Here is a 56,119-nt window from a genome sequence, read left to right on the forward strand (position 1 = left end):
CAAACTGGAGGGAACCAAAACCACATTCTGGGCGAGGGGATTTGAGCTGTCAGGCAGGAATGATGATACAAGTGTGATAGAATCTCTCACATCTGCTTCAAACACGCCTAAAAGGCTCAAATCAGACTCTGACCGGGGAGGTCACGCTCCAGCTGCAGACAGCGGGCGGGATTAAGTAAGATCCCTGCACATGAGGGAAAAGTTCATCATGAGAATACTTTTAATGAAACGAGCAGACGGGGGTTCACGTGTCAGTCAGATGGCCGCGGTGGGGCTGTTCTCCCCATGTTGTTGTCCAAATAGAGCAGGAACCAGAGCTGGGTCTCTGGTCAGGGCCGCCCCTGCCTCCCTTCACCCTCCCTGCACGCGCAGCTCCAAGGAGGTCAGAGTCACACGTGGAAAGTCATGCTGCTAATCTCCTTTGTCACTCATAAAATTTACACAACATCTCCCTGATGGTGGCCTGTCAGTTTGCTGCTGCCTGTGTCTGTCAGAGAACACAGATAATTACTCGGAGGGATCGGAGGAAGCCTCGATTATTTATGGGGATGGATGTCTGAAAGGGGGAAAGATACCGCATGTGACTTTGATGGAGATGACTTCTTCTTAGTAATAATACAACAAAATTGTCGCTTTGAAACATTTGTCACCGCTGGAATCTGGTGAAAAAGACAAAAGAAGTAAACCCTGGAGTCATAACCCCCCCCCCCCCATCCATGCATGTATATATTTATATTATTTTTTTTGAAAATGAGAGCAAAAAAGAAGAGTTTTCCAATGAAACTTGTCTCAAATGTTCAAAGACCTCCTCAGCACCAGACCATTCCATGCTGCTCCGCTCTTGACATGCTGGACACACGTCACGCGCAGACGGATGACGTGGAAGCGGAGGAGACGCCGCCTCTCGCCTTCATTTTCCCTCACCTTGTTATTGTGACCTCACCTGCTGCTCGTGCGTAATTCCTCCTGCGATATCAGCAGGACAAAAAAAGCTCATGAATTATACGGAGCCGGGAGAAAAACAAGGAGCTGAAGCTCAGGATCACGTTGCACTGACGCGCTCTTGAGTCCCTTCGCCCTCCGATCAGAAAGCGCTCCTTTCATATTCCATGGAAGAGATCGCACCGTAATGTTCTAATCTCCTGATAGTTTATTATTTTATTTATTATAAGAAAAGAGGTGTGACATCAAATCGGAGCTGTTTGTCTATAAAATTAAATATTCATGACCAAGCAGCCATCAATTAAAGCCGAGAACAACAACTGAAGGTCAATGTCAATTTAGTCAACAAAGAAATATGATTAAAATATTTTAACTGCCCCCCCACCTTCATGATCAAAACAAGACAAAGACTAAATCCAAATCTTTCAACACAAAGATTTCCATTTTCTTCATCACTGGATAATAAAAAAACAACTGACGCAAAAGAATCTTCTTCTGCTTTCTGACCAGAAAGTTCCACTCTCAAAGTTCCTACAGCTTTTACCCGGAACTAAAAGGTTCCTGGTGACTCTCGTTAGGTCACCCTCGTTTGTCTCTGCTCCTCAGAGCTGCTGTGATTGGTGGGTTCTTTATGTTTATGACTTCAGTTGTGTGATGCAGCTATGCTAGCTTAAATTTGGTCAATATCACCCTTTTGCATAGATGCTCAACAGCGTCTGCTCAGCGTCCTCAGTCCATCTGTCCACACACTCCTGCTGCATCTGGAAGAACGCCGGGGCTGCAATCATAAATAAAAATAAGCCTGGAGCTGCAGGTGGCTGACAACAACAATTGTAATGACCCCAAAAGTGTCCGCGGACCCCCACCAGCGAGACCACAACAGGCAGGTAACCAACCTTTAAGAGTAAAACTGTATAATTACCTGGATCCAGCAAACTCTCAGTGTGCCTGTTTCATTCAAAATCGCTGCTTAAAGGGCAGCTGATCTGCAAATCAATTTGATGCCTACGGGGACTGAAAAGTGCACGTCACACACTGCGAGGCTGCACCAGACGGGGGGGCAGGTGCTCCTCTTCCCCCGAATCACAAGGAGAGTTTACAGACAGATATGAATTCACAATTAGCTTCAAACTGGCCACTTCTGAAGGTTGGTGACAGTGTCTGGGGTTCCACTAAAGGCCACGTGTGTGAAGCCATGAATTTCTTGCGACAGGCAATGATACCAGAGAGGCTATATTTAGGGAGGATAACTAGTACTGCACAGTATAATCTGACATTTGTACCACAAGGGAGTCATACTGCATTGCTCACAAATGACAGTGTCACTGTTGGTTTGTGTCCCCGGTGGAATAGGTTAAAGAGAACAAAACATGTTTTTGCAGTGGAGTGCCGCGCTGCAAGACAGATCTAATAAAAGTGCATTTGATTGTGGGGGTATAATCTGACTGCGTCTGTCACTGGTGAGTGAGCCCCCAGAGCTCGGAGACAGCGGCAGTCTGGTTGAAAAAGGAACAAAGAGTCCCTGGGAGTGCTCTCAGCAGCCTCTGGAACAGGAGTCTGCATGACTGGCCCGCGTCTGATGGCTGACTTCAGCAGAGCACAGCCGCAGCCCCTCCACCTCTGCAGCCCTCCTCTGGACGGGGACAAAGACGACAAGCAGAGGACGTTGCTCCTCTCATGTTGCCCAGGTTGATTTGCCTAAAGGATGCAGGCACCCATTAGGCCACTTCGCCCTGGGTAACGTGTTATCAGTCCACAAATATCCTTTCTATCTGTCTGCTAATGCAGCGTTGTGGTTTGAATTAGAACATCAAGCGGCGGATTTGAGTACCTGTCAAATCCTCTTAAAGAAAACAAGCATGATGCAATTCTGCTCAACCAGGCAATTCATTAGCTGCAGTCAAACGCTCGTCCCTCTGCAGCTGCCTGCCGCCGTCCTCCCAGCGGACGCGGCGCAGCCACTTACGTCCACGTTCACCAAGGTGATGGAGCCTGCAGCAGCCTCCACCTGGCTCCCCTCTCTGGAGGAACAGGACAGGCTGAACAACAGAGCTCCGGCAGCTCGCCCGGGGACTCCGACCGACTGCACGTTCAATCACCACATCCAGCCGCGGCTTGTTCAGGGCGCCGATGCAGCAGGCTGATGGGGAGGAGCCTTGCAGCCGGTGCCTGTGGCGTTCCGGGACAGTGTCCCAGCGCCCTGAAGGAGGGGGGTTGATGGAGCCAATAAACAGACGTACAGAACACGAGTGTTCAAGACGTCTTTACGTTAGATCTGCGTTAGCAGAGGCTGCAGGATACCGTAGCACCACAATCCTCTGTGGGGATCTGGAGATCTGGAACGTGCAGGCTGTTTTTTTTCAATGATATGTTTGAATTATTTCTTATGGGTGTGCATAATGGCAATATAAATCTTTCTGGGTGTGCAATTACAAAGACTGGCATGGTCTATTCCCCACTGGGTGATCGCCTGAGAACAATGACATATTACCGGCTGGCCGGCAGCGGTCATTAAGAGCTGATATGGGATTTATGGCCAGTCTTTAAACATGAGATGGCATTAGAGAGATTTGAATACAGTCAAAATGGCACAAAGGATCCTGCCCGAGCAAGATGGAGCTAATGAACTGTGGTTGGGAAGCAGGGGGATATAAAGTTATTTTGGGGAAAGCCAATTTCTCATCAGGCAAAATGAGTCTGATTTTAATCAACGGGTTGTCAGAGTCCATAACAAGCTCCCCGTGTTATTATGGTCTTTGAATTTGGAGAGGTTTTTATAGATTAGTAACGAGCAACGCAGGACAATTAATGCGTTAACACCTGCTTCCATTTATAACAACCAAAAGACGAGGACAAAAATATGAGAGCGTGACTCTATTAGAAGAAATGATGCAGACATTGTGCAGCATCAGCTCGGGCGCCGTTTCCGCTGGGCGACAACGGCGCCTCTATAAAACCATCCCTTTAATTTCCACTGGCAATTAAGGCGTCTAACATTCCACGTGATACCTGCTGAGAGATCTTAAGCAGCTAAAACATCCAATGTGTTCATTGGAAAGTGAGAAATAAAGACTTTGCCTCATCATATTAGTGCCAGTTCTTAAAGTGACTGTTTATCATGAGGTTGTGCTTCAGGTTTTAATGAGCTCCCTGCCTGTTCTAGTCTAATTCCAATTAGTCCCTCCGTCTCATGTAATGGCGTGATTACCTTGTGAAGCCTCCATTGTTTTCTGTACAAGCCTCAAAAGGAACCCTGACTATTTTAATCTGCTTCCTGGTGGCAGCGCACCTGCCAGCCGAGCCCCTCCTGCAGCACCATCACAGGTACGGCGAGAGCGGCGCCGTGCCGGGGGGAGCACCAAACCAACGGTACGACCGGATTCTGTGGATTCTCAAGAATTCATTCTCTGAATTCAAAAGTGTCATCCAAAATATATTAGAATTCTTAGATATCAGATGGCGAAATGCATCTAGCAATTGTCCTGGCCAATTAGCCTAGCTATTGTTTGAATTTAGATGGGGGGGGGGCTTATGGGGGGGGGGGGGGGGGGGGGTTATTGCTCCCAGAGACAGAAAGGTTTGACTGAAGTCATCATCTAACAGAATATCAGGCAGCACAATGGGAGAGGCCGGTAAGAGCCGCGACGTAAAACTGAATTTAGATTTCCTCCCAGATTTGACACTCAGGCAGAATAAGGGAGGGAGGAAATCTGCACGAAAACCCTTAAAAGAATCAATTTGGCGAGGCGTCTAAAAATGTGACTTTATCCGCTGCTGAGATTCCGACTGTCTCCTGTTGGAGTGGGATGACTGTCTTTCTTCCCCACTGACAGGCAGACCTGGGCCAAATTGACAGTTCTTTAAAGCAGCTGACAGGAAGCTGCATTAATTAAGTCATTGCTGGACTTTAATTGTGTTAAGAAGTTGGGGAAAAAAATCTAATATGAGAAAAGGTTACCAAGTCCTCTGCGGTGTCAGATTTTCTACTTTCTATGAATATTAATGCGCCTAATGAAGACAATCTTCACTTCATCTTCCCATTGTTCTGCATTCAGGTGCCAAGCTTTCACAGCCATTGATTTGTTGTTAAAGAACAAATATGTCACCGGAGGAAGTGACTGCCACCTCTTTCATCTTACATTTATCAAGAAAAACTGTTTTTTCCAAACGTGGAATTCTTTTTTTCTCTTCTAAAAAGATTTCAGCTGAGTGAGTGTCATGCAGGAGTTGTTAAGGTGCGTTTGGGTGTTAATTAGATGTGTGGATGCTAATTTTGTTCTTGCTGTAAAAACGGGACAAAAGGAATTTGACATTTCACCAAAAAAACTCAGGGAAGCGAAGTCTTTGTCTTTACCCGGTGGCAAAAACATAAAGATAATGTAGGACGATATTCCAGAGTATTCCAGACTCATCTGAAGAGTCTCTGCAGGAGCAAGAACTCATCCGTTGCCTCGTTTGGGCCGCAACACTTGTAATTTTCACACAAACATGTAAATAAAGTAGAAAAACCTTCCAGCTGGAGCGTGACTTTAATTTCCCAGATGTAATTCCCTGGAAAGACAACGGCTTCAAACTGTTTGTCCGGTTGTATTTCAGAGGAACGATCACTTTTTAGAGCTGCTAACTGGCTTAGAGCCCCTTTTCATCACATAAGATGCTTCTAATGTTCTCTGGTCCAGGAGAACCCTCCCAGTTTAGAGCCGCCGACTGCGTCTCGGACTGAAATCACAGGCCTGATTCAATGTGAATCTGGAAAAATCCTTCAAAATATCATTGAAACCTGCAGTTATTCCACAAAAAAGGGATCTGAATGTAAATATAATATGACGGGACAAGCTGAGAGAGGAGCGAGCAGAGCTTTAAAGGGAAGTTCTGGGGCCCGCAGCAGAACCTGGGCTCCGCTAACGCCAGCGTTATCCCGCCTTGGTCGTGACTGCCAGGAAGACCGAAGAGACAGAAATTCAAATGAACCCTTGCTCTGATAAGACCACGACCTGAGTCCCTGTGAAAGATGAGCTATGGCTATTTCTGGAGAACGAAGCGCTCGCTCTCGCCACAGGGCAAACCCTGAATAGCCGGGCTGGAATTACTTGAAAAGAGGGACTGGCTGATGCACTTGGCACTTGTCATTGAAGGAGCACCTTTTGTTCGTGGCGCCACGGATCTCCATCTGAGGAGGAGCTCCAGAAGGTCCCGCGTGTTTGCAAACGCCTCGGCGAGACGTTCCAGGACCCGAGCAGGGGGGAGAGGAGTGCGGGAGGCTGGCGACGTCAGCGGAGCTCATTCATGCCGAGGGCTGAGGGCACACGCGGTGTGAAGGACGGGGGAACCGTGCACATGTGGACGCGCCTTCATCACGTCTGACAGAGACGATGTTTCTGATGTCGTCCCTCACGTGAGAACCAGTGAAGTTTTACACTCTTTCCCACCACAGATGGGGGTCTCTCTCTCTCTCTCTCACACACACACACACACACACACACACACACACACACACACACACACACACACACACACACGCTGTTTAATGCTCTCTGATGATCCTAAAGGCCTCCAATGGGAGACTGTAGGTTATATAAAAGATTCTTTATGAGTAAATTTATTGTTCAGACTGACTTTGGTTCACAGGAAGCGAAGCTGACAAATTTCACTCTGCACTGATTTAATTTAACTCCTGACTTTGAGCTACTGTGATTAAATTTATGACACTGAGCAATTATCCCCTCCTTCAAGTTAAACAACACAACACAAATTCAAAATAGCCAAAGCAGCTAAATTAATTCAGCACTTCGTTAACATTTTTCTTATTGTGACACATGTGTGCGACTGGTTCAACATTAAATTTAAACATTAAATGCAGAGAAATGGAGGATTTTAGGGGCCAGAGAGGAGCCCCGTCTCTGTCCTGGCCCATTTTCACAGTCTTTCAACAAAAACTGGCCCAAAGAAGATAAAACAAGCTCGTTGGCAGATGATGCACTCATCGACTGAAATCAATGTTTCCGGCTTCCGAATGAGCAAAATAAACATGTAAATTACTAAACAAAGGTCAAAAGGTGAGAACATCTTATTAATAAAAGCACCAGTTAATTCTTTCCAGCAGAAAAAAAGACAAATTAAGTTGAGCCTGAGAGGCAAAAGTGATGAAATGTCTTTCAACAACACTTTGTCTCCGTTCCTTTGGCCAGGACCGGGATACCTATTAACATTCCTCTTAAATTATTCATTCTGATGGATAAAACACCTCCACAATTAATTGCGTGTGAGCCGCTCAACCCCCCTGAAATGTGTTGAAGAGAGGAAAACTCTCTTTAAACGTAGCAATTCTTTGCTCGGGACTCTTAAAGGCGGGGGACTGCGGTTAAAAATAATACCAGGCGGGTAAACAGAGAAAAGGAACTTTTCTCTCTTCGGACCCCCCCCAGGTCTCCTGGAGGAGAGAGGAAGAAAAGAACGACAGGCTTCTGAAATCTTTGCTATATTCTGTTTCATGGACACTTCAGAGGAAGTGAGCGGCGCCCCATCCTGCACGTTCATGTAAATTAGATCAGACCTCCGACCACGTTAAAAGACGTGGGATGGGATGTATAAATCATAAACATCAGGGATGTATGCACTATTAATTGTTCAGAAAAGAGCCCGTCTTCCTGCATTTCATCAATATTCCACATGACAAAAGTCCAGTTTTTCCACCTGCAGAGAGAATAAAGTGTTAGCTCACATCCCGGGGGCTAATGGGGCAGAAAGGGCAGTATTGATGCGCACGGAGGCGAAGTGTTGGCTGCTGCTAACTGATGTGCACGTCAGTATTGATGTTTGCCAACAAGGCCGGTTCAGGGAGGAGACGCAGACACGCTGGTGGACGGAGACGTTGGGTGTTAGGGAAAAGTCGTGCCGTAAGCAGAGATTCCAAATGAGCTTTGTGTCTCCGTGCACGGGCGCCACCAGGAGCAGCCTGGCTATTTATTGCCGCGCTGCTGAATGCAACGCCAGCTCAAAAGGCTCCAAATCATCGGGGAGATTGTTAGGCTTCGGCGAAAATTACGGAAATGCAGGGGAAATGGATGAGCAACACTTCATAACAATTAATCAGCGGCTGTTGATTAATAAAGTTCATTTTTTATTCTCCATGATTCAGGGGATTATCAAAAGGACACTGTCCTTGTCATTTTGATTAACAAACCCATCCTCACTCTGGGGGGGGCGCACTGAGGGGAGACGCTTTCTTTCGGCCATAAAATAAATATTGAATGAGAATATTAACTCGTTAACCTTGACAAGTATTTGTAATTTTCATAAGGGGGTAAAACCAGCAGATTCAGCACAAAAGCTGCTGTGGGGGTTTGAGGAGAAGGCAGCCGAAGAAGGTGTGGGGGGGGGGGGGACGACAACGCACAACAAATTAGAGGGAATGAAGAATGCTACTGCATGAATCCTGTCATTTTTATGGGCTGCAGTGATTAATTTGTTTGTTGGAGTTCTCAATTAAGCTGGGAAGAACTGGCAGAATTAGAAAAAGGAGCGCGGCTCTGCAGAGCCCCTGGAGGGGGGTGGGGGGGGGCACGCAGCCCTACCTGAGCTCAGGTCATCAGGCCATTCTGGGGCGCCGTCGTGGAGATTCATTTCAAACGGCGCAGACGGAAAAAAATGGAAATGGAAATGTTTCTTGGGCCCCCTGATAAATCATCCTGCCTTTACTTTCATTTGTCCAGGTCGCCCTGCCGAGGGTAATGCCCTTAAAATGTCAATTGTCAGTGTGCGCATGCATCGCATTACGGATGAAGTACAGTTCAGCACACAGAAGCAGCAGTCGGCCGCCGTGTTCTCCAGAAAAAAGGAAAATATGGAGCCTGCGCTTCCGCCCCTCCCCGGAGGCCTCGTGCACTTATTATTTGTCAGAGTGACAGATGTTTTTCAAACCATGTTGTCTCGCGTGCTGAACTTCCAGCAAAACGCCGCAGTGAGAAGCTGCCCGGCGTGGACGGAGGCTCCCCGTGGGGGGGGGGCGCCGCGGTGGTCCGGAGGTGGCCCAGCTGGCCCCGCCCACGTCGCCAAACCTGCAGCTCAGCAGTTGTTTTGGTGGCTGCAGCAGCCGCATAAATATGAATATGGACAGGAAACATTTGCAAGTTTCTCTGTGGAAATAAGAGTTCATTTGGATGCGTGCATCTTTGGATAATGCACGTGGGAACCACCATCCAGCTACTCAGTTTGGAGAGCTTTCTTCCCCCTCCTCTTCTTATTGGATGCATCTGTTTACTTAGTCTTCAGCAGCTGGATCACTTCACGCACATCAGAGGTCATTTTTAACTCCACCGTGCACTTTCTCAGTACCAGGTTGTGCAAATGTGAAGCAGCTTTAAAGCCTATAAACAGCTCAGCGACCTGAGCACCAGCGCCGCTCAGCCGCCCCGAGATCTCTGGGATGTCATGAGATCGTGTACATTTGGGATGCGTATGGCCCCTATATCGGCCCACAGACTTTATTTGTTGCCCTGGAACCTGCGTCTTTGCATCCACTCTGCACGTGTGCGCTGTGATGCACAGGTGTTTAATGAACAGCCACAGCGTCAATAAGTGTACCAGCATTAGCTAAACGAGGTTTACTGAGTGAGAACGTTAACTTGAACCTATGTGGGAACATTTTTCTTCTTTATGTTGAGAAATATGCAAGTTGACTCTGCTCTGGTCTAAAGGTCCCTACTAGTACTGAGCAACCACAAAGTTGAAGCTGAATTAGCTATTTTTACTTATTTTGCATACATTTGCATCCAGATTAGTTATTATTTATGTCTCTTCCTCTCTACACACCGCGTATATACATTTCTTTTTAAGGGGCTTATAAAAAGAGGCAGCCCACGGTTTATTTTACACCTCTTTTGTGCTCTTGCTGCTTCTGTTCTCCCAAGTATTTGTTTGCTGTAAGAGTTTAGCAGGAGTGAACAAAGAATACACACGATGCGTTCAAGTGTATCGTGAAGAGAGACCTGCTCCTTTTTCACACACGCTGCAAATTCCTCAAGTAAAAAGTGCAACTTTGTTATTGTGTTCACAACCATTATATGTATTTTAATGAAATCCCAGTGTTTTCCAGATCAGTGGGTGCTTTTAATGGTGTTGGCCACCGTTCTTTATTTCCAATTCAAGGTGTCCTCTGTTGTGCTCGGAGCGGCGACATTGACTGCAGCCAGCACTTGTGAAGCGAAAATGCTTATTAGTCAAACAGTCCCCATCGGAATAACGCCGTGGTCAGCCGGCGGTGAGGGATAACCCAGAGCGGATGACACTCTGGAGCTTATTCTGCAGGGAGACGGCTTCAGCGCAGCGCACACAAACATGATGTATGGACACACAAGCAGAGAGGCATCATGGGACCGCGCCATGGAGGAGCTACAAGAGTAACTGCAGCCGGAGCGGCGTTAGCGTCCAACGTGCTCTTCAAAACAATGACAGCGTGTTCTAGTTCTCTGTTTAATGATCCGTTTGCCCCTGCAACCTTGATACAAATGGTAAAAATAAAACAGTAAAAAAAAATGCTTGTCAGTTTTGGTTCAATCCTCCAAAAGATGCCTTTTGATCCCTGCGATGGGACAAATATGAACCGCCAGAATATAAAAAATCTCCACAGTGTCCATATAATGTAGGTAGGGGTAACTGTTGAGGGCTAACACTGGAAGGTCAAGAAGCTCTGGGAGCTAACAAGAGTTAGCATAATGAACAGCATGAATAGAATATTTTAGCAGGAACGTGACCAAATTGTGTCAATGTTCAGCCTTTCATTTCCATCTCAGCCACTGCATGCTAACGCTAGCATGTTTGTTAGCAGTCGGCACTCCATCCAGAGTGCCTATCTATCTATCTATCTATCTATCTATCTATCTATCTATCTATCTATCTATCTATCTATCTATCTATCTATCTATCTATCTATCTATCTATCTATCCATCCATCCATCCATCCATCCATCATCCATCCATCCATCCATCCATCCATCCATCCATCCATCCATCCATCCATCCATCCATCCATCCATCCATCCATCTATCTATCTATCTATCCATCCATCCATCCATCCATCCATCCATCCATCCATCCATCTATCCATCTATCTATCTATCTATGGAGCAGGCTGCTCGGGATTGTTTGTGCTTTCCTGGTTTAATTCTCGTCTCCCCTGTGAAGCATCTCATCATCAGCCAGTAAACCGTCTCAAAATAAATCCAATCCCATAAATCTACCTCTGAAGGAATCTGATACTTTTAAAACCTGACAGTGAGTGACCTTGAGATTTATTTTTGTCACACCAGAAACCGTCTCCCTCAGCAACGAGAGATGCGCCTGTCCAGATGGTTTTGTGTGGCATCGTCTTCCTAATTGTCAGTGATGCCATCAAAGGGATGTAGCAGACCTGACAACTGAGCTGATGAGCAATAAGATGAGCATGAGGGGGGAAATTAGAGCCAAAAACATGTGACAGTCTCTTTGTGCAGCACTACCTATGCTTTTAAACGCCTTAAATCCTTTGGCCTCCTTTGTTTTCTTGTTGCACAAAGCAAAGTTATTATTAAACTCCGGTTCAAAATAGTTATTTCTGTGTAATTATTGTGTCTGATTACATTACGCACGCTACCAATATGACCAACGCGTCACGTTAAATAGCCCCTCTCTTGTTTTCGCCGTAGAACTCGTGCATATTTTATGAAGCAATCACCTGTCTCGGTGGCTTTTAAGCCGGATTGGCGGCGGCTCCGTGGGCGCCGCGGTGCGTCCCCGATGACTGTAAAACATGCAGGACAAAACATATGACACAGGGGATGATCCCAACCCGAGAATGACATGTGCTAAAGAACATTATAGTCATCGCCAGGATAAAGGTCACATTGACTCGTGTTATAAATTGGACAGGACAGCTCCAGCGCACGAGGAGTGTCGAGTGTGAGGAGGTCTGAAAGAAAATCCCTGGGATGTTTCGGGACGCACACGCGCAGGCAGACGGATAAAAGCGTCTCCGTCTCGCTCTCACTTGTGATTAACGCACTTAATCATCGCGTTAAAAGGACAAGTCGGCGCGAAGTTCATCATATAATGGCGCCGCGGCGAGAAAAGGGCCGGAAAAACCTGCGAGTGGTCATCAAAAAAGGAAAGAAACCACGGGAAGGAGAAGCGTTGCTGCAGTTCGTGCAGCTAATGAGTGAACCCACATCTCACCTCTTCTGCTGCGGCAGCCATAAATATTTACGTGTTCCAGCCTAAGAATACCCCGGAACAACAATAGGAACAGGAGCAGATCTTTGCTCCCAGATACAAAAGGAGAAGACTTGAAAGGAAATGAGCAAATGAATGCGACGCCTCATTAGGCCGACTTTATTTGACCGTAGCCAATTAAAGAGCATCTGTAATTTAAAACAGCCATATTAAAAAAAAAGGAAAAAAAAAGAATGAAAATGAGGAGCACGCTCCTCTCGGGGGACCGAGTCCTTTCAAATCTGTTTTAATGAATGTTACTTTCTGTTTGAACAAGATGAAACAACACACGAGCTCAAAGCGCTGACCTGGGGTCAGAGGTCACGTGGGCATGACGGGGTCACGAGAGGCCTGAGAAACGCTGTTCGTACCTAAACAGTGACGTTGGTGGGTCAAATCTGAGATCGCCACAGTGTAAATGTGCACGGTCAAGAACGTGATGGTGCTTAAAGAGATTCCGATGAGAGAAGCGCTATATTGATAGATTAAAGGGAAGTTTGCTAGTTTGGTGCTGGCAGCTGTTGGATTGTGGTTAATGCCCCCCCCCCAATCAACGACCCACTGAGCCATTTTTACGCATCACGGAGGTGCACGTTGGGGAAGGCAGAGCAGCTCCATGGCCCGAGGATAGATCTGATCTCCGTGATGCTGCAACACGGGTGGATTTTGATCCTGGCGCGTCTGAGCCACATCAAAGCCACCAGGAGATCCCGACTGCTCGCTTTGCTCCGGCAGCGAAGCTTCCTGGAAAGGAGGAACACCTGTATTGCTTATCCTGGTTGTTAGGCATTGGGATAAGATTTTGTGCAATATGCATGACCAAATGCTGGAATAATGAGCCATCTGTATGTGTGGTCCCTTCCTTGGAGATGCCAGGAACGGCACCATCTGTGATGCAGCGACCAGCTGTTTTCCTTCTTATTACATGTTTATTAAAAGCTGCAGTTGTCCTCTTCAAGAAGACTAAAAGAGAGCACGGGTGGCACTGTCGCTCCTCCGACTGGCTCCGTCTCCATTAGACACAGGCTGGAGCTGCGTTCCCCCGTCCCATAAACCCACACTGGCTGTTTTAGCAGAACTGAGGGAGCGCTAATTAAACGCTCCTTTCTTCATCGGCGACTTGCAGGAGATTAAAGAACAAACATGCAGTTGACTGGCAGCAAAGCAACAGAGATGAAAGAGGATGAATGAACGCCATCCGTCAGGAGTGGAAATAAATAAATAAGCCGCGCCGCGCGGCCCACCTCCACTTAGCCCTCTGGGTTTGTGTTTCAGAAACCCTCAGCAGGCTTTACACATCTTCCCCATTTGCATTGTTTTCAATTTTCAAAACCTATTAGCAGGATATCGATTGACCGCAATTGAGCATTTATGCACAGCAGGCGACCTACATCCCTCAAGTCGGAATCAGATCTCATCCGCCCTAATTGAGGGTGGCAGAACTGCAGACCACCCTCTGCAACTGTCAACAAATTTCAGGAGCTCAGACTAAGATGCGTCAGGGATGCGTCCCGCACAGAGTGATGGACACCGAGAAGGAGAACTGGAAATGTCCATCAGCGTCCCCTGGCATGAGCTGAACGAGACAGGTCGGGTCTGAATAGACGCTGACAAACCCGGAGTGGACACACTGTCGACGCGGACTAAAGCAATACCAGGGGACAAGTGACAGGCTGCTGCGATGCCTCACTTAACCGCAGCACATGCACGCATGCAGGGAGGCAAAAATAGTGCGCGTGTGCCCCCCCCACCCCCACCCCCACCCCCACCCCCGTCCATATGGACAGGCAGACCTCACGTCCTTCAGGAGGAGCCGAGACCAACTTAGGAGCAGCTTGGAGGCTGCGGAGCTGCAGGATGTGGTGGAGAGCAGCACCATTGATGTTTCTGACAGGGTTTCTGAGGTGAGCCTGCTCACTTTGCTCAATGCTCAATAGAATAAACAATATTCCGTCTCTGTCTGGATAAACAATTACCTGCTGCGGATTGTAACCTTATTGGATCGAGTGAGATGTTTGAGATAAATCATTAAAGGCGCCGACAGGGCATTTATCTTCGCTCCTGCTCTAACGCTCCGCGCACAACAGAGTGGAGGAAGTCAGTCAAGGGTGTGTGAGGTGGGTTTTTTAAAGCCGAGTCCCAGCGCGCCTCAGTGTGTGTGCTTGTAAGAGCACCGTTGCGTGTGTCAATCCTCCTGTGGAGCCATGTTCTCAAAGCTCTTCATTTTGAAATCAAGCATGAATAATTAAGCCGTTTCACAAGGCCGCTTTAACGATATATTACATGAGAAGAAATAGGTCAAGCAGCAACGTTGGAAGGGCTGTTTTTACATGGCGCTTTAAAGGACGGCCAACGGTGACTGACAGCTTCTCTCCTCCACCGATGACTCCAGGTTACACCTGCGTTATCGCTGCATTCCACGTGGAACATGTGAACAAGGAGTCGCGCACAAAAGCGAAAGGGACAACAAACGTTTGCTATTAACAACAGAGGCGCTAAAGTTGCAGGTGGACTAAAAAAAAAAACGGCGTTTCTGACCTGCTGAAGTCTGAAACGCTGGATTCTCCAGCTAACGCAGGTCAGCTGAGCTGGCGTGTGAAGGTGACCACGCTGGGACAGCGGGGTGACCTGGCTAGCATCAATAACTCATGCATATGCAAACGCCGCCGCTATTACACTGAGCAGAGCTTCTCTATACACCTGCGTTTTTGGATGACAGCAGAATTGACCCCCCCCCACGTGTGAAGTCAGCAGCATTTGAGGCAGCGGCGTCACCCACAGACCTTCTGACGCTGAGAAAAGTTCAGAGAAAGAGCCGACCAGCGTCCACGTGTTGAATTCAGCTTCAGCAGGAAGCTGTTGCTAATGGCGCCCGTGTAGCCGATTAGACGACGAAAACGGTATTTTTAACCACACGTCCATCACGGCCGTAAACTTTTCTCTGCTCCAAATTAGCAAAAGCTCTTTGTTTTTGCTCTGCTTGGTTTTCAGAAGCGCTACATGAATTACATGTTAAAAAATCAAGCTGCCTTTGACTGCTGGCACGTGTTGTTGTTTCCGCTCGGGGAGGTTTGAAGCCAGACTTCAATCACTGCCTGTCCGTTGTACATGAAATTTCATCTGCAGATTAAAGACGTATTTGGACGTCTTTGTTTTATTGCGGCTTTTATCGCGACGACGACGCCTCAGCATCCTTCAACCAGATCATGTGAATGAAGCCTAAGATATTGGAAACTGTCTCAGGTCCAGATTTTGCTCCACAAAAGGTTCTTGTGTGTTCCAGCATCCGCATGAAAGGCTCTCAGATGTTGGATTTAATCACACTAAAAGGCCGCTGAGTCGCTCGTGTATAAATAATCATAATTCCTGGGCAACAGAGAAAGGTTTCATTTAAAATTCATCCCACAGAGATGAGCTGGGAGCTCAGATCCAACAATCAGACGTGTTTATGAGCCATCAGAAAACAGCAGAAATCAGGAAAGGACGGGGAAAAGAGCCGCTTTGTTGCAGAGGTCAAACCGCAGGAGCAGGTTGTCTGAAACTCCGTGAAACTCAGTTCACGGAGGAACAAAGTTGAGCAGAAACAAACAGCAAAAGTTGCTTTGTAGCGTCTCGGCCCTGCAGGTTCATCAGTTTTCCCGTTTTCATTTGATCATTCCGAATCGTTAATGAGCGTCGTTGTTCTTCTAGGGGGTTTGGTGCTACCAACCTCTTACCGAGACACAGTTATGGGCTGAGACCAGAACGGGCCCCACAGAAACACGTATCCCAGCGCTTGATTGATCACATGATTGATCATAAATGAATCCCGTTTGGACGCATCTGAGAAGCTTCAGCTCCGCTCCCGTCATCAGCCCGACTCCCTCGGTTCTTCACCTCCACTTGCTAAACCGCTGAGGTCAAAGGTCGAGGCGTTTCTGCAGCCGCTCAATAAAACGAAGAAGATGAAGAGGAAACTTGTGAAGAATGTGGGCAGGGTTGGTGCTCCCCGCCTGCCAACGTTGCACGGGTGGAAGAGCTGCAGCAAACATTCGAGGAATGCATAAACGGAGCTTCCTGGACTCTATCAGACAGGAGATAAAAGAACCGCCCGCTTCAGTTCAGGTTCTAGGATCTGCTTTCATAACTCTGTGCACCACAACGTTTGGAGGAGGGTGGTTTGGAGACATTGGGTGAATTGGGTCGGTTCTGGCCCTGATCCAGATCTAAAGCCACTATCTGGATCAGTCTGATGGTTGTTAGAAACACAACTATAAAATGCAGGTTTGCAGGTTCATCCTCAGGACAAAGTCTCACTCTTTGGGTTGTGAAAGGAGGAATCTGGATCAGGATCTGGATCAAGATGGAACCTTTATGTTGTTGGTGCCAACTTCACTTTCATCCTGGTCTGGATCCGACCTCCCGTCTCCGGGAACAGTCCAAAGGCAGGTGTCCCACCTTGGTACCCCCTGCTGTGGTCAGGAGCACTGGACACTGATCGGAACCTCGGAGGTGGCGTCTGCAGGTGTTTCCAGCTGTCTGCAGCTCTAGAACATCTCATCCCTATTAACCTCAGGCCATCGCCTCCCATCTCGGAATCACAGCTAAAGGTCAAAATAGCTACGGAACATTGAGAGTCTTCTAATTGGACACCTCATTTCCAGCCATTGTTGCAGCTCCGATCAGACACGTTTGTCACCAAAACGGTCCCAGCCGAGGATCCCGCGAAAGGGAACGCTGTTCGACTCCTGTCCTGGAAAACCTTCAGGCGTCCAGGTATGAGAATCAGCACCGTGCAGGGAGGAGAAGCTCATCAAGACTTAAAGGATGACAAATTCCACCATCTGCACGCGAACACGGCCGCCGTGAGAGAGAAAGTCTAACAAGAAAGTTTTCAGCGAGCAGACGAAGAGACGGCGGCGGGCGCCGGAGCGAAGGCTGGCGCCGCTCACGCCGCCACTGTGCACAAACGGGTGGTCGGAGCTGTCAGGCAGGTACGGCTCAGGCTCCATCCGAGCCGTGATTGATCGCCCGGGGTCAGGCGGGGTTCACGGGAGGTCTCCGGTATCACCGGCGAAATGAGTGACAGACACAAAATAGCGTGATGGAATATTATCAAGAATCCATTTGTAATCCAGGGCGAGCCCGGATCTCTGAGGGGTGTTGTCTCTTTGAAATGAAGTCATCCATCACTTCAACTTCATATTTGATTAGGTCATGAGTGGCTTTTAAAGGGAGAGAGAGGCTTTCCGTGTTCCACTCAGACGGCCTGCTAACCAGCGTTAAAGACCCCGATATCAGAGTCAAAACAGGAACTCCTGGAAAATTCACCTTCCGGAAGCCGAGCGGACACAAGGTCCCAGTTCTGGAGCCCTGGGAATTCTTTTATAAGCAACCATTTAAAAGAATGAAACAGAAATGATTTTTTCACCTAGTTTTCCAAATTCAAAAAACACATTTCATATTTTCACAGAGAAAAAAACTCACATTCTAATAAAGAATCGTGAGAAAGACAGAGGCGCGACCTCGTTTGCACTCAACAGGCTGCCAGTGTTCCTCCAACAAAACCTCTGGATCTTGGATTTTCTAGTAAATAAAAGCTTTTATCCCGCAGCATGTGGATCATCTGAAGGAACACGACAGTCGGCGCCATCGTGGATAATTACACAGCATCTAAAATAATTAACAAAGCCAAAGTAATGAAAACACCAGGCCCCGCCCACTTTTAACAGCACGACAGATGGAAGAGGTGAAGTTCATGATGATGGACGGAGTTAATGAGTAAACCACATCCTGGGAGAGTTAGTTGATGGGATTACACACCGAAATAGCAAATACACCATCTAAACTGCGACATTCTTCAACGTATCTGATACAGAGCTTATTATCATCTTATTATCAGCTAATCATCAGGAATACAGCTCGTGAACGAGATGATGTGTAACAGACAGAAAACTGCAGAACTCACGTTGGCAGCGGGGTTAAAATCCCTTTTTATTAAATAGTAATACATTTTAAATTAAATTCCGTAATAAACCCGTCATAAATGTAGAATCACTCCTCCACACGACATCGTGGCGCAGCGAGACGCGTTATTACTCAGTTATATCGGAGCCAATGTTTGCCTTTGAGGACGTTTGGGCTCACATGTGCAGAAAGGCTGTAAAACTTTATAAAGATCTTTGTAAAGCCGGAGGGGGGTGCAGGAGAAGCCGCAGCGGCTGCAGCCGCAGGCCGCCGCCGCTGCCTTTTCTCTGGCCTCTGTTCCTTTAATAAACTCTGGTTATCTAGTGTAACAAATGTCTCGCTGCCATCATCAAGTCCAGGCGAGGAGGGAGGAGTTTTTAATGTTCAGTTTGTTCTATGGATCGATGTCTGCTGGCATCGCCTCTCCCCGCCCGCCCGCCAGCACGCACGCCCGCCCGCCCGCACGCACCGTGCGCTCCCACCGAACCACCGCCGAAAAAGCCTCTTTTTTGCGCGGCTCCCCCCGCAGATCGTCCGGCGGTACCGGCAGCCTGCGGGACTGACTGACACGCGTCGATCAGCGTTCGCGGCGCTGATGGACGGAAGCGGATGGTGAGAGGAGCCGACTCGCCCCCCGCTGGAGGAGGAAGAAGAGAAGCTCCATTTTACGTCTGCTTCCCGTCCTGCGACCCGTTCCAAGTGGATTTCTTTCATAGTCAGAGAGACTGAACTACTCCGAGAGCCAAAATAAAGACTTGCGCACACGCGCGCACGCCCGCCCGCACCGCCGCCGTGTGTGTCCATGCACGGACCATCGTAGACCGCATTCAGATTTCACCTGGCCGCGGCAGCGAACCGAGCCTGCAAAACCCAGCAGAACTGAAGAGAGAAATGCCACGAAGGAAACAGCAAGCGCCCCGACGGGCTGCGGGTAAGACGGTTCCGAAGAACCCGTTTACGCGGAGCAGTGTTCTGGTTCTGGTTCTGATAATAACGCATGCTTTCTGCTCTCAAACTTTTAGCACTGCCATACATTTCCTCTGATTTCAGGACATTAATAACGCTCGTTTGCATCGAAGTCATGTAATAATAATAATAATAATAATAATAATAATAATAAGGATGTGGACATAAAAGGGCAGCTTTTAATACAAGGAAAGTGAATAACTAATGAATTTGGAGCTCTTCTGTGGGGATCTCAGAACATGTGAGCGTGAACTTTAGTTTTCTCCCCCTTTGCTGGACGTGACCCCCCCGAAGAGCAGAGAGGGGCTAAAAGATGTGGAGCCGCTGTATCTGTAGCACCTGAACTCTGGGTGAACTCTTCATAATCTTATGGACAAATGGAGAATGGGTCTCACACACACGCACACGCACACACACACACTCCTGCACTGCATCCACAGACAAGCTCACCTCCTGGACGCAGGTTCCAGTTTAAAACGCCGGTTCGAGGCTGCTGCTTGTGTCAGGTCGGCGCCCTCGTGGTGCTGGAGGACGCTCGGCCCGAAGCGCCGCTCTGACATTTGTTTTATCCCGACGAGCCGGGGCGAAAATCTGCATCGTGCTTTCATATTCACCAAGGTCACAGAGTGTGTGTGCGGGGCCCGTCCACTTTAGGTGTTTACCGGAGTCAAAATGGGAATAACACACCGGTCCCGGACCTACTGGCGGCGCCGTAGATGCAGGTTGATCGAGGTTATTTTGCCGTAGGAAGATGCAATTAGGAGGCTGCAGCTCGCTGAGAAGTTATCAGTCTTTATTATGGCTGCGGATGGAGCGAGCAGATGGCGATTGTTCTCTGCCAATAATAGTGTCTCTCTCTGTACCCGCTTAAGATACTGAGACCCTTATCTGCACCACACACTCTCAGTTCACTCACACACACACACACACACACACACACTGACGCTGGCTGCCATTCGCTAAATATTTTCCCCACTCTTCACCCCCCCCCCCCCCCCAAGCCTCCCTTTTCTCTGTAAAACAAAAACAATGGGCCTTAGTTTTTATTCAGGGAAGTTTGCAGAAGATGCCTGAGTGATCCCTTTACACGCTCTCGCCGCCTCGCCTCTGCTCCGGTAAATGTGTCAGCCCTATAGAGAAATAAGCCCTCCAGAAGAGTTTCTTCATTGTTGAGGTAATTGTCTCCTCTTTGACAGGCACATTCATCAGTGGCTTAATGGTCAATCAAAAGTTGGCAGGCAGAGTGTTTTCATTCTTTCCTATCCACTACATTAGGAATACTTAATCAAAATGTCTCCCGGTAATGGCTGTGAAGAGTTCATGACTGACTGATCCGTTGTCTGCGCCGATAGAAAATTAACAGCTCGGCACCGGAGAGATGGGGGCCCGCAGATAAACAAATTGTGCATTAATATTTCATCTTCAAGACCTGGGATGTGCTGCGAAGCGGTGGAATATTCCTGGGCCGTGTTGTCATTTTTCTCTCTTTTTTTCCGGTGTTCTGGTGAAGGCTCTCTGCAGCTGTAACTCATTTCACTTGATGACTTTACTGGGGTTACAGAGAGTGACGACAAATTGATTACCTGGCAGAGCAAGAATGGAGCGAAGAGAGACGCAGGCTGACAGTCATGTTATAATAATATGTTTAATGATGTGTGGAGGGGAACAAGGAGAGAGCGCTATTGAAATAAGAGCAGGGAAGATACAAAAGAGCAGATTTCATTTTTCTGTGGGGCTCTTAAAGATGCAGCATCCTTCTTTTGTGGAAATGGTGTTTAAAAACACACACACACACACACACACACCATTCCCAAGCATCAATTCAGGGGACATTTTGCATCCGAGGTGCTTGTAATCTCCTCTGGGAATTGTATTATTAATAGGCGTATTTGTAAACGTGAGACCGCGGCCGCGCCAGGAAAGGCCAGTTGTATCTGATTTACTTTCTTTGCATACGCGGCCTGTATGGTAATTTAAAATGCCAATTACTCACCGGCGCAGGAGAGGAAGCACTAAACCTTTGCTTTATCACTGGGAAAGCATCGGCGAGACAGACGAGCAGCGGGGCTGCGGATTCCGGGATGAAATTTGTATATCAAGTTTATATATGGTGCGAGCCTAAAGCCCTGCTAAGTGCTCGGGATGCATTTTTGAGTGAAGGCAGCCATATGTTATTTTGCAGCCGCGGGAGTATTCCTTCTTTTTCCCCCTTTAACTTTACAATAACGCCGCGCCGCAGCCCCTTAGCCCAATTTGCTGTTAACAAGATAAATTGGAGAAGAGACAAAGGCGTTAAGTGTTGCGGTGCCAGCCGGTGACTGACAGCAGCTTGTGGGAATTGGCCAGCAGAAATTCCTCCTAAGTGGTTTTTGTTCAGGGGAAGACGCTGCCATGGAGGCAGATGTTGTTTATCCAGGTTAGCGGAGAGGAAGTCCACTCTGAATGAGAAAAGAAGCTCCAAAAAGTGTCTTTCTCAGCGCCAGGCCGCCCGCCGCGTGGCCACGCTCGTCCGCCGTCAGGACAAACTGAGATAAAAGACGAATTTCAGGATTTTCCTCACCTGTGTGTGACTTTGGGAGTGTTTCTGTGGCTGGATTCGAATTAGCAGTTGAAGCTAACAACTTTTCTCTGCTCCGGGTGATGAAACGCGAGCTCAGCGTCCTCGCAAAATAATGGAGGACGAAAATGAGACGAAAGCCCCCGGACGCAGAAACGCCGGCTGCTGCACAAAAAATAGTAGACATGTGGTTTTTTTTTTTTAAAAGTACATTTCAGCTCAAAGGCAGCAATATTTGACAAATCAAACAAAAGTCGTGTTTAAGACCTGATGGGTCTTGGGTGACTTTGTCAGCGTTTCCTCGCTGAGCCTCTCTGGGCCGAGCCTGAAACAGCCAGAACCAAGTGATCTTATCATTAGGGGGCATTAAGTCTCTGTGTTTTCCTCTGCCTTGTATCTCTCTGGACGGGAGTCGGCGAGGCAAATGTTGTGTTTTTGATCTAATTCGGCTTTTCTCATTGGCCCGTGAGCACGCCGAGCCACATTCGTGCGCTTTATCGCCACGCTTGCACTTCTCCAAACTTGCAGGCTCCCAGCAGAGATAGCTTTTAATAACTTCGTCCTCATCAGCTACTTCTCAGGCTGCCCAGTTTCACCAGAACCAGGGTGAAAACCAGGCGGCGGGAGCTCCAGCTCGGCACGCCGCCCCTGTTTCAGGTGCGTGTAACCACGGGCTGGTGTTTGCACGAGAGGCAGACGGGGTGGTGCACTGTCTAGGTGATAAGGAGCGAGACTCCGCTGCCCTCCAGCAGTGATCTCCTCAGCTCAGCGCTCTCCTGTGTGAAGGAAGCAGCCCGTCCTGATTGGTCTCTCAGCTCCAGGTTCCCGTGCAGCGCTGCACCTCTCCGCAGCGACGGCTCGTTCACCTTCCCTTCCCTCTGAGACCTGCACTAGTTTCCAGGCAAATGACACAATTTGATATGCCGTCGGGGTGATTCATGTGGATAATGTTTCCATGTGATCATCGCAGCAGAAAGGAGTCTATTTCTCCTTATGATTTTTTTTCTTCTTTAAGTCATTAAGTCTGACAATAACTGGAATATTGGGAGTTTATTGTGAGGAGGGTAAAACTCATTATTTCTGCAAGACAATCCCGGTACAGAAGAAATTACGCGGTGGTGTTTTGTGCAGGTCCCAGCAGATGTGATTTACGGAGGAAATGTGAAGGAAAGCTCTGAGAGTTGTTCATTTGTGTGGATTTAGGGGATAAGAATGTAAGGCGAGCTTACAGTTAATACAGTAGCATCGTGGGCCTGCTATTGATTACGCGGACGCGGTATGCTAACGTTTTTACATGGTTTATGGGCAGATGTGCTGCACCTCATGTGCTTTGTATTAGGATACCGACAGACGTTCCCACCACAGCTCATAGCCTCATAATTTATTTCATCTGCAAGTTTTGCTGAGCTTACAGCGTCTCCTCTTCTTGAGACCAGAAGTCTTCGGTGAGGACATCCATCTTGTAGCTGCTGACCTACATGTATCAGAGATCAGACACGCTGGCCAGATGCTTATTGTGTCTTTCAACAACTGGATCGGGTTGAAGCTAACCGGAGGTGCCTTCTTTTTTCCCCTGACTAAGCCGGCGAGAGCAGAATTTGTGCAAGCTGTAAAGCCAGAGATGATTATCTGAACGTGTTTCTCGTGTAATAAACTTGGAAAGTAATCAAGCAGCGAAGCCTTGAAGGAATTTGAGGTTTCACATCAACATGCAGGTGACGGCAGTCAGGAGGAGAGCGTTCATCTTAAGTTATCCGTAGTGTTCCTGATTTGCCTCTTATCAAATCCTTAATGAGCTCCAATTAAGATTTATTATGCAAATTAACCCTTGACTGCCTCTGACTGCAGGAGCAGCAGCTACCACAATATTGTGCTAATGGCGTCATCTGTAACAATTACAAAGGTAAACTGCTTTCATGTCGCCTGCTTTGCACCCTGATTGGGTCAGTGTGTGACTTCACAAAAATGCTCTTTATTGAGTTCTCTCCGTTTGTCTGTGACCCCAGCTGAGGTCACCGGCACTCTCCTAAACAGCACGGGTTCGCTTGTAGCCGCAGATTTGTCAGAACCTAAAACAAACCCGTCTGGGATTTTAGAATTGGTCTTAATAAACAGCAGCATCGGAGAAGATGGAGATTCAGAATGAGACAATAATACCGGGCCCGGCCACCTTTCCAGTGCGGGAGCTTTCGTTTTGGGCCGCCATTCCAGGGAGTTTCTACAAGGCTGAAAAACGCGCACACATGGACCACATGGGCCACATGGATCACATGGGCCACATGGACTTCAGTCCGTAGTAGAGAAGTTCAAAGCTGCAAAAGCAGCCCTCACTGTTGGATGAAAACCACAGTTCTTTCAGCACTTCGGTCCATGTGGGTGCCGGGGTCTGGTCTCTGGTCTCTGTGCCTCATCTGCTCTTCAGGTGTGTCGGAAAAAATAGATAGATGAATGACTTTTATTTGGTGTTGCGAGTTGTTTCCGAGCGTGAACTGGTGCCGTCTTTCTGCCCGGAGGCGTAAACGTGTGTCTGGGACCGCACGGTTGGCACCGACCGGCCGCGGCTCCACACAAACCTGCAAAATGAGAAGGTTTGAATTGAGTCCATGCAAATCATTAAACAAACGAAGTTGGCGTGGACCGTGTCGGCGCCTCCTCCAGTGAGATTTGGTTATATATCTAACCTGCTCGGGACGTTGTGAACCCCTCACCTTTCCTGAGTTCATCCAACACCAGGCTGATGGCTTCCTGACAGCTTTACGGCCAGTTTGCTTTATGAGCGCTCAGGCAGCACAATTACGCCCGGCCCGATTTGATGAATAAAGTCGGTGTTTCACTGGTTGGCTGACCCCGTTGACCTTCGACTCTCCGCCGGGGTCAAACCCAGGCTTTCACACTTCCAACACATCCGTCACAGCGAGGAAAAGAAAGTTCCATTTTGAAAGGAATTATCAATTGCTCGCTTTGTTTTCAACATTTCAGGCTTTTTGAGCTTCCTGACGACGTTACCGTTCCCACTTGATCCCTCCAGACTCCTACATTTATCAGTCATTGTTAATTATAATTCTTCAAATGACTCTAGGAAACTTCATGACCAGATAAATGTTTTTAGTCCAGACACAACTAAAGTCTTTAACAAAGTAAATGGCTCATTTGGTCGTTGTTTTGTGACACGTGGATGTTTAAATGGTTGCACAACAAATGTCATATTTGGCTCTATTAAAAATGAGGGTCTGTTTACAGCTGTTTATAACACTGTTATAGGCGTGCGTGGGGTCGCTGCCGTCTGACGATGATGACGGTGATGATGAACTCCGGATCCTTTGATTGTGGTTTCAACGTGCACTCGCTCAGGCGTTCTGCAGCTCCTCGACGGCGTGTTGCGATAACGCCGCGTCCTCGGGGCTGTTTGTGTCTCTGCGCTGAGCTGGTCTGTTGAAACGGCTTAATTGATACTCATTAAACAGCGGTGACAGCTTAGGTGTTCTTGATGAATGTAGCATAATTCGCTGTACTTACGACTTGATTAAGGAGGAGAACGCCGCGCGTACCCGGATCTTTAGGTTCCTACCGGTCTAACAGCTCTCGTACCTGCAGAACAAAATCAGGGTCGGTTCTTCTGAAATAAAGTAAAAGACCTGGATATTAAAGACAGAGCAAACTTGAGAGAAAATGTTCATTTTGTTGGATTTGCTGGATTTTGTGTTTATTTTTGCACGTCCAAGTGCAGTCTGGCATTTCCAGACAATAATAAAGCCAGTGGAAGATGAAAAATGTGCATCTTGTGTAATTTGAGTATAAAATTAGAGGTAATTGGAATTGGTTCAGAATTGACTGTCTTTGTAACGAGTGCATGACGAATGGTATCATTTAGAGAAGAAAATGAATGCTCAGGAACCAAAAAATGTTATTCCACAACATTTTATATGCCATCATAGCCCGTGAAGATGAACTAATTTATCTAAATCCCACACAAAATTCTGTGTTTTATCACCGAGGCGCAGTGGAGACGGGGGCATCGCGCTCATGCTAATGTGATGCTTTCTGCTCGTGCCGCCCGCAGCAGCCGCGGCCACTAACATGTTGGAGACAACAATGTCTGGGAACCTGCTGGAGGGCTTTTCCTTCAAATTTAACATCAGATGTGCTCTCGGGCCTTCGGACGACGGGACTAGACGGTGTCGTTATCGCATCTTTGCCATCTCAGCTACACTGAGCTGCGCAGGAAATGTTGGCGCTGCCCAAAAATCAGGAAAATATGTGAAATCCTTGAGAAAAATAGACTATTTGTTGTGCTTGAAATCATGCTTAGCCACAGCAATTTCATGGATTAATATTTAATTTTGCTGTGTTGGAGTACTGCCGAGTCACCTGACCAGCTCACGCGTCCACAGCGTGCTTATTGTGCATGTTGCTGTCTGGCTGTTGAGCCATACCGCAGCCCACCACCGGGGGAAGGGGGGGTTAATGCGTATTAAAAAGCTTCCTTCTGCAAGTCATGGCTGCTGCAGGACTCACTGTCAATGGAGAGGAATTTTCCACAGAGATTAGATTTACACTTTTATCCACAGATGATTAATATAAGACAGGGAGGTCTTTGTACAGGAAGCAGCATGTCTAATTATGGTCCAACTGTGTCTGACTGGGAGCAAACATGGTGCCAAACCCTCTGCCGGCAGGAGAGGCGCTGAGACGTCACCGACGCTCTGCGCCGCTGATGTCATTGTCGCCCAGATTTCCAACTGATTGAACCAAATATCATCTTTTATGCGGCCGGCGGCAGCGTTCTATAAAAATGGCGCTGCGGCTCCGGTAAAAGCCAGCAGTGAAGTGCATTTACTCATTTTTTTCCCCCGCGGCTACGTCTAACGATAGCCGTGACCTCAGTCGTGATATGCCCACATTTGCTGTTAAAAGCAGAGGCAGATTCATCACCCCCCCCCCCCCCCCCCCCCCCACCCCCTTACAGGAACGCCACATCCTCCCACATCTGCCTGTTCATCATATATCTGGGCTCAGACTTCCAGGAGGTTGCGAGCCAGGCCAGCTGTAAGTCTTCCTGCCTATCAAAACAAGACGACGTGTTCCTCTGGCTTGGTTTTCAGCTGTTACTTGTAAACCCAGACAGCATTCTTAAGATTAAGAAGTGACTGACAGGGAGGCCTCTGTAATAGCATGATATGTTACAGTATCGTTTTATGGCTTTGGCGCACGAGGCCAAGTATGTGCGTGGATGGATCATCTCAGGGAGCTAAAAGGCTAGCGCCGCTCCTCAGAGGAAGGGACGGTGTTGCGTTACGGCTCTTGTCCGGGTGGAACATTAGAGTACAGGTGGACCCCTGGCTGGGCTCATCCAAAGCTAGTGTTCGGTGTCTTCCGTCCTGACGGTTTCAGACAAACCCCCCCCCCCGCACCGCTCATATATTGGATTTTGACAGTGGTGTATCGGCGCTTTTTTGAGGCACTTTAGGATCTCAAGGACACTTCCCTCCTCCCCACATCCTGACAAACATTGACTCAGCAGTTGTCTGCTGTGTTCTCTGAGCTGGTATCTCGCGCTCCGCCGCCCCAGGCCATTTGAAACTTGTAGAAAGTGGTCATTTTCTCTGCGTCAGTGGGAGGTCAGTGTTGTGGCCGTCGGCGGAGCCGCTCAGCCTGCTGAAGCAGAGTCTGCTGGGACCCCTGAAGACATTTTGTCCGGCCTCGCTGTCCGTCTTATTCCCGCTCACTGACACAGCTGGAAAAATCGTAGATTATTTCCAGACCTCCAAACCTTCATTCAGACCTGCCACACCTAAAGCTTCTGAGCTGTCAGCTGATGGCAGTTTAGAAGTTGAACCTGACACGTATAAAGTGAATATTTGCATTTACTGCCTCTCCCTGTGTGGCCATTTGTCCTTCTGTCAGCCTGGATTCTCGTTCTGTACGGCTCTCGCCCGATCAGAATATCCACCTGTCTCCGCAGCTCTCTGTCTCGCTGCCTCTGTTGGTGACTGACATGTCCTCTCTGTGCTACGGTGTCTCCCTGGCAACTGTTGCCGGGGGCCCACTCATCCCTAAAATGTAACCGAGGTCACACACAGATCATTGCTTTCGCCGAAGGGCCTGACTTTAACACAGAGTGACCCGCTCAGGCGCAGCGGCGGCTGCTTGGTGACGAATCGGGACGTAATCTGGAAATCGGATCGGATCGGCGCTCGTTACCTTAATGACCTCCAAGTCCGAGCCGTCCCGGTACGCATAAAAACCCGGGTCATGGGTTTAGATTCAGACCCACGCCAACATTCGTGTGTTATGCGCCATAAAGGATCCCGTCAGTAGCTGCAATATAACATAATTACGCTTTACCCATATTCTCCCTCTAAAAAGTGACCTCATAGTTCAGGCGTGAAATAGATGATTGACGCAGGTGTGTCTCAACCGCGCTCGCCGCCGCTGAAGCGTAGCTGCCATTTTTTTCCCACACTTTCGTCTGCAGGCGGATTAGCAGGTAGCCGTGCTAACATTCGGTGCTCATCGTTAGGTTCCAAATATTTATGGCGATAAGGAGCAAATGTCACCTCTGACAGCTGGAGGTCATCGTCTCGGGTTTCATCCAAACACATATCACTCCGCCTTTTGGAATGTGCTTTGTTTCCTTCTCAGCAGAGCGGCTGCTCTCTCCTCTCTGCTTCCTTTGAAGCCTCCTCTAATCCCTAACCAGGAATTTGTCCCTCAGTGAATTAGTTGTTAAGAGTGATTAATCTGTTGCAGCAACATCTGATGTGCCAGACTGACTGTTCAACTGTAGTCTGTGGAAAACCGGTTCCTCTTCTTTTCCTACCAACACCCATCGCTGATGAACGTACGTGCGTGTTTGACAATACATTGTTTTCAGCTCCCGACTCGAGTGAAGGTGATTTAGATGAAGCCGTCGGTCGTTTGAGTTTGGGCCCATGCCCTCTGATGTTCTTTGATCCTTTGGTCCTTGTGGGGAACACCAGGGGGGGCTGGGGAGTGTCTCCATACCTGCATCCTGTCAGGAAATGACACCAGGATATTCGGTTTCAGCCAGAGCTGCACGATGACATCACAGCGTGGCATAATTGCTCCGTCCCTGGTTTGAGGGACGCTATGATTGATGCCAAAAGCTTTGTTGTTGCGGTATTTGTTTCAAGATTCAGAACAGGCCCAAGATTGCCGACCTTCACCTCAGGCGTCCTCAGGTTCTGATTGCCAGGACACACGGGGACATCTATTTTTTTGGACAGTACACTAGTTTAAGGTCACGTTGCTGCAGCCTGTTCTCATGTTCTCGCACCCTGTCGCTTGCTTGTGTATTTGCACGTGTTTCCTCTGTTCTGGGGAGGTCCACATGTTCTCTGGCAGCGTCCCAGCAAGAAAGTTCCGGTACTGTCCACATGCATCCTTCAGGGACCTCATCAGCCCCTGAATTTCCTTCCCCTCATGCCTGCGGGCATCCATATTCATTTCCTCCACTGATTTGGTGAAAATGATGAAAGGCCAGCCCCGTACCCCCCCCTAACATCCCCCCACCCCCGTATCTTATTTCCTGCCAAGGTTGCTTGCAACGTAAATCTGCAAAGAGCTGCAAACACATTTAATTTGGACACGAGCAGCTTGGCGTTAGTGCCCTCGTCCCGCGTCGCGGGCTTGTTCCTCTGACTTCCTGGACAGAGTTTGGTGTGTTGAGCCCTTAAGCTGGCTCAACTTCCACCACTGTCTGTTTGATAAAATAATCTCAGCGAGATATGAGGGCTTGATGGTGCTGCTCTGGTCTGAAATAAACCTGTGATTAGACTGGTGGGTGGGTATTTACTCTCATTGCAGACGGGAAATGAACGTTAATGAAAATAGCAGCCACGTACAGTAATAACCGCTCTGTAATTAACGCCGTGCGTTTATGGTTCCGTACGTATCCAACACGCACAGCAGCGCAGCTAATCCTCAGGTAGTCTGCACAGCAGCTCGGGGTGGGGTGGCCCAGCCCGGCCCGGCCCGGCCCGGTGCAGGAGCACGCCGTCGGTTACCCAGGCAACCCCAAACACACACGTACACAAAGGAAAAGGCCCCACTGTAAGAGCGGATCGTCTCCACCTCTGGCTGGATAAAGAGCGGCGTCGCTGCACCCGCTGGAACGCTCCTCCTGCCCTGCAGGCGTGTACGCCAGAGAGCGCGCACGTTTGCAGACGTCCCCAATGATCATTATTCATGACACACCTTGGACGGGGCTTTATCCACAACGCCGAACCAGCGCTTTCTGTGGATTTAAACGTTCCTCGGAGGACGTGAAAAAGGAGTCGTGCTAACGTGCTAAACTCATTCTGAGCGTTTCGGACTTTAGGTAAAGATTTACACGCCTCCCTTGATTCACGCCGGGCCGCTCCGCCGCAGGTAATCCTGGCTCGTCAGCCGTCCGCCGAGTGTGGGGACGTGAAAGACAATCAGCTCCCATTGATTTTTGGAGGAGCCCTCGATGTTCTGAGAGAACGTCACTGTTATTCTCAGAAAGTCTCATATTTCTTGTTTCAGTGTTAGAGGACACTCCTGATGGTTGGTGCTGGTTAAAGTGCTTTATATTATATGAAATTATATTATAGGGCTTTAATAGTACATTATCTTTTCTCTCCTGGAGGGAATCGTTCTGGTCTGAGCTACTCTAATATAAGAAAAGGCCTTTTACATGGTGAGGAATTCGGCTTTGTCCATGTCACAAAGGGCCGTCCACCACGCTCAATGCACGTGGATTTGAGTTCTCCTCACTTTGATGAGTGTCGCCATTTCCCTCCACGTCTCGTCAGGCCAACACGTTGTTTACAGGCTTTTACAGAGCTGCAGGGGGAGGTGAGGGATCGTGGATGTGGGATTTGACCAAACTGAGAGGAGTGTGCTAGCATAAGAAGGAAACCATCCCACCAAAGTATTTAGATGAGCTCACAGTTGATCAGAATATCATTGGTCAGAACTGAAGCAGCTGAGGGTAAAGCTCCAGCTGCAGGTGAAGGGCAGAGTGCTGAGAAGAAAGTCGTTTTACAAATGTGCTTTAACCATTTCCAGAAGGTGGAATTGAACATTTGAAATGATTTTAATCTGAAACTGAAGGCTGAATGTGAACGTGGGGCTCTGCACAGCCTCATGCTGGATCTTTGCTTGGCTGTCTTGTCTCTTGTGTGGGTGACAGCTCGCTCTCAGAACTGGCACTTTGGATTAATGGAGCTCAGAACTGAGTCTGTATTGTTGGGCTCTAAATCTGGGCCAAATATGATAACAGAATTATCCGGCTGTAGTCAGAATATGGATGTTGTCATCTGAGGCCTGCGAGCTGCAGACGGCCTCGTGGCTGTGGGTGTCTGATAGACCTCACGTTCTCTTGTGTGGACTCGGCTCAGCGCCACAGCACAGCCGTGGCCGGTGAGCCTTCTGGCCCTTCTGGGCCCCTCGTCCTGAGGGCAGCTTGTATTTTGATGCGTCCCCTCATGCATGAAGCCGTGCTCTCTGCTATCTTCAGATGAAGTCATCGATGTAGCCGAGGAAAAAAAAAACCCTCGGTTACTTAAACCCGTTCAGGTCCTGCAAACTTTTCCATCCACAGACCTTTGACTCTCGTCAGCCCTCACGCAGAAACATAAAGGTTCTCATCGATAAATAACATTTCGGCGCGCCCGGGTGCACGTCTGGTGCCACATCCTGCAGGCAGCCACTGAAAAGCCCATCACACCCAGATGACGTCAACGATCACTCAGCGTTTGCTCGTGACAAACATCTAACGTGGCTAATTGCAGATAAGTGTCAGGGTGAAATTAGTTTTGAGCCTGAGATGTTGCACAAAGGCTTTGTGGATTTTCACGTGACTGTAGCAGCTAAAGAGCCGACAGGGTTTGAGCAACAGTGCTGAAAAAACAAAGGTTTGGGCTTCACGGGGACGAAGACGCGCTCCGTCCTCGTCTCACTCGGAGGAGGCGTTAACAAGAAATATGTTATACAGCAGATCCTTGATTATTTTCTGTATCTGATTTCAGATTTTAGGGGAAAATAGTCCCAAGATTGATCAGAGCTTGGATTAGAAACTAAACCCTTCACTTTGGACAATAAAGACAAGCAGCGAGTCCGTCTCGCATCAGGAGGGGAAGTGAGATCAGTTGGAACGTGGCACCCGTGGTGCCTTCAGGTGCACCTTTTAAGACCAGGAAGTTCCCACAGAGGTTGTTTCTCCGTCTTCGCCTACAGTCGTCCTCCTCACATCTGATTAAAAGAACAATCAGCCTGATTTTGAGTGTTTACGGTGACTCTGCGGGATCGCGCAGCTTCCGGTGGTGCAGCGCGGCTGTGCACGAGCTGGCCTCCTGTGTGTGTGTGTGTGGGGGGGGGGGGCTCTCTGCTGCTCTCTCGCCTCAGATTTTGGTCAGTGAGTTATTGACCCTCTTCGATAAACCCCTCAGAATGACGGCGACATAATTCAGCCTAAAAGTTTGCACTGTCGCCAGGACGAGCTAACTGTCCTCTCCAAATATATGGGTGCAATTTTGGAAATAGGTTTATAGCAATTCTCCGGAGAGGAGGGCGAGATAGTGATATTACTGACTTTATCACTGCAGCTGAGCAGCACCTCCGCGTCTCTCTATTCCTCCGCTGCAGAGCAGTGAAGGATTGCACAACACACATATTGGAGGTTTTTACAGAAAGAGTGTGTGGCTCCTAATGGGACGAGGAAATAATCTGTCATTATTACAGTAATGCCACAGAATCTAGCCTCATCATAATCTCACATCCTTCTTCTCCCTGGGTTTGTGATTATTCTCTGGACTCTGGGTGACAGATTGGAGTGCTGCTCAGCTCTGCGTCCAGGTGGCAACATTCACGTACGTCCTCTATATCCAGTCCGCATGCGTTTTTTCCGCTCCTGCTTGAAATGAATCATTTATTTACTAATGATTGTGAATCGTGTCTGCGCACCGCACCTTTAATCCCACTGGATTCCTCGAAGAAGGGCCCATTGTTCATATCTGGCCTTGCCTCCTCTTTAATGTGTCGAGACAGGATCCCAACCAAACCCCCAAGAAACTAATATACGGAACCAGTGTAGAGCATCCTATAAATTGATTCGGACCCAGTCTGTGAACAAAAGGAACACTGTTGCTTTGCCATCCGTGGCTGATGCCGCTCCCTCTTTGGCTCCCGCTGAATACACTCCTTTAATAGTGTGATGGGTGGTTGCGGGCAAAAAGTACCTTATTTAGTTGGTTGTGGGGAGGTAAGGGGAGCTGGGGGGGGGGGGGTCTGTGACTGGCACTGATCAATCACTCTGAGAGGAAGCTAATGAAGCAGGCTATGGTTTATTAAAGGCTTAGCAGGGAAAAGATTAGTGCAGGAGTGGCACAGGGAAGGAGGGCCCAGTGCACCTCTAATGGTTAGAGGCGAGCCATAAAGCCATCAAGGTGTTCGTGCACGTTCCTCTGATGTGCACACACTTTACACTTCTTTTCTTTTTATCTTTCAGTCTCACACTGACGCAAAAGTCTGGATGTGATGTTGATCGGCTGAACCGTCCAGACTGTTATTGCTGTTTCTTCTTTTGCCCAAATCCGCTGACTCAGACAATTAAATCGAGACTATTAACGAGATCAATGAAAGCAGATTCCACCGTTTGTGCAGCAACAAGCAGGAGATTAATAAAGACCCCTGACTGCTAATTACCTCTGCTCATAAACTGATTAAAAGAGCAGTCCTAGCCATCCTTTAGCTTCCCTTTAAACCAAGATGGTTCTGTCGTGACGTGCGCGCCGCCTCGCAGGTGACGGACGTGCACGCTCGTCCCATAAATCCTGAGATGAAACCTTTGGCCCAGATTAACAGTTGCTGCATCCTGGCACAATCTTGTTTTCAGTTGACAAAGTGAGCTGGGTGTTTAGCAGTGGAAGTCAGATCCCCCCCCCCCCCCCCCCCCCCCCCCAAACATCCTTCATGATATTCGGCCACTTCCAGAACGGCCCCGTCCTGACATTCCCGGTCCTGACAGGCTCGGAAGAGGTCTGTAAAATAACCCCGATTCTGACAAGCCGTGAGCAAAGCGAGGCGCTGGTGGATATTTTGAGAGACAAACGAGAGGCAGGGGAGTGAAAAATGCAAAGCAGATGTTTTTCCCACCACTTTTTAATGGCGCTGAGACATTACTGATGCCATTACCGAGACCTTTTATGGCTTCTTTTAATCTCCCGGCCTGCCTGAGGAAAGAAACCCCTTGTGGTGCAAAGTAGCCTCTTTACTTCCCAACGTCAATTTGAACCCATTTCCAGCTCACTTCCCTCGTCTGCCACGGGGGCTCACACGGCTCCCTCTGTAATTATTCTGCTCCCGAATCAAAGGTAAGGCATTAAAATCCACCTCTCAGGTAAACATTTGCTGCTCATCACACTCACGCAGGATCGGAATGCCTCCCGGACCCGAATCCTGAAAACAGCCCGGCTTGTGTGTTTCCGTATCCTGCCTGCGCGGATTTATTTTTGTCATTTGGTAAACATTTTCAAACAAAGCCACCATTGATGATGAGATCCAGCGAGAACGCGGCGCTGGCTTGATTTACATGCGGTGCCATGTTCGCTGTCTGCTTCCTGCATCAGATGAAACCTGGAAAGCTCAGAGGAGCACTTAGAGGGGTCTGTTTGGGGGGCTAAAAATGAAGGAGATGAACTATGTGGCTCCGTCCCACCGTCCAGCCGACAGTATATCAGCGGAATCACAACCGCGCGGGCGTGTGTGTGAGCGCCGGGCTCATAAATATCCCCCCACCCACCGACGTGCACACACTCACACCCCCAAAGGGGCCTCTGTGATGGTGATGGCGAAAGGATGTCGCTGTCTGGGTGATTGAGTGCTGCTGGTCCTGGCCCTGGGCACATCCCCGCGCTCTGAGCCCGGGTGGGGGGGCCCGGGCCTGGAGGGAGCCGCCTGGAGGCGGCGGGAGGCGCCGCGCCGGCCCGGAGCAGCTGCTGCACACAGAACCTGCTCAACTGGTTCTGTTCCAGTAAAGGATGAAATAACTGAATAACTGCCCCACATTTAGCTTTTAGTTTGCCTACAGAAACTTGGATCGGAACAACGCGGAAGAGGCCCAATCTGAAGATCAGCCTGGAAATTGTTTCATCATCCTCCTAGTTAAGAATTTCAAAATTTGATCATTTTGGGTTTAAAAACAATTGTCAGAAGTGAGACCTCAATTTCATAATTCTGACTTTCAGCAACTTTCTGTCTTTATTTCTAGAGATCTTTTGATCTGAATTCCGGCGTAGTCTTCAGCTTATGGCTCGTCACCGTTAACGAAGAGCTGCATCACAGAGATCGGGCTCGTTTGTGTGTAACTCGTTATGAAGAACACCTGAGAGCTGTTGTGTGTTTCCACAGGAACGAGGGTTGGTCTTAATTCTGCCACTCATCAGAACGTGTGTTTAAACCTCTGAACCCGTCTGATCCGAACTCGCTGAACCCGTCTGTCTCCGTCTTTGTCACTCAGACACCTGAAACAATCAAGACGCTGTAATTAGCCTGACGAGCTGCATCATAATTGGGGGCAGGGGGAGGTGTTTCCTCCGATAATGGCCGACTCCAGCTCGCCCGCGTCTGGTTTTCTCCCGCTCGCCTCCTTCTCCTGGACGCCGCGCTTTCATCAGTCATCAGAAGCTTTTTTGAGAGCAAGGGGAGAGTTCCTTTTAGAAACCTGCTCTCTTTTCCCTATTTGGGTTTCAGCGCCATCAGCCTTCGCCGCTGCCTCGCCACGAGAGCCCTGACACTGTCCAGGTCCGTCCTACTTGGCAAGAGGGAGAACTACAGAGAAAGGCAGAGTTTATTTCCTGTTCTTGTGAATCATATATCAGTACAATTCCCCTCTGTGCTGTTTGGCAGCAGCGGAATGACGGGTGTCATTTATCATACGGGCTGAAAGGGGCTGTGGGAAAAGGGATTTGAATTCTTCTGGAAGTGTGTGGACTTTCCTTCCTGGTGAATCATTAAACGGAGGAGTTTTTCAGCAGGGATATGAGTAACTCCTCACGCTGGTACTTTGGTCCCCCATTCCACTGGCACTCTCAATCATTAAACGTCCCAGGAATTAGATTTAGTAGTTTTATATAAATCTGGAAGGCAGAGGGCATTTAACTTGTAATTGGGGATTTTGTCCTGTTGAAACCATTAAGTCGCTCCCCAGTCTTTGGCTTGATCCAAACGCCCCGCTCGAGCTTTATGAGAATTACATTTAAGCTCATTTGAATTTGCAAATTTGATTAGCGTTTGTCAGCTTCCTGTTGTCGTGCTCAGCGTTGACATTTTCATCTTCGCCATGCCGCCGCCGCCGCCGCCGCCCTGTTGACTGGTGTTTAAGATTGAGCTTTATCAACACTTTGCGTTGCTCCGGATTTTGCTTTTTACTTGTCACGGACGGTTACTGTTTCCAGCACTCGGAGTCGGGTGATCAAAGGAAACGCCTTCTGATTGGCTGTCACCGGCTCCTCAGCCGCTCCGGCAGAAATAAACGTGTCAGGCTTTAACTTATCCTCACCAAAAACATACTTGGAACCCCCCGCTACTCTAATTGAGTGCAACTCCCCGAAATCTGTGAACACACGTGCAAAACTGAGTGGATCATAAATCAGGCTAGCATAGACAGCCACCGCCCCTCCCACAGGCCTCCCCAAAGGAGCTACTGGTTTCCAGGAGATGCTGGAATAATGTTTGTGGTATTTCTGTGCCTTGCTGTCGTTTTATTCTTTTTCATCCTGAACCTAAACGCAGTCGTCCGCAGATGTTTGGCGTGCGTAGCCATTAGCGGCTCTGCGCCACCTCATCACCAAAACCTCGGCTAGAAGTGGACGTGTGGAGGTTAGCCTATGGAGCTCCGCCCCCTCTTCCCCGCTGCTCAGTCGTACGTGGATCCGTCAAACACGCATCAGATCCGAGCACGAAGGTGGAATGAAGCACTTTTTCGGGTTTAACTCAACAATCCAGGGCTGCTTTTAGCCTGTCTTCATCTTCATCGTCTAACATTGATGGAATATTCCAGCAGTTGGCGCCGGACGCTCCGCACGGCCGTAGTTTCGTGTTTTCTGAGCCTGAGCTCCAAGTGCGTGACCTCTCCCAGAGGCCTACAGTCCCGGGCCGGCATCTTGACATGTTAGCCTGCCGCCGCCTGCTAAAGAAGAGTGTAGATGCCCCTGAGGTAAATGAAAACATTTGGTTCTTGCCAGACCTGTTCACATCTCAGCTGGGTCACATGAGCTGGCAGGTGACGCGTGTACAGAGGGGACTGGGAGACCGCAGCATTGGCCTATTTTCCCTCCAACACCACGGCCACATCCCAGAAACACAGCTGAATATGTTCAGCCTCCAGAAGCCGACAAAAAGGCTGACGTCCGTCCGTGCACAGCTCACACTGAACTGCATGTGTGTAGATCTGCATACGGGCGGCGGAGACAGCAAATATTTGTGACGGTCAAATATTCGTCCCTTTTAAAAACAGCACAGACGATTGAGTCGTGCCCACCCCCCTCAAAAAAATGAATAATTGAAGTTCCACTCAGGCGACACTTGTGTTAATGATGATCAAGCGCAGACACACATGCGCACACACATGCGTGCCATGACAGGAATCACTCATCTGGGGATTTAGCTTCCACTGATTCAGCAACTAGCTGAACAAAATGGACGTAAAGCTGTTTCCTGACACCGAGCAACGTGGCAACGAGGCGTCACAGACCAGCACGAACCGCACAGAAGCAACTGAAGGTGAACAAACAGCAGAACGGGCGAGTGAGCCTCGCCTCATTAAAAATGCTCGGCTGATTGACACCAGCTGAGGTCTCAGGTGGGTCACGTTGCTCCCGATTAACTGACCTACATCCTGGTCACAAAGCCACAACAGTGGCGTTAAAGCCTGACTAACCAGCCTGTCAAGTTTCCCTGTGAGGGAAATAATTACGAAATTATAAATATCTGAACTCCATGGTAACGCTTTGTACGCTTAGCTCTTCCTGGGCCTCTCTCTGGGTGTTAGAATAGCTCGTTTTTAGCACTGAAGGCTAATTCAGTATTAGCTGAAGCTGTGATTCTGGAGAAGGAGCTTCAGCAGCTCCAGTGAAGGAGTTCAGCCCCCGGGCCAGTCATGAAGCTCTTCTTTTGTTCACACTAGAAACCACAGCGGTTCTTCTCATGGTGCTTGTTGTTGCTTTCTTCATTCCCAACAGCTCGACCGGTTCGCTCCTCGGCTCTTCCTGATTGTTTTTTTTTTCTTCGATAATTATCAGAAATAGACTTGACATGGTGTCACCGTCTCATATCAACATCTGCAATTACCAGAAAATCTCCATCCAAGTCCCGCGAGGAAACGCGATCGCAATTAAAAGCGAGGGGCAAATGTTAATTAAGTAAAATACTTGAAAACTGGAAACGGCGAATCTTTAATTTTTTTCTTCTTTTTACTTTTAACCTTGCGCTTATTTTTATATTGGCAGCCTTCCGTGGATTACAGTCCAAATTAAGAGACGCGGTCATTGTTGGGCGGGTATTTGAGAACATCCACAAGTGACTGTAGATTAAAAAAGCAGTTTTACCGCGGTGGGATATTCTCACTTTGAGCTCCTCTCCCTCATAAAGCTGATGGCAAACGTTGGGATTTTGAGAGCATGTGGTAGATAACGCTGCTGTTCTCTGGGTTATTAAATCAGAGGGTAGAACGGGCCAACTTCTGGCCATTCTTGTGATTGATGAGCCAAGCTTTATTTGCTGAGGCGGTGTGTTTGTTCCTGTGTAATTGTCTACCAGATGGCTAAGCTAACTGCTCTTAAATGCCTTCAGACCTGCAGGGGTCCAAGGTCTTAACATTTTCCCCGCTAATGACATTATGCCTGCAAACATCTTTCCCTTTAACTTGTCTAACCTCTAATGTTCGAGATCACGATGGCTTCACGAGGCATTTAGCTCCAATTATCTCCTCTGTACAATTTTGTTTTTAATTTGTTCAAAGTGGATGTTTCGCGGTCTCTCTGTTGGTACACTAGAAAATGAGCCCCCTTTAAATTGAAGGGAGATGAGAAGGAGAGCGGGGGAGGGGGAGGGGAGGGAGGGCTTCGCCGCGCTACCTGTGAGGAGTCAGATTGGAGGAGAAAATGGATCTAGGTGGCAGTGCGAGTCATCAATCACGGCCCCTCAAGGGGAGCTGCAGCTAAAGCTGCTCTGAAGTGCTATCTGTCAGCTGCTCTGATCCAGTCAGGGGACCAGAGAGGGGCCGTATCACCGCCCATCAGCTCATACGCACCACACAACTGCCATGTAAACACATGCAGGTGCTACAGTCATAATAACCCACGACCCACTTCAGCGGGTCCTGCTCGGATTCGCCCCCGGTCGGCTTTGTGCCGTGTTTGCTGAAGGAAACATTTTCCGGATGCTGCAGTTCCAGTAAAAGCTTTTTGATTGTTGACATTGCTGGGTGGTTTATTGTAATCTGAAATTGAGTACACTGATTCTCCCCCACCCCCTCCCTCCCTCCCCAGCACTGAATAAAGCCACCAAGTGCTTCTCCGCCGATGTCGAGCCGCATCTGTCGATACCGCTCAAGATGGATAGTTGTTCTGCATGCTTATTGATTCGGCACAGGCCAGAGATATAAGTATCATTTGTCATTTGTGGAATTATTTGGAGCCCTCGTTAAAACCCGGAGAAAAGGTTGGGGGGGACGGCCGTGCCTTGGGGGGTTTGGTAGTTGGTGGGGGAGTAGCGAGTTGTCTGAGCTTTGATGAATGACTGCATGGGTTTTTGGTTTTTACTCCGAGCGCCGGGGCCCTTTAGCTGCTATTTGCTTTCACCGTGGTCCAAGAAAAACAATGCGATGGATCCAAGAGGGGAGCAGCATCATCCTGTCATGTGGTGCAACACGGCGAGCAGGGTGGTCCGGGCAGAAGAGTCTGGAGGACTCGGCCCGGTCCTCCCACTGGATCTGACACGTTATCATTCACAATCTGCAGCAGGACAATAACCAGAGTTCTTCCTTCAGACAAAGATGCTTCTGGGTGGGGGGGGTCGCGTCCCCTGTGACTTGGCTCAGGCCTGTTTGGCATCGGGCCCACAGCAGAGCTGGCTTCATTACTGTATGGATCATCTTTTAGGTCCATTTAAGATCAACGGCAGCTGTTGTGCACTAACGACCGCGACGCCGTGAAGTTCATTACGCTCAGAGCCTTTGATCCATTCAGCCCCGCGCTCCCTCGCCGCCCCGGCCCCTTCGTTTCCCCGGCGGAGTCAAAAGGAATCGCCGCTGTTTCATACTTGAAAGTCGAACGGTGTGTTTTGGAGTTGGGCGAGGAGAAAAGTGTTTAACCGAGGAGCATGTTTAACAGCAACAAAAGAGGAGAGCAGAGGATCCTCAGACACTTGAATGACAAGTAATTATTTCCCCCGTCCATCAAACCCTCTTTTGATGCCAGGATGCGATCAGACATGATACGAGCAGCTCCACAGCCTTCAGACGGAGCCCCGCCTCAGCCACGCCGCTCCCGCCCTGCATAAACACGCACACGTGAGCGTGCGCTGCCTGACCAGTCCGATCCCGCCGCCACCGCCTGATGACCGCCGTGCGTTCACTTCCACTTCAATAAGTCTCTAAGGAGCTTCGAATAAATCCCGACCCAATGGCGCCACGGGCGACGTGATGGAGTGTGGAGCGTCTCTCCCACCTGATGGCCGCTCACCTGCCGTCGCCGCCGGTGTTTTCAGGCCTCCCACGCGCTCCGTGGCGCTCTGTCCATTCCGTTCCGCCATCTTTGCCATCGCACATGGGCTGTTAATGTGATGCTAGCTTGTTTTCTCCCGAAGGTCCATAAATCGAGTGGAAAACAGTTAAAGTTGAAACCGTGTCCGGCCATGTCGGCCGTGCACCTCTGCGTTCTTCGCACTCCCGCTGCTCCAGCATGTCACGTGCGCATTAGGGGGGCGGTCTTCTCCATTTTGTGCTGCCAGCACAGACACCAGAGGGTCTGCTTGATCCCTTTGGAGAACTAGTGCATGAATTGATACATCCTCTGCTCGCTCCTTCCGTCTCGCTAATGTCTTTCCTCGTACTTGAACAAACAGCCTGTGCGTGTAGGACACAGAAGACAGATGTTTAGGATTACTTTCACCTCATTGCTCTATTGTATGCACTTTGAGGGCGCTCAGCTGATGTGGAATGCCACTCATGCAGGCTGTGGGAGCTCCTGCAGGACGCCTCCTGTTTATCAAAGTGCCATCTGCACTCCAGGCTACACAACGCGATCGGAGGTGGGAAAAACAGCCGGGAAATAACAGAAATATTCCTCTCCTCAGGTCCGCGTTCGTCACTGTGCAGGAGCCAAAGGTTTCATCCAGGAGTCGTTGAAAACGCTCTGATGTTCGCTGTTAGGTTCAGCCTTGCAAAAGCACATTAGTGTAATATTTCATTTTGATATTGGACCGAACCGCAGCTTCAACCGCATTTTTCTAACTGTGTTTAAAAATGGTCAAGTGGTTATTAGCATTTTTGCTCCCCTGCAGGAATAAAAGCTCTCTGCGTCTGTGTTTACAACTGTAAACTGGCGCAGGCCCTCACTGATATGGTTGAGGGGTGACTTTATCTCTGAGCAGAGCACTTATCTAATCTGGCTGTTGTGGGGAGCTGGAGGACGCGGCTGTGGGACACAGGCTGGCGAGGCTGCATCTTTAATTACCATTGATATCGCAACACAGAAGAGAAGAAGAGAGGGATGGGGGAGCGCATCCGGCGGCGGGGGAGGCGACGACGGGGGTGGGAGCAGAGAGAGGGAGAAGACCCGTGTTCACTTTTTAATTAAGGCTCCGTAGTGTAACTCGTCAATGTACATTATTGGAAGAATGAGCGTCAATGCCATTGCTTTTTCTCCCCCTCCTTTATCTCTGTCAATGATTCAAAGACATGATTTATGGTTCGTCTCCGTCTTTCACGATCATCCATCAAGCTCCGGCTCTGCCGCAGCGCCACCCGTTGTAAATCATTCTGAAAGCCTGTCACTCATTTCCATTAACCGTTCCTCTGTCGCTCTGTTCTCCGCCTCCCCTCAACCTCCTTTTCTCCCTCCCTCCTCCCCCCACGCCCGGTGCACAACCTACAGGGTATCAGTTCCGTTCCGCTGCTTCGTCCGCCTACCTTCTTTTCAATAAATTAACCACTTTCTCCCATGCAATGAGTAAAAGGGCCCCGCAGTCGGCTCCCACTCCTCCTCCATTACAGCCGAGCACCTTACAAATGTCACGCCGCTGACTCGGAGGCTAAATCAGGACGTAGAACAAAGAAAAAGATTTTTCTGCCTCTGTTGTTTTGGGGGGGTTTTTGACGCTGTTTTGGAGATTTTCACGGCTTTGATAGGAGCGTGGGATTAATGAGCGTATATCCCACACGTGTGCATCTGCTTTTGTTGGAGGAGATTTGAAAATAATTTGCCAGAAATTGTGCTTATGGCTGCACGTGTTGTCTTTTTATGATTTCGGTCGTAAAAATCTCCAGTCTTAAACACTTAATGGAAATATTATGTCTGTAATTATTCCTCCTGCAATCCACACTAAGAGCACTGTCACCGGGTTCTGGATTTTAGCAGTAATTCGTGCTCTCGGGATGACGGCAGTCTTTAACCAGGTTTTATGAACAGAAATAATTGGCTCAATGGAGTGACTGTCAGTCCCCCACAATGCTGATATGCCTGCTCTGGGGAGTCCAATTCACAGACTTCTTTTTTCATTCTAATCAGCATCTCGATATCAATGCGGAGGAATACCCACAAACAGCAGAAAGCCCGCTTTGAGTGGAAACTTTAACTATTGGGTGCCAACACATTTCACTGCTCGGGCAGCCGTTGTTCTCAGAATGTGCTGTCAAAGTGACAGCGCACGCCAGGCACATCCAGAAGTTTGCACTTTTCAGAAAAACAGCAGGCCCTAATCATTTGGCGGAGGACACTTGACAACAAATTTGCCATTAAAATGAATGCGTGTGGGGAGGGGGGGGCTGTTTTGAAGCATTTGTGCCTCTCCTACCGTCGCTTGTCTTCTCCCACAGAGCTCCAGGTTCTGGCGGGGTGGCTTCTTTGTCTTTGTGCCTGCCACGACGCAGCCTTTGGTCCCGCCAGCCGCTGACAGAACCGCACATTAGCTGCAAGTTCGCTCTGGCAAATCTGCTATTAATGAACTTTGAAGGTAAAAAAAAAAAAACCAAAATAAGAAGGCTCGGTTTTCTGAAAACTGCATAAAACTGGGTGTACAGAGGGTCTAAAGAGGGATCCACACGTGGCCCGAGCGGGCGGAAGGCTCGGTGAAGTGCAGATTGTTTTAATAGAAGGCGCGCGGCCTCTTGCAGCTGCGCTATCAGCTTCATCAAGGCCTGACCTTGATGGAGGGCTGTTGCTGTCTGGGAGGGCCAGTGTTTAAGGTTCATGCAAAGTTTATGATGCACAGGCTCTATGTGCTGTATACATCTGCCCATCTCAGGGGAGGACCAAATGGGGCTCGGCAAGGAGACCTGCCGCCGGCTGCTTTTTGAGATAATCTAATATTCAGTCCCTCCAGGAATTTGTGATGTCGCAATCACAACAATTATTGAAAATTCCCTGTGAATTCTGCGCGGCTTCGCAGTTGGATTCCGTCGCTGGGACCGGTCGTTTGTCTCTTCTCCGGGTCTCTGGAGTCACGGTGGCAGCAAAGTGTCAGGACGTGCATCACAGAGTGAGACGCGGTTCCTGGTCTCATGCACGTGGGTGGAGACAAGGAGATCGGAAGTCTGTTGTCTTTGTAGTTTACCTTTGAATAAAGCTGTTCTAGTGTTCATTTTTTAAGAAAGGTTGTGTTTTTTGTCAATTATACAAAAATGTTTTCATCAGCCAAAACTACATCGCAACAAGCACCTGAAGTTCATTTAAAAATCTTCCGCTTTGACTTTAAAAAACATCCCACAGTGCAGGAATTGGAATTGAAAAGCCCTTTATTCAATGGAGCCATTGGGCATGAAGACAAACAGCACGTTAGCTGAGTGGAGGCCATCATACCTTTCACTCAGTATCTCATAAAGCCAGAACAAAGGCCTTATGTGTGCAAGGCAGTGGTCCTTAAAACGATGGCCCACTTTCCTCCCTGCTGCCATGCAAACATTCCTGACTGACATTCAATCAGGGAAATTTGAACCAACGCAAGATGGTCTTTTATTAGTGCCGCCCCTGTTTGCTCGACTGGTCAGCTCCAATATGCGGAGGGGCTTTTGAGTGGCACGCTGGAAGATGATGGCTCCGCTCTTTGATAAGGGTGAATGAGGGGTAAACTGCTATTCTGCAGAAAGGAACCATCAGACCTCATCATGTCGCTCCTGGAGAACTGTGTCACGGGCTCTTCAGAGACCGGGTGACGGAGCGGCGCGGGGCTGCTTCCTCTCCTGCGAGCGGGAAACGCGCTGGCGTTGAAGCCACCCTGCTTCTGCTCCGCCAACTGGAACTGCGCGTCAGCCGGGGTAGAAGAGATCATCTGTAATCTGGCAAACACACGCCGAGGCTTTTAAGCCTCTTCACTTAACGTGACGTTATCCCGCGCGCTCGCCACATTGTTTGTATTTACATTCGCTTGTTAGCAGAAGAGGACAAATCGGATTCAGGATGGGAGCTGTATGTTCAACGGCTCCATCTAAACACAACAGTACCCACATTTAAGGGCTTTCTTTGGTGAACGTACACGCTGGTTCAGGCGCTGAGCTTTGCTTCTGTCCCTTTTTCAGAGGACAATATCGGAATTTAGGCTCAGAGTTCTGGATCTAATCGTGCCGGGAGCCGCCGCTCTGCAGGTTGGGATTAGAGCTCTGTAAATCTGGGAGAATGGAGCACCTCCACTGTGACTGCCACCCCCACTGCAGCTCCCTGAGACGTGAAGGGGCTGTTGTTGTTGATATCGGACCCTCTGGTGCCATCCAGCATCGGGAAAAATCACGTGAGGCGGCGGCGGCGGCGGCGGCGGCGGTGCGTTCAAAGTGATGACTTCGGTGCCGGAGCGCAGATTGCAATGCTCTCCCACCGCTCGCTTCCAATTAGGCAGAGGGCCGACTGATGCGTCTCGCAGCAGAAGCTTCTCGTAGGCATCAAAAAGAGCAGCATTTGCTTGGTGACATCACGGGAGACGAGGCGCTCCTGGAGCTGGAGGCAGGGCGGCCCGACGCGGCTCAGTAAACGTAACGATTAGCATGGGCGCGACATGCGAGCGCAGACGTTTAGAAATTCCCACATTTGTGTCCTTTTATCACGAAATTGCCCCGTAACGCCGAGTAAACCCCCCCCCCAGCGCCGATGAGTCCAAACTCTGCGTTTTTAGTTAACGGAATGATGGTGGCGAAAACATTTTTGATTAATTGCCATAATTATTGTGATCATTTTTGCCCAAATGATCAGCCAGATGGCAGGATATGGTGTCATATTTGCGTTCCTCTCGTATTAATCTGGCTCCGGGTCCATCTGAGCACATTGTGCTGTTTGCTGTGCTCGCAGTCTGTCCCCGAGTCGTCCTGTCTTTTTCAGGGCTGCGAGTTTTCATTTGATTATATTAGTCTATTAAATATTAAAGTGGAGGGTGTGTGAAAGCAAGGCATTTATCTGCATGACTAGCCCGTGTTTGGTGGAGGAAGTAATGCGCTTTAAGTAACATCTCCTTCATGCATACAAAAATTAACACGAGCGCTTCCGTCTGAGCCTCAGAAAGATGCAACAAAAGCACTCAGCGAGGGTTTTATGCCGCTTTTAAACACACATTTCACTGTATAATCGACAGATTTTAGGCCACGAGACTGCAATTACCCATTTAGGGCTAAATACGTCATAACTCCCTCCATGACTCCTGCGCGAGTCTCAAATCAAAGCAGACGGGAAAATAATGGGTCAACTGGTGTCCAAACACGCGTTTCTATTTAAAAGAAGGTCCCAAACTATTTTATTCTGCAATATCAATTAACCTACAGATAACTTTTGTCAAAGGGAGCACTCAAACGTGATTGTTCTCTCTTTACTCCGCAGTGTCCTTGGGCTCCGGGAGACTGTTTCCTGACAGGGAACAATGAGAAGAGAGGTGTTTACAGATCTTTACAGATGGCTGCGGGGCTCAGAATTAGCTCTTCTCCATTTCTCCTGCGATTCGGTTCACAGTTAACTTTAGATGTGTCATCAAGACTATCATCAGGATGTCTGGGAATGTATCTGTTTGATCCGTGACGTGCGCCGCTCACCGAGTTAGTCAGATATCACTGTCAAATATTAAACCCTGTGACATGTGTGTCTCGTTCTAATGATAGCTCGCTGGAGAAAAACACAAACCAGCCCGGCAACTTTGGAATGCTGTTTTTCACACGCGGCCCTTTTTGAGTGACATTTCACTCCTATTTATAACAGCAGATGAACAAATTAAGTGTTATATTTTCGGTACAGACTCAGCAGACGTATTAGCGATGACAGGCGAGATGCTGACCTGCATCCTCAGGATGTTCTCTGACTCTCCTGCAGGCCTCCTTTGCTTCCCTCTCAGGTTTTTGTCCTCTGCGTGGCATAAATCCAGGAGATGAAAATGTCATGGAGCAGGTTCATTTTGCAAAGAGGTTTTGATTGCCATGTGCGCGTAATTGATTGTTCCAAGGACAGGGGGAAATCTAGAAATGTCATAACAGTCCTGCTCAGGTTGGTCCCACCACCAGGCAATCAATGAGAAGTAAAAAGGGATATTGATTCGCGAGCAGCAAAAACTGTAGCTTGAGACAGCCGGGAAAGTGGCAGAGACGTGCAGACCTGTCACGGGCACCTATGAATTACCAAATCTTCTGTGAAGATAGTGTTACCGTGGATACACACACACACACACACACAAAGATCTGCACTGACACTGTCCATTAGCTCAGCCCCGCGCGCCGCTAACTCCCTCTTCTTGAATGAACTCTTGATTTTCCACGTAGAGAAACGCTGGAATCAACATTTCATAGGTTAGCAACATGCTACACGTGTAGCTCATGTAAACAGTGACCAACATTAGCATATGAGATTAATAAATACAATCCACCCAAAGTTGGACACAATGCAGCAAACCCAGCAAAGAGGGCTGGTATCAGGGTTTAAGGTGTCACAATGCAGTCAGACAGCGTTCCGCAGGTGTAGCAGTTGGTCTAATCTGCCAGTTCCTAACTGGTTTGTGGAGATGTAGGAGTGGAAAAAGTCCTGTTGGCTCAGAAAGAGGCAGCTGCTTCTGTAAATCCAGGCCTGGCTATGCCAGGAGTCTGTTCTAACGGATAAAGGTTATAAACACTTCAGCTGTCTGATTTATGATGGACACCTCAGGTTTTCTGACCTTTGCATATCTCAGTCTGAAGATATAAATTTGTAGTGACACAGATTGGAGGCTTTACAGCGGTTTATGACATGCTAAATCTCAGCCGAGGCGTGCCAGCCTCTTGTTTTGTAAGGCTTGTTAGGTCGGGAGTTGCCTTGTTTGGCCCCAGAAACGTTTTTCATTGCAAGCTTTTCCTTTAGTTTCTTATCTTCCAGTTGTTCAGGAATCTAGATGGAGGCCATTGTAATCCAGTATTTTCCAGAGTGATACAGCATAATATGATTATTTTTATTGTTTAGCCTTCGGATGAGTGCATCATGTAAGTGATACAGATGCATTCTGGGACGGCGGGTTTGAAGGCTGTAGTCCGGGGGGATAAAACCGGACTGAAACTTGTTTACATTCACGCTGAAAGCTTTGGCCTTCCCACACACACACACACACACAAACACACACACACACACACACACACAAATCATTTGAAAACATTTTCAGTTTAATGGTGTTTCATTCAAAACCAAAAACTGTCTGTTGCATAGTTGCTGGTCCGACATGACGGCTAACTGACCAATAAGCGGTCAGATTTCTCAGAATGTCTCTGCTGATTGGCTGCAGGAATAAGCTCCGCCTCCAGTCCATCCTATAAAATGAGCAATCGAAGCTTTGTTATGATTCCAGAACATTGTGGGATGTGATGTGGATCAAAGCACACCTGTGAGATGATCGGCCGTCCTCGCGTCCTCCTTTTTCTCCGGACTGTTGAGCAGCACATGCGGAGAAGACGGTTCCGAGCAGTTTTGCGCCGTTGAACTTACGACTAAACACAGTTTTATTACTCTTGATGAAGTGCTGTTTTGTCAGTTTTGTCCTTGGGTTGCGTCTCACGTTATAGATCACCGTCTGGTGGCGCGGCAGCAGCACTTCTGCTGGCGGAGCCGCGCCAGGAACGCAGCGAGCAGCAGTCAGACGTGCGCCGTCCCTGCCAGAAGGTTAATTGGCGCCTTTGGACGACTGAAACTTTGGGCATCTGATAGGAAGCCGAGAGGGCAGCTGTAAATCTCCGTCAGCTCCACCTCCGAATATCACGATAAGACACAAACATTCCCACGGAGGCCGATTTTACTCCGCGTGAATGGTTCTTTCTGGGGGAGGAGTCCATTTTGGAATTAGTGGGAATGAAGAAAACCCCAGTTTTCTTTGATTACCCTGATAAATGCATCCCATCAGAGGGCCCTCAAATATCTGTATTGATTATTTATTTTCAGTGTTAAATTATGAAGTAAAGACTATTTCTACTCATCCTGCCAGCAGCAGTGCAGTTTAAAGCCCCCACTGGGCTGGAAAAACACCCGTCTCCCCTCTTTGGTCCCAGTCTTTCAGGTTTAGTGACGACTTTGAAGAGCTTTGTCACAGCCTTCACCGTGAGGCTTAGATACTGTATAAGACTTTAAATAAAACATACCTCTGTGCTCTTCACAGCCCCCCCCCCCTGCCATCAGGGGTGTTGTGGAGGCCATCACAGAGCTGGCCTGACCAATCAGAACGGCCCTCTCGCGGTGGATCCAGGCTCCTGGGCTGTGCCTTCACATTCTCCGTGTTTGTTTTTGAAAAGTCCGAGTGCCATCTCCATCTTCATCCATTAGCTGGCAGGCAGCTCACCTCTAGGGTTTCTCTGGAGGCACTTGTGAAATATTGATAGTAAAAAAAAGGCTTATTTCAGAGGGCAAAAACGGGAAGACTTTCCACGGGCCGCTTGTTGTGGGACTCCTAAGTGCTCGGCTCCAGCCGTCCCCACACGGAGTGCCTTCTATTCAGAGAAGAAATATTAACCACATGAAACGCATAAGTGCCTGGACAGGGCTGTTATGTCCTATTCATATTTAACTTGGAGCATCTGCCCATCCCTCCCAAAATGCACATTTTCCAGCGCGACTACCAGGCGGAAAACATCTCAGATATGTGACGACGCTGACAAACTGCATTTACTGCAGTTACCTTCTGAGGGAAATATGCAAACGCCGGCTGCATCGGCGGTTTGATCCTCAAGTCGTCTGAAAATAGATGTCGTCGGAAAAGGACTTTTATTTCTGGGCGTCCGGGAAGCCTGCAGGCACGCCGGGCGTCGATGCTGAGTCAAAGATCGCGCTAATTGGATGAGGGGGAACGTGTCAATTAGAAAGACTTCTTTAACGACGTCTTAGGCGAGGCAATGGCGTCCGTGCTGAATGAGCAGGTGAAAAATGAAAGGATTAACTGCTGTTTATGAGGCTGCCAGGGAGAAGAGAACAATGTGACAGATCACCGTTTATTTATTTATTTATTTCGATTTCCGACACCGAATTAATCAGCTTCGCTCCTCAGTATTTGCACTCCCAGGTGGATTATTTTTGCTCAGAGGGTTTAAATGTGTGGATTTTATTGACGGAGCATTAAAATCTCTAAAGGGCAAATGTTCCCAGGAACAGGCGACTTTCATTTTGCCTGCAGTTTTGAAGCATCCGTAATCACTATGGAACAGGTCACTTACAATAACACACACCGGAATAATCAATCTCTTTTTGTCACCCGGTGACCGGTGACTGTTGTAAACATCTCAACTGGAGGCTGGAAAAACCTCCGACGCAGCGGCGAGTCAACGAGCTGCCGTGAATCACGGCGGTGTTGAGCAGCACCAGCAGCCTGTTAGTGGAGCCATTACGCCCAGTTTCACTCCCGGAGCACCAAACGCCACTGCCTTCATGCACAAAATGCATATTTAGCCCGTGCTTTTCATGTTGATATCTATTTACATTTTTTAAATAAGGACACGTCCCGGGGAGAGAGAAGAAGAACGGGGCCTTGTGAACCTCTGAATCTGATCTAGTCGCATCACACGTAAAGCTGTTATTGTCTGCGTGGCGTAAACAGTATATTAATGTCCCACGTGTCTTCCTCTCTTACAGTCTACATGCCTGAAGACGACGACGCCGCTCTTCAGGATGCTGCCAACGACGTCGAGGGCGACAACGACGCTCTGACCGAAGAGGAGTGCTCGGAGAAGACCAGTCCCAAAGTGTCTGAGGACCGAGAGCTGGACAACAAGAGCACCAACACCTACAGCAACCAGGACTCTCCCATCAGCGTCCTTTCCAACCAGGACGCAGAGCTGGAATCACACCTCAGCGACGGCAGCGACAGACTCTCGGATTTCAAAATCTCCCCGCCTCCCGAGAGCCATCGAGATGAGGAGAGACACGGCCCGAAGAGCAAAGAGGAGACGGGCAGCAGCTTGGAGAAAATGAGGGCAGCCTATGCAAACTTTCTGTCCGATTCCTACTGGACTGGGATCGGAGTGGACATAAAAGTGGGCAAAAACACCAGCAAAGCCAACTGTGACAGCACCAACGGAGGCGCCAAGAGCGAGTTTGACTGGCACCAGGACGCTCTGTCCAAGAGCTTACAGCAGACGCTGGCTCCCAAGCCGGCCTGCAAACCGAACCTCTTCAGCTCGGTTCACCTGTACAGACAGACGTCCAAACCTGGCGGCTCGGTGTTCACGGGCGCGAGCCGCTTCCGCTGTAAGGATTGTAGCGCAGCTTATGACACGCTGGTGGAGCTCACGGTCCACATGAACAAGAGTGGACACTATCAGGACAACAACCACAGCAAACAGAGTCACTCCTCCGCCTCCTCCTCCAAGTCCAGGAAGAGAAACCTGCATGACATGGAAGGCAAAGAGGACGCGCAGAAGGTTCTCAAGTGCATGTTCTGCGGCCACTCCTTCGACTCGCTCCAGGATTTGAGCGTCCACATGATTAAAACGAAGCATTACCAAAAAGTGCCTTTAAAAGAGCCCATCCCGGTCATCACCCCCAAGTTGTTGCCACCAGCAAAGAAACGGGCCTTCGAGTCGGTGAGGCCGTGCTCCCCCGACTCCACCACCGGCGTGTCTGGCTACGCTGAAGCCCAGAGGGCCTCTGCCATCTCCAGCGCCAGCAATAACCGCTACGGCTATCAGAACGGAGCGAAGCTACACTTGGCAGTTCGAGACGTGCAAGTCTCAGATTCTTAAGTGCATGGAGTGCGGGAGCTCTCACGACACCCTTCAGCAGCTGACCACGCACATGATGGTCACCGGACACTTCATCAAAGTCACAAACTCCGCCTCTAAAAAGGGGAAACAGCTAGCGCTCGACCCTCTGGCCATAGAGAAGATGCAGGGTTTGGCTGACCCTGCTGGCACCAGTGACACGGAGGGAGAGAAGCTGTCTCCAAAAAATCCCTCCCCCAGGAGCGCAGAGAAGGACAAGCAGGGAGAAGGCTCCTCGGACAAAATGGAGGAAACGGAAACTAAGACGACAAGCAGGAGAGCGAGGATCACAAGCAGAGCAACGGGCGTTTAAGTACCCTTAATCTCCGCGAGGAGGACCTAGAGCAGGACTCGGGGGGAGGAGGGGACATTCTGAAATCTTTAGCCAACACAGTCGCCTCGCCATCAACAAGGCTCAAACGGGAACACCGAGCTGGAGCGCCTACCCCAGCATCCACGCCGCCTATCAGCTCTCCGGCATCATCAAAGGTGCGCCTCTCTCCGCGTCGCCGCCCTCTCAGATAAAGCAGCAGTTTAACCACAAGCTGAGGCCGATTGCCCCGAAGGGAAGCTGTACCACGGCGGCGCGGGAGCCGAGGCTCCCCAGAGACAGCATCAAGCCGCGGACATCAAGAAGGAGAAGCTTGGCGTAGCGATGGTAAAGAAGTCAGAGTCTCAAGTTTGATCTGCTGGAGAACGACGACAGCGACTGTCAGGACGACTCCTCTTCCTCTTCAAAGCTCGACGCAGACTGTATGAACGAAGGCGGCGAAGCCGTCAAAGGGAAGATGAGCCCGGATCTCTCTGACAGAGGCAAGACACCGAGCCCCTCCGCCAGCAGCGGCCGCGGCGCCGCGCCGGAGCCCCTCGCCGACGCCGCCGCCGTGCTCGCCATAAACCCTCTCAGCGCCCTGCAGTCGGTCCTCAACAATCACCTGGGTAAAGCCAACAAGCCCAACAGCGCAGATAAACTGTCCGCTCACGCCAAGTCTGTCTTCGCCGACATCAGCCGAGGCGGCGACAAAGCGGCTTTGATGCTCGGAAAGGCGGCGGCGAACCGGCCCGACAACGCGTTCCTCTTTGTGAGCGACGACCAGCCCATCGATCTGACCAAATCCAAGCACAGCAAGCGGACGGCGCCGCTCCTGCAGCCGTCCGCCCCGATGCCGCAGAAATACGCCCTGTCAGACATCGCCGACATGGTCAAAGTTCTTCCGAAAGCTACGACTCCCAAACCTTCCCTCCCGTCGCGGATCCCATCCATGAAACTGGAATCAGACGTGCGGCGCTTCGAGGACGTGTCCTCGGAGGTGTACTCTGTCCACAAGCGCAAGGGCCGACAGTCCAACTGGAACCCTCGCCACCTCCTCATCCTGCAAGCCCAGTTTGCTTCCAGTCTTTTCCAGACCTCCGAGGGCAAGTACTTGCTCTCGGACCTGGGCCCTCAGGAACGGATGCACATCTCCAAGTTCACCGGACTCTCCATGACCACCATCAGCCATTGGTTAGCAACGTGAAATACCAGCTGCGGAAAACAGGAGGGACCAAATTTCTGAAGAACATGGACACGGGCCACCCGGTCTTCTACTGCAATGACTGCGCGTCCCAGTTCAGGTCGCCGGCGGCTTTCATAGCCCACCTGGAGTCGCATCTCGGCTTCCAGATCAAAGACATGTGCAAAATGCCAGTGGAGCACCAGACCAAGGTGGAGGAGCCTGAACTGGCCAGGCTCTGAGCGCCAGAGCCACCGAGGCCCTCATGGCCGACGAGGACATTGACGCCAAGTTCAAATGCAAGCTCTGCTGTCGGACATTTGCCAGCAACCACGCCGTCAAACTCCACCTGAGCAAAACTCACAGCAAATCCCCCGACAACCATTCACAATATGTCGAGATGGACAAGGAGTAGCTGCGCTCCTTTCCTCTGGACGCTCTAATTTCAATACACGGGTCAGTTATTTCAGCCGTTTGGGTTTTTTTTTGTTTTTTAAAATTAGCGTCGTGTAGAGTGATCCCCTTATGACATTTCCAATGTTTGATAGATTCCAGCAGACACACTGGTTAGAGGCAGGAACACAGAGACTTTTGCACCCTGGTCAAAGGCGTCACCGGTCATGAAATCTTTTACTGCTTGAAGAAACCTAAATGCTGATGTTTGCATGCAATAGCCCAGGCTATGACTACTATTTATTTGTATGATATGTCCAGTTTCAATTGTATTTCAAAGACAAAACAATGATCTGATTGTACTTTAAGACTCCTGTGGTCCGGCGGGCCCGAGGCAGGCTGCCGCGCAGACGTGCACAGTGCATTGCTATGTAAAGAGGTTTTGTGTCGCAACCATAGAAGAGAGAGAAAAGAAGCACTTTAATAAATGTTTAATCACCAGTTTAGACTCTGTACATGACTCAAAGCTAATTAGGAAGTTCCACCTGTAAATACGTTTCAGAAGAAGCCGAGAGTGCAACAACAACAACAACAACAACAACAACAACGGCGAGGCAGACGAACCCTGTGATACCTGCCACCTTTTTTACTTATTCAAATAAAGAGTTAACATTTGATAACAGCTGGTATTTTTTCATCTTCATTCACTTCTCAGTTTGTCTCCACTCGTGTGCAGCTTGAGTTTGGTTTATTAGAACTAGTTAAAATAGTTAACTAGGTGCTGCTAAATCTCACACACTGGACCAACCTTCACCAGGATGGACTTTTAAACAAACCTGGAAGCTTTCAGACTTCATTTATGTCCTATTTAGGAAGTATTCCAGAATATTCCAGCATCTTGCCAGTCTAAAAACTGATTACTTTGTACTTCATTTTCAACAGCTGATCAAACAAAGGACGGCCAATTAAATCAGCTTGAGCTTCAAATGCAGCAATTATCTGCAGATGCATCAGTGCTTAATGGGTGTTCCCTAATAAATAGGAGAAATAACCAATTCCCTCCTCTGGAAGGCCTTTAAATAAAAGTGATTTAAGTCGATTTTTGGTGGAATTTAAAGGAAGATGGAACCTTGAAATGGGTTCTCTTCACTCCTCTACAACAAGTGCAAAACTGCATCGTTCCTTCATCGGAGAATATTATCAGGAGATATTACGAAGCCCTTGAATAGTTCCCAAATATCCGAGGATAATAAAGAGGGAGCTGCGCTTCTATTATAGGTTTCTAAATCTACGGAGCAGCTCTCGAGCCTCTTCTGGAGCTCATGACTTCCACATGCTCCTCTCAGATACATCTTCTTGTCAGACTTTATTGCTTTGCCGCGAACGCCGTCGCTGTTGCCGCAAGATGGTATCATAACAATTAAACATATTTCCTCCAGCTCTATTATTTCAAGGCTATTAAAAATAATTGCCTTCTAAATTCATAAACATTTTATGCAATTCATCTTTTTTTCCCTCCTCTCTCCTTCAAGCAATCAAGTCCTCAATTACCTCCACCCATCAAATCTGTGTTTTATAACGGCCGGATGACATTTGACGGTAAATGGGGGGAAAGCAGACGGGCGCCGCGGTGATTTGAATGCTGTGACACCAACTTGCCCCCTATTGTTGGAAATGAGCAGGCAATCACGTTGTTCATCAGATGACTCCTAATGAAGTTAAAGTATTCGGCCATAATTCCTGCCTGCATTTATAATTACTGTCAAAGACCGCACACCTCAGTGAGCAGATTAACGCTATAAATTATTTAGCGCCTTTCTCCACCGATGGACCTCTGGTTCGCCTGCAGGGCCGCTGTGTCCGACAGCGACCTGGAGCCCGCGAAGCCAGGCTGCAGGGGGACGTTGGAGGATTCAGCAGAACCGGCCGAGCCCCAACCAGGCGCCGGGAAAGCTGCCGTCGGTGCAATCGTGAGGAAATTAGCTGTTGTTGTTTTAATATTTAATACGTCAAAGTCAACGTGGGATTTATTGTTAGCACACAAAACTGCTGTTGGGCTCTAATCTCAGTGCAAACGCTGCTGCATTAATGCGCTTTGCAGAAAAGGAACCAAATCCTCCCCAACCAACAGGATAAAAATGGAATAGCTGAGCTACGCTGATACGGAGCAGCTGGGAAGGCGCAGGTGAAACAAACACATCCCTTTTTTTTTTGATGCATTGTATTAATTCAGTTTGCATATTAGCCCAGTTAATCACGCTGTGTATCTAACACGCTGCGGCTAATTACGGAACACCGCAGCAACACTCACAACACTTGTTTTAACCCGATTACGATAGATATGAGACACAGCAGCACACTGCTGCTCTGCTGCTGCTCTGCTGCTGCTCTGCTGCTGCTCTGCTGCTGCTGGACACACAGGTGACGCAGCCCTTCAGCAGAGGGGGGCGGCCCACACATCAGGACTCCAGAGTCCAGCCGTTAGCATCGTTGAAACCTCTGGCCGCCTGACTCAAAGCAGCAATGGGTTCGGATCCCTCCCCGCTTGGAGACTTTTGCTCCAAAATCGCATTTAATCAGCCAGTTGAAAAATCCAATTATGCACAAAACTGCGGCCCGTCTTGGGAGAAGAAAGAAATAAAGTCAACTCCGATGCCAGCGAGCGTTTGCAAACCCTTTGTCAATCCGTCATTAACCGTGCTATCAAATAATGATCAGTATGTGCCGCTCGCCCGCGTCGCCGTGACTTCCTGACGCTGATGTGCAGTAATGGGACAAATGCGCATCAGAATTTCCCTGCTTGGTTACACACAAAACATTTACACTGAGGCGGGCCGAGGATGGATTCTCTGCATCATCTGGCCTGTAGAGCGGGGAGGGAGGGGGGAGGACAAATGTTCATCCCACAGCAGCGGCAGCAGGGTAATGACTAGCTCATGTGTTTAATGAAGGCCTGTAGAACTTATAGCTATAATGACCCACATCCTAACTCCCTTTACTCCCATTCATGCTCCCCAAAGTCCTGCAGGTTAGAACGCTCCTCAGAGAAACATCCCAGAAAGAGGGGACAACATTTGCTCCTTTAAGCTGCGTCTTTTGTCGTCTTTTCCAAGGAATTCTTAAGGATTCCATCTGCTGAGGACCCTAAA

General features: G+C 48.9%; 1 protein-coding gene across 1 annotated transcript; it reads left to right on the top strand.

The window, feature by feature from the left end:
• Nucleotides 1-18,328: 18,328 nt before the first annotated feature.
• On the top strand, nt 18,329-53,652 carry tshz2 (teashirt zinc finger homeobox 2). The gene is given in 7 exon segments (XM_003963595.3): nt 18,329-19,064; nt 49,958-51,021; nt 51,023-51,346; nt 51,349-51,481; nt 51,484-52,590; nt 52,593-52,814; nt 52,817-53,652. Coding segments are annotated over 7 exon segments (3,066 nt in total). The 5' UTR covers nt 18,329-19,024; the 3' UTR covers nt 52,993-53,652.
• The last annotated feature ends 2,467 nt before the right edge of the window (nt 53,653-56,119 follow it).

The sequence above is a fragment of the Takifugu rubripes genome, chromosome 3 (assembly GCF_901000725.2).
Source record: "Takifugu rubripes chromosome 3, fTakRub1.2, whole genome shotgun sequence".
NCBI lineage: Eukaryota > Metazoa > Chordata > Actinopteri > Tetraodontiformes > Tetraodontidae > Takifugu > Takifugu rubripes.